The sequence below is a fragment of the Lactuca virosa genome, chromosome 4 (genome assembly GCF_052849685.1).
Source record: "Lactuca virosa cultivar CGN04683 chromosome 4, Lactuca_virosa_CGN04683_v6, whole genome shotgun sequence".
NCBI lineage: Eukaryota > Viridiplantae > Streptophyta > Magnoliopsida > Asterales > Asteraceae > Lactuca > Lactuca virosa.
Genome location: NC_136429.1, coordinates 191,629 through 263,717, shown reverse-complemented (window position 1 = coordinate 263,717; position 72,089 = coordinate 191,629). Strand labels below are relative to the sequence as shown.

General features: G+C 38.7%; 1 protein-coding gene, 1 long non-coding RNA gene and 3 other non-coding genes across 5 annotated transcripts; 2 read left to right on the top strand and 3 right to left on the bottom strand.

Moving 5' to 3' along the window:
• The first annotated feature begins 8,865 nt into the window (after nucleotides 1-8,865).
• On the top strand, nucleotides 8,866-9,971 carry LOC145169103 (uncharacterized). Its single transcript, XR_013742302.1, has 2 exons — nucleotides 8,866-9,157; nucleotides 9,285-9,971. It is a non-coding gene; the product is annotated as an uncharacterized LOC145169103 (long non-coding RNA).
• Nucleotides 9,972-32,524: 22,553 nt separating this feature from the next.
• LOC145169102 (hsp70 nucleotide exchange factor FES1-like) lies at nucleotides 32,525-36,828 on the bottom strand. Its single transcript, XM_079087670.1, has 8 exons — nucleotides 36,421-36,828; nucleotides 35,388-35,479; nucleotides 34,254-34,404; nucleotides 33,833-33,960; nucleotides 33,585-33,746; nucleotides 33,340-33,525; nucleotides 33,030-33,236; nucleotides 32,525-32,947 (listed from the first exon to the last, which is right to left on the bottom strand). Exons 1-8 carry the CDS (start codon nucleotides 36,644-36,646, stop codon nucleotides 32,927-32,929), a joined length of 1,173 nt encoding a protein of 390 aa, XP_078943796.1. The 5' UTR covers nucleotides 36,647-36,828; the 3' UTR covers nucleotides 32,525-32,926.
• A 12,345-nt stretch (nucleotides 36,829-49,173) lies between these two features.
• On the bottom strand, nucleotides 49,174-49,248 carry TRNAP-UGG (transfer RNA proline (anticodon UGG)). The gene has a single exon. It is a non-coding gene; the product is annotated as a tRNA-Pro (tRNA).
• A 239-nt stretch (nucleotides 49,249-49,487) lies between these two features.
• TRNAF-GAA (transfer RNA phenylalanine (anticodon GAA)) lies at nucleotides 49,488-49,561 on the bottom strand. The gene has a single exon. It is a non-coding gene; the product is annotated as a tRNA-Phe (tRNA).
• Nucleotides 49,562-53,798: 4,237 nt separating this feature from the next.
• TRNAW-CCA (transfer RNA tryptophan (anticodon CCA)) lies at nucleotides 53,799-53,872 on the top strand. The gene has a single exon. It is a non-coding gene; the product is annotated as a tRNA-Trp (tRNA).
• The last annotated feature ends 18,217 nt before the right edge of the window (nucleotides 53,873-72,089 follow it).

Sequence of the window (72,089 nt, the reverse complement as noted above, 5' to 3'; positions counted from 1 at the left end):
AAATGGCGTATCATCATCTTCTCAGTTCCGAGAGACCTTGAAAGAGCTACGATTGCCGATCGGTTCCTGAAGTATTGCAGTTATAGTTATTAGACTTATCCAAGTGGGAGACTGTTGGATAAGGTGTCTAAGTCCATAACTATTTCTGGTATGTACTTGACCCGACCCGACATGGTCCATTTGGGTTGCATGGCACCATGCAATTGGATAAACTAAAATGAGAGAAATAACACTTATGGTTTATTAATATATTATAAGTTCTAATATATTAATAATATTATTTAATTAGTTTGATCAAGAATTAATTTAGAATTAATTAAGTGATCAAAAGATAACTAATTAAATATATGGGTAGATTATTTAAATCTTCCATATCTTATATAGTGGGCTAAGAGGCTCCATGGATTATCAAGTTGGGTTCCACCCATAGGATGCTCCATGGATGCTCCATGGGAGTTACAAACCCATGGGTCATGGAAATGAAGAGTCATGACACATTAGGGTTTACATGGTGTAACCCTAGATGTGTCAACACTATATAAGAAACCCATTCTCCACCAAAATCGGCGACACTAAGAAACAAGAGGGCTAGAGCCGATTTTGCAAGTGTAAGATTCTCTCAAAGTTTACTCCTTTGCATTTGGTGTTGTGTGAAGCATTTGAGGCATCACACTTGGGGTGCTAGGCTCACAAGGTTTCAAGGATCATAATCAACAACAAGGTAAGTTATTCTATCTTTCATTCAAGTTAAAAATGCTCCCCATGTATGCTAGATAGGAATATAACCTTGGAATTCAACTTTGCATGATTATTAGACAAACATAGATCCAAGGTTATTAGGGTTGCATGTACACTTAGGAAGTGTTAGAATGCTCAAAACCCATCAAAAACATGGCCGGTTGATTTTGGAAAGGGTCGAATGTCTGGAATTCTTTGCATTTCTTGGTTAGGGTTGCGACATCGTTGTACACATCTGGCCAATATACTCCAAGGCAGAGTATTTTACCTGTGAGTGCTCGAGCGCCTTTGTGTGCCTCCGCATCCCCGAAATGGATTTCCTCTAGGAACGTCTGTCCCTCTGTCTTAGAGATGCATTTTAGCCATGAGCTTAAATACCCTCTCCGATACAGCTGGTTGTCTCTGATTGCAAAATGCGACGCCCTAATCTTGACTTTTCTTGCCTTTTCAGGGTCAACCGGGAGTACACCATGGTGCAAGTAATCGACATATGGTTTGGTCCATTCTGGTGTATTTGATATCATATTAACCCTTTGGTTATCAATACTTCTCTCCAGGAGCACTTCAGCTAGCACATTCTTTGTTAAGTGATCATAAGAAGTTGAGGTTAGCTTTCTGAGAGCATCCGCCCTTGCATTCTTTCCCCGGGAGATTTGTTTTATTGAAAAACTTTTGAATGTGTTGGTCAGGCTACGGACTGCGTCTAGGTATTTCTGCATCCTTGAATCTTTTGCCTCGTATGTTCAATTTATCTGGTTTGTGATAAGTAATGAATCACTCAGAGCTGCTAGTTGCTTTGCACCAACTTCCTTGGCTAGCCTCAGACCCGCCAGGAGTGCTTCGTACTCTGCCTCATTGTTTGATACTTGGAAATCAAATCGTAGTGCGTAAGTGATTTCTTCGCCTTTAGGGCTTTGAAGGATCAGGCCTGCGCCCGAGCCTTCCTTACTTGTTCCGCCATCGGTGTATAATTTCCAAAGTTCTTTGCCGGCTTTAGGCTCCAATGGATCGACAGAGATTGTCGTCGGTACTCCCTTGATAGTATCTGGGATTTTGACCAGGAAGTCACGAGGGCATGGGCTTTGATGCTAGTCTGGGGGTGATAATGGATATCATGTTTGCCTAGTTCTATGGCCTACTTGGCCAGACGCCCAGACTTTTCCGGCCTTAGAAGAACTTGCTTTATTGGGTAACTAGTGAGAACATCCACCTTGTGAGCTTGAAAATATCTTCGTAGCCGCCGGTCAGCGTATACCAGGGCGAGGACCAGCTTCTCTCAGGCCGGGTAATTGACCTCTGGCCCTTGCAAGGCCCTACTAAAAAATGGATGGGGAACTGCTTTCCCTCCGTTTCCACTACTAACACGGAGGAGATGGCTTCTTCAGAAGCTGCTAAATACATATGTAGTGTCTCCCCTGGTAGTGGGCAGGCGAGGGTTGGTAATTGGTGTAAGGCGTATTTTATTCGTTACAATGCCTCATCTGCTTTTTATGTCCGTTTGAACTTCTTTTTATCTAGGCACCCTTTGAGTGTTTGGTATAGAGGAAGCGCCTTTTCTGCAGATTTGGCAATGAATCTTCCCAATGCCGTTAGCCTACCGTTGATTTCTTGTACACCCTTGAGATTGTGGGGAGTTTTCGACTCAAGGAACTCCTAGATTTTGGTAGGATTGGGCAAGATCCCTTCCTTGGATATCTGATACCAAGGAATTGACCTTCCTCTACTCCAAAGGTACACTTAGCTGGGTTTAGCTTCATATGCGTTTTAGCTAGCGTTTTGAAAGTTTCTTCTACGTCGTGGAGCAATGTTTCTTCATTACGGCTTTTTACCACCATGTCATCGATGTAGACTTCGATATTCCTACTAATTTGATCGGCGAATATCTTGTCCATTAGCCTTTGGTATGTAGCACCCGCATTTTTGAGTCCAAAAGGCATTTTCTGATAGCAGAAAGTGCCCTTCTCAGTGTGGAAGGCAGTTTTTGCCTCGTCTTCTCGTTTCATCTGTACCTGATGGTAACCCTTGTACGCATCAAGGATACATTTGAACTGAAAACCTTCAAGCGACTGAACCTTCTGATCTATCTCCGGAAGGGGATAACAATCATTTGGACAAGCGTTATTAAGATGAGAGTAATCAATGCACATTCTGCATGACCCATTGGATTTCTATACCATGACAGGATTTGCGATCTATGACGAGAACATTACTTCCCTGAGAATGCCGACATTCACCAAATTGGCCACTTCCTCGTTAATAGCCATGTTTCGGTCTTCTTCCTAGCCCCTCTTCTTTTGTTTAACAGGATTGCTTCCAGGCATGATATTGAGACTGTGTTCTATAACCTGCCGATCCACGCCTGTCAGATCTGTTGGTTTCCAGGTGAAAACGGTGGAATATTGCTTTATAAGTGCTATCATCCATGCCCTGGTTTCATCTGATAGGTGAGTGCCAATTTGCACGACTTGATCTGGATATTCCATGTTTATTTGATGTTGTTTGGTGGAACATCCCTCCTTCGACTTCTTTGGTGCTCGCACCAACTCAGGAGCGGCTATAATCTGGTGGCAGTGTTGTGCCCTGGTGTTTGTGGCGAGGATCGCCGCTGATCCCTGGCACGTGCTAAATTTAACTATGTCATGTATCGTCGATGGTACGAAGTGTAGTAAGGAGATTGTCGATCGTCCAAGTAGAATATTATGTTTTGCTGGTGTTAGGATTAAAACCCTAATTGTGATTTGATGAACAAGATGCGGAAAATAAGAACAAACACAATAAAGAAGATATGTCGAATGATCACTCGATTCATTCAAAACATGAGGAATAAATTACACTTTCAGAATAGACTAAAGAATCTAACTCTACATAAGAAACCTCACATTGTTTGGCGGCTACATTTTGCCTCACTCTTAACCCTAAATATGAATAATACATGACTATTTATAGGGAAAAGACAAGTCTCGGGCTTTTAACCTACACTTCATCAAGGGGGCCCCTTGGCATAATCCATGGAGTACTTTGAAACCCTACAATCTCCCCCTCAAAGTATGGAATGGATGACAAGGCTTCAACTTCCAAAACAAGCATCTAGCAAATAAGAAAATATCTCGCGACGAGGAATATTTGAAGCAATCCATGAATCTTGATTCTTCAATAGTCTTCAAAAACGGGTTCTACGATATATATATATATATATATATATATATATATATATATATATATATATATATATATAAACCAAGCACTGAAGTAATGTTTTTAAACTTCATTTTCTAATGTAATCCCAAAGATCTTCAATAAAGCCAAACCCGCCATAAAAACCCATTTCAGAATAAAGAAACAAAATCACTTCTTGTCTTCGAAGAACTCCCCCTCCAAGTCACAATGATCTTCAAATAACCTAATGATATAAGCCACCAAAAAATATCATGTAACAACCCAAATTTTAAGATTCGTAACGCCACTTCATCGAGAAAATACTAGAAGTTGGAGATATATCAAGGCCTTAGAAGAGCTCGACAAAGAACCGCTACTGTAAAGGCTACTTCTCTGTAAAAGCTTTAGATGAGCTCGATGAAGAACTGCTACTGTAAAAACTACCTTCATAATTCTAGCACAAGCTTTATCAAAAATCTTCAAATTTGAAAAGTCACAAATCCAATTTCGAATGGCCATACCAAATTCTCCCCCGATTTATAATCAAAAACCTGATTATAAAGCCTTCAATTAGTCATGAGAATGATCTTGAAGGGATAAATACTTACTATGCTCCCCCGCGACAAAGTGATATAAACAATGAAGTTTAAAATCCGAAAGAGTTGAAAAAATTTGACGTTATTGCGAAAAACGACTTTCCGAACCGCCAAGACTTGATGGAATCCTTAATTTTCTGTTCACAAAAAAAATATGTGCGTTAAAAGATCCAAAACTGTTCACCAACCCTTAAATTTGCAAGCTTTTCGAAAAATGGGCTGAAACCGTCACATTGCTGAAAGTTAGGAGATTAAAATAATAAATCTGCATCATATTCCCCTTCATTTGTAACAGTTTCGGGAAATGGTCCACAACGGCCAAGTTATGAAAAATATAGGGACCAGAACTGTCAAATCGTTGAAGTTGCAGGGGCCAAAAATATAACTTGAGTCATCATCCCCATTTAGTCGTCTAATTAAAAGAACACGACTACATCATGCTCCAGTCTTTCAACGGCGACTCAAACGTATGTTTGCAAACGAAAACCACAAATCTGATTACAATCAATTTCATAACACCGATCAACCCATTCGTTCCGAGCACAGGATCTCGAGTCCAAATCCGAGTCCAGTCCCACCTTTCGTTCCGAATCAGACGATTACACACCCAAAGCGAACGTTTGTAGGTGAACCAATTTTGACTTTTCGTTGGTCAACCCATTCGTTCCTAATCAATTTCACAGATGTTCGTTGTGAACCAATGACAAACACGAATCCAAAGTATCAAACTTCGAACGATCGTGGGTGAAAGCGAGTGCGAACCCAGATTTCTTGACCTTTCGCTCCAAAAAATTCGTTCACAACCCCGATGTGAATCCCAGTCAAATTTTGACTTTTCGTTTTCGACAATTGTTCAACCCAGTTGAGATTCGATTCGTTCGCAGGTAAGGACATTCAAACCGATTTCGTTTGTTCGCAGTTAGATCGTTCGTATCATGAGATACACAATTTTAATTTTGACCTTTTGCTTGACTTGACAATTGCGAACATATCCTCAACACATACTAGTTTGATTTCATTCGTTCCGATTGAAGTCACGATTCTGATTTTGACTTTTTCGTTTGACCCATCGAGTTTGAATCGGAAGCCAGCCATCAATTTCACCACAATCGATAAACAACTGAACCATTATTCCAATCGATATTTCAGATTAAACACACCGATTCAACGATGATTTTCCAGTTCTTCATCCGTTCATCATAAGTTCTTCAACGTTACCAGATACTCAAGAACATCAAAAACTATCTTCTCCATATTAATCATCAGATCAAACACCCACTGTTTATCGTATGTTCATCACCGATTCTCAAAAGAAATATTGATTTGTCAAGAATAAGATTCAATAACATCAAATAACAATTTTGGATCCAAAACACAATCAATGGTAACAGGAAACAATCATCAATCGTCAAAGGACAAATCTCAAATGAATTCAATCACCAAATCGCTTAGTAAATTAAACCATAAGAAGTGTCGATGGTGTTATACAGAACAAGCGATTTTAAGAACGACATATGGGTGTAATCTAATGAACAGAGATTAATAAAAGTGGGCTCAAAATGCATGAACAGTAGACAGAAGAAACTGGGCTCAAGAATAGTTCAAGAAACAAATCAATGGGCTAAACCAAGGGAACAGAACTGCCGACAACAAACTAATGACCAGATCTAATAAAAAAATATGAACAGAAAAACAAATCGGATTGAAAGAAATACCAGATGAACAGTAACATAAAACATAAATCTCCATGAACAGTTGCTTGAACAGAATTTTGATTCCAAAACGCCAAAACACCAATAATCTTCAATAACTTGTGCAGAAAATCATCAAACCAAGAACCGATACTTCAAAAATCAATAGATCTTCAAAGACCCGCTTTGATACCACTTGTTAGGATGAAAATCCTTGAAAGATCGTTTAGATTCAAACAGATTAAAATAAGAACACAACGATGATTCAAAATATGTTGAATGATTCAAATGTTACGCCTCATAAGAACTCGATCAAGAATTGCTACTGTAGAGGCGTGATTAGGGTTACAAGATAATCTTCGAATTACCAAAATACGATGCATGCATGCATCTTAAATACTCTAACCCTAGTAAATAAATACGGGAGGACAGGTCCAACCCATTTACAAAACAGACTATACATGAGGCCCAATGACGCAACATAATTATCCTAACAAAATTTAAAGCATAAACCCCTGTTTACTCACAAAGCTTACTTTGTTGTGAGGCCTTTAGGTAGATATAACCAGAATAAATAAATAAATAACATCGACACATACCTCTCTCAGTGTTTCCAGGGGTGGATCTAGTGCTTAAGGAGTGGGGGCACATGACCCCAACGACTTTTGAATGACCCTGTATTTAATATTATAAGTTGGGCTTAATTATTAGTTTCTATGATAGATGCCCTAATGTAAAAAATAAACACTAAAACCTAAGCCTTTAAGGCCCACCTAAATTAATTATTTAGGTTCAAATGTGGATTGACATCTATTGTGCGGATGTGTGGACAGTACTATTCTATGAAAATGACAAAGAAAATATGTTGTTTGATAATGTGAATACGTTCAATCTTCCATAACTATTGTTATTATCATGCATTCTCACTAATTAAATCGTCTATAAGGTTATTATAGACTTTTTTTTTATTATTCTCATTATGTCGGAATGTTGTCAGAATGTTTATTGAGTCGTATTCTGTAAGAATGAAAATAAGTGAAAAACAATATGTGAGAACAAAAATGAATAAGAATTATTGAGAATGCATGGAAATGACAATATTTTTGTGAAGTTGAACGTATCCCAAACTCCATCACTCTCTGAAACTTTATTTGTTTAGGCCCATATGCCAACCTTTAAAGCTCTTGAAAAACTATTGGAACAAATTCATAAGTTTAAATATTACAGGTTACATTTTTTATTTTTGGAAAGTTTAAGACTTTCTATATACATAGTTTTAGGACTCATATTGTTCAATAAAAATTCAATGAACTTTCTATAACCTGCAGAAACTTTAAGGTATAACTCATGAATAGTTAATATTATGGTTGTTTTTTGATATCAACTAAATAATAGTCATTTGCTTTTGGTGTTTTAGCCTACAATAGCAAAAACCATTTACATAGATTATATGTGGAACGTTTTTTATCTTAAAAAAGGAATAGAAAATTACCATTTTGAACCGGCCTAATAATTATGAGCCAAGTCGACTATATATAGATGAAAACTAGTGCCCCTAATCCACAAAATTTCTGCATCCGCTATTGTGTGTTGCTTAACCCAATTCAAGATTTCACTTAGCACCCCACCAACACACAACACTATATAGAAGAAATCCACAAAAATACCTTTAAAGCTCTTTTACTTTTTGTGTCCAACAGTTAAAAAATAGAGGAAGAAACAGAGATGTAGTTGTAGGTGAAAAAATAAAAAATTAAATTGAAATTTAACTACAATGATGACGGAAAACACAAAACCTTGGTCGGTTTTTCTGGACCGACAAAGAAAGAGAATGCATCTGGTAAGAGATTGGTTGTGGTTGGTCGAGTTTTTTGGAGAGAGAGAGAGAGAGAGGGAGGGAGAGAGAGAGAGAGAGAGAGGATGGTGGTGAGAAGGGTGTCGACATGAGAAGGTACGAATGAGGGTGGTGGAACACAAGAGAAGATAAAGGGTTGTAATTGTCTCGGGATTTCAGGTTACAGAAGGAGTGTATGTTTTTGTTTCAAATATTTTTAAATAAGAAGAGAGCTTGTGAGGTGGAGGGCGTTACAAATGATGGTTGAGAAACCAAGAGACGGGAATCTAAGAATCAAGATGGTGTAAGGGATATGGTTGATCCGTGTAAATGTACGTGTGTTAATTTGGGCTTTAAGATATGTATTTTATGCATCAAAGGTGTTACATTGCTTTCTATTGGTTTAATATAATTTACTTGAATCATCATCTATTCAATCCTAACCATTAAAATTTAATTTAAAGGTCCATTAGAGAATAAGTTTTTTTTAGTTAAAAATATAAGGAAATTGTTTTAAGCTAAAAATAAAATTTTGTTGGTAGGTCTCCCCGTAGGGTCTGGGGGGTTAATATTGATTAATAATAGATAAAACTTCAAAAATTGTCCCTGTGGTTTCCGAAAATCTGAAGTTTAGTCTCTAATATTTAAAAACCTCACAGATGGTCCATGTGGTTTCAAAACTTTTAACAAATGGTCTTTTTCGTTAACTTCGTTAGCTTTTGGTCGTTAAATGAAGGGTATTTATGTCATTTCACTGTGACATGGACCATGAAGATTTGCTTATTTATATATATATATATATATATATATATATATATATATATATATATATATATTTAATATTAAAGGCTCTCTCTCTCTCTCTCTGAAAATCAAAAACACACAAAATTGAGTATCGATACTTGCAATAAAAAATCTACAAAATTGAGTATCGAGCACATACACCCCCATAACTGTTTCCAAATATGAAGCTTCAGAATAAGAAGAAGATCATGATTTTGATGTTTTCTTTTTGGATGGTGGAGGCAATTGGAAGAGAGGTCCTGATCTTGAGAAGGGTAGAGAGTGCAGGTGAGGAATAAGAAAGAAGAAGAAGCGGTGGGTGAAGCCACTACCACCATTGCCTGTTTCCCAGGAAAGAAGTCTGGCAACTAGAAATCTTCATGACCGAATTTCATTATTTTCTTGTTGATTTGTCTTTAAACCTTAAATGGAATTTGTGTCCTTGTGATTGTGAATCCTCCACCTTTTTCTCTTCCTTTTGTGCAGCTCATTCCCGGAGTTGGGCTTGGACTTTTCTGAAAATTTCAACGATTTCTCTTTCCCTTGGTCCAGGAGTTGCAGCGGAACGGAATTTGGGGGAAGGAGATGAAGAGTTGGAAAGGAATGAGGGTCCGTTTTTTGAAGTGAATGGTTCGGAATCTTCGAATCCATCGATTCCATCTCGGTCTTCAGGATTCCTGTTCTTGTTTCTTGAATACCCTTGTCGGTTTTGTCTTGAAAAGTCTTTCTTCTTGAACATCGATTTTATGTTCAGAAAGCACTACTTTGACATCAAGAAGCTTACCGGGGACGCCATGAGAGACGAAATGAGACGCCGACAAAATTGTTGGTTTTTTCTGGGTTTTTATTAAATCCAAATGGGTTGCCGGCAAAATTGTTGAACTGTTTATGTTTATAGGTGCCAATAATAGAGGTCGGTGAAACATTTTTAGGGAATAATCCACCATTGAAGAACTTTGGAGAACTAAGAAAATATTAAATGGATCGGGTCTGGTTATGGTGTGTAGGGGTGAAAGAGACGAAGCTTGGTGATTGTTTTGTTACAGTTCTAGATCTGTTCCTAAGCATCACTATTATAATTTCATGTATAAACGTTTACTTGTTCTTTATACATGTATATGCTTGACTAAATTAATAAAATCAAGGTTTACAAAAAAGAGGGTTTGATTTTCAGTTTTGCATATTTTGCTTGATAGTTTTTGTGAATCCGTTGTTGGTGATTTTAGGTTAGTTGTTTTCCTTCATTGGTGATTTTAGGTTAGCTGTTTTCCTTCATTAATGTCAGTGGCAATAAGGGATTGACGATGAAGATGGGCACAGCTTGAGACAGAGAGGGGTGGGTGCCATCTTTTAATATTAAATAATTATATATTTTTTTTATTTAAATAAGACAATAATTATTTTTTTTTATTTAAATAAGACAAATCTTGGTTACTGTGACAATGAAATGACATAAATACATTTAACGGCCAAAAACTAACGGAGTTAACGAAAATGACCATTTGTTAAAAGTTTTGAAACCACAGAGACCATCTGTGAAGTTTTTAAAGATTAGGGACTAAACTTCAGATTTTCGAAAACCACAAGGACCATTTTTGAAGTTTTGTCTTAATAATAATACAAAATAAAAACAAGCAAAAATTTTGTTATCAACTTAATGGAGTTAAACTAACGATAATGAAAAGTACAAAAATTTATAATTAAGCTTGGAAGTAAACCTCTTTTTTTAAAAAAAAAAAAAAAAAAAAAAGAGTTTGCTTGATAATTCATGCATGCCAAAACTATTCGGAATAACACGTTTATTAACAAAAACTATTCGCAATAACACGTTTATTAACAAAAAAATTGTATCGCAATGGCACATAATAGATTTTCAAAATCAAAATACTTATAAGATTATATCAAGATAAATTTATATTTATTTTTATTTATAAAAATAAACATCATATTTTATAAATTTTGAATATTAAAAAACTCGATTATTATCCAACATCTTGAATATTAAAATCTATTATAAAAATATAAAATATACTATGTGGTCAAGTATTATATATTTATTAATAAATTACCAAATTCTTATATTTTGAATATCTTAAAATCTCACTTTGTCACGAAAAAGTTAATGCTTTGTGTATTATAAAATTTCATTTTTAAAATTTTACTTTTGAATTAAAAACTTTACATAAATTAAAATATATATTATCTATAGTTATATAGGATTGTTTAAATTTAAAAACCTATGTTGAAACGTCTCAAAAAAAGACCAAAAATTCAATTTTTAGATTAATAAAACCACTTTCCAAAACAACATCATAGAAACCATAATAAATCAGAGTGTATCAGTAAACATTCAAGTACATCAGAGTAATACAAAATGCAGAACAATGTGGTATGTGCACTGCAATCATCTTGGGCTCTTCCCCTTTGAATCATAAGTACCTGAAACATAAACTGAAAATCGTAAGCACAAAGCTTAGTGAGTTCCCCAAAGTACCACATACCATACATATAAAACATATGATGGGCCCCGCCCGACATCGAGCCCCGCTCGGTAAACAGATATGTCAGTCATCAGGCCCCGCCCGGTATACTTATAACATATAAACACATGTATAAAAATCACAAAGATAAATAACATACAATACAATCATCAGGCCCTTCCCGGCATCAGGCCCCACCCGGTAATCATATAAACACATAACATATGAAAGAGTCATGCAGACAACTAGCATCCTAAACATAACAAACCATGGGCCGACATTGGTGCCTTCGACCCGCTAAACATAGTGAGGAAACTCACTTCAAGCTGCAGAATCGCTCAGATAAAATCTATGATTGCTGGTCAGGAAAATCTTTGCGCTAACATCATCAAATAAATATCCAATTAATAATTGGATCTCGACCCATAATCAAGAATCTAAGTTACTTGTCCAATATCCAGGGTAAAAGACCATTTACCCTTTTTCTTACTTGGCCCAAAACCAAGGCCCAACCCATTGCTCAAAAGGCCCAAATTCCTAAACAGCATCCCAAGGCCCAATAAGGCCTAACTTCCAAATTGGGCCCAAAATCGTCATGGACCCAATCCCAAGAAATTTTGTAGTCTATCCAATGCCCAATGTCAGAATTCTGATGGCCCAACAAGGCCCAAACCCTAAAAGCCCAAGATATGGCCCAAACCCGTGAAAGTCAACCCAAAAGTCAAACAGCTGAGTACGTTGGGTGTACTCAGGCTTACGCTTGGCGTACTCCATCCAGGACTAGTACGCTCAGTGTACGAGCTTAGTACGCCCCGCGACTCAGCAGATAGCCAACCCAACTCATTAAGCACTTATTTGGTAAGCCAACATGCCATATTCTCAGATCTGATTCTAGAAGGTGACTTGACACGTATAGATAGAAACTTTACCACCATGCATGACTTATTAAGACCCAAAACTCAAAATGAACCATATTAAGAACCCTAACACTTGCATGGACCAAACTAACCCATAAAGGTCGTATTTTTATGGACAACGAACCTCAAATGAGCAAAGATCTAACATCCATAGCTTCTGGAGTAGACCATGTGACATCCCCATTTTCACGGCCAGAAAAGACCGGTTTTGTTTATGCTTTATAAAAATCAGAGTACCCTTTTAATAAAAATGTTGCGGAATTTATTCCCAGAAAATACATGATAAATACTTTACCAAAGCATTTTCGAAGAAATGTATGTTATTCATTTAAAACATTTGGGATGTCGTCGTCAATACAGAAACATAAGCATAAACATAACTTACATTCATTTACACTAGTGATTTACATCTCTTTTAAATCTCTCAGTGTAAAGTAACTTCATATCGACACCTGTGATACAAATAAGTTTGAGTGGGTCAGGTTGGGAAACCTGGTGAGTACATAGGGTTTTCAACTCACAATAATATAATTATTATATTTAATCATCAAACAATCAACCCAATTACCCATCCCCATTATCTTCTTTTACTCTTAAGGATCTATCCTAAGAATTATATACCACACATTCCTAAGGAATTTTCCTAAGGAATAGGCACAAAGTACATCGTCGCCAGGGTTTATACAACAGACACTAAATCCATAGTTGTCAGGGTTCATCCAACGGGTGCTAAGTCCATAGCTCATTTATCGACAATATTATTTTTGGCAATCCACCCGAAATAAATGTCAATGGGTTTTTAGAGTACACCTGGTGAACACGTCGTTCACAACACCTACAGGTTGCGAGCCTGCTAGTGTTCCACAGACCGTCTAGAATAGTCCATGGTTGTCATCCATACTCTGCTAGATGACGGGGCCAACGTTTGGGTAAAGGTTTTTCTCACTTTTCACCTCTCACCCTCATCTCATGATCTATATCGCCTTTCATCTCATCTTCCAACTCATTTTTCATCACACACCAACTATTTTATCTACCCATGTTTTACCCCCAACATATTTGTAGGTATAAAATACATATACATTTTAAATCATTTAAAACGTATATAAAATCGATCATCCAGCATATACAACAAGTATTCAGATAATATGCACACATAGCACGTAATTTTATATAAAATACTTCATATCTATGTGTAAGATGAAAATAATATGCACTCATATTAGTAGCGTGACTAGATAGAATCTAACTAGAAACGGTCGGCGGTTCGTGATCGTCGGGCTCGGGACGCGAAACGCCTTCAACAAACGAGAGAGAAAGAAGAGTTTTAGGTGTAAGATTGGCTGAGGTCGAACTTGCTATTTATAGGCAGTTTTTGGGTCTCTCACGTCGTGAGAATTCATTGCTCACGTCGTGAGCCATGGCTGAATCACCTCGTAGCTTCGCCATCTGCGTTCTAGGCTTGAATAGTGTCTGTTTGACTCCTCACGTCGTGAGAATTGATGCTCATGTCGTGAGCCCGTTCCGTAGACTTGCCATCTGTATTCTAGCCTTGAAAAGTGGCGTTTTGACTCCTCACGTCGTGAGAATTAGTGCTCACGTCGTGAGCCCGGTCAGATTAGGGTTTCCTGACGCGTGTCATGCTCTTAGACAGCTGCATCTTTGGAAGGTCATAACTTTTGCATACGAACTCCGTTTTTGACGTTCTTTATATCTACGCGAAGGTGGAGACGTACTCTACAACTTTAATTTAGGTCACTAAGGCTAAAAAGCACTCTATCATAAACTCACTTTTTATGATTCCCAGTGTCGTGTCGGTTTTGTCGCGAAACTTCGATATGTCATAACTTCTTCGTTATAACTCGGATTTCGGCATTCTTTATATGTACGGAAACCTTGTGAAATATACTACAACTTAGTTAAGATTATTTATTCTAAATAATCCTCTATCAAAAAGTAATTTTTGACGCTTATCGTCTCTAAATTGACTAGCCCGAATATGCGGGCGTTACAGACCATAACTTCATATATGACTTAAAAGACCCAATAATGCATAAATAACACCATAAAATGGATCTAGCATAAAGGAACATCAAGATGAGAGCTTTTTACCTCAAAAGGCTTGTTAAGGTGGAGATAAATCTGGATCTACAAGCTCAAGCTACTCCCAAGCAACTTCCAAGTGTTCCTCTTCTTCTTCTTCACCACATACCAAAACACCATATAAATTGAACTGTTACATTAAAAAGCTGAAAGAAACTTTTTCAACCAACCATATTAAAAAAATTAGCATTTAGATAGACTAATAGAATACCAAATCCCCACTGGGTCGCTCAGTTTTTCCCATGTCAAAGACAAACCATTGACACAACCAAACTCTTCCATTGATAATGATTTGTAATCTTCGGTTACTGAAAAAAAAGGATTGAAGTATGTGTTCAATTATAGCATTTTACTTTCATTTTTTACATTAATGAGACATTGAAATTTGGAATTATACTCCGTTATGAGAAGAACTTAGAGTAGAATGCTATAATAATTTAAACACTTTGTAGGAACTGTAAACTAATTAAAGACGTATAAAGTATGATGTTTCCATACACACAAAACGAAGAGAGATATACACAGTCATACATTGTGACATATCGAGTCAGTTTTTGCCATACAAAGCCAATCAAAGGTCAAACCTTTTGCTATTACCTTTTGGATTAAACTACCAGGTCTACCACACCCATTTAAATGTAAACAAAATGGTGGAAAAGCACTTAACTTAAACCCATTTTTAACTTCCATGAACAGATCAAGTGTGGAATGGGTGGTTTCTTCTCTTCCTATGTGCTCAATAAACTCTACAATAAAGTGAAGTAAGCTCATTGTTAAACCGGTCGTCGCACCCGATTTAAACAAATAAATTTATCACTATTGGTTGCACTAAAAATATATCACATGGAAGCAGGGTCGAATCCTCAGGGGCACAACCTAATGTTCAATGCCTTTTTGCATCAGGCACATTCTAGTCAAAACAGAAATATAAAAGGGGGTTTTTGAATTAACTAAAATTTGCAGTGATATTAACTTAAACGAAAATCAATATTAAAAACGATTTCAGCTCTGCTGCGACTTTCCTAATCATGCAATCAGTTTAGATATGGTTATTCAGAATGTGTTCTATCTAAGCTGGTCTAAGAAAAACTAATAAGCTCTAGTATAATGTCTTTTACCTAAATTAGTTAACCAAAACAAGCTCTTTGAATTAACCCTAACTTTTTACTGTTCAATTAAACAAGCTCTTAATTAAATCAGAAAAATTGCATTAAGTTCTGTGTAAAATTCTCAGCAATACCCAATACTTCTCACAAGCTCGGAAGCGTAAAGATATGATTTTTCAGTTTATACCAGAGTTAAATCCCAAACACGGAACCAATCTGATACTTGTTACTTTTTACCGGTAGACAAGAAAAATTGTGGATTATATTAACTGATTAACTGGAATGATAAATGGTGAATTTCGTATATGCCCTTACTAAACGTTAAAATATCAAATTTACCCGATCTAATATCGAAATATCAAACTTACCCTTTTTAATCGTTTAAAATATCATATATGCCCAAATCTGAATTTTTAACGGTTTTTAATATTTTATAATATTTTTTTCTAAATTAAAGTCATTAAAATTGAAAAAAAAGGACCAAAATGCCATCACCTTCAAAATTACAGGAAACTAGTTGATCTAACACCATTTCTTGTTAGGAGCACTCTCAACACAATCCTTAGGTTGCGTTTAGTTACGGAAAAATAGTTTTCATTTTCTGTTTTTCATTTTCCATTTTTCAGTTTTCGTTTCCCGTTTTCGGTTTTCATTGGAAAATTTAGAAAACGCGTTTAGTTAAAATTATTCATTTTTCATTTTCAGTTTTAGAAAATTAGAAAACGTGTTTAGATGTGTATTTTTCTATCGGTTTTCATTTTTAGAAAACGGTAGCGGTGGTAGGGTGGGCGTGGAGACGGTGGTGGTGGTGGTGGCGGCGGCAATTGTTGCAGTGGTGGTGATGGCGGCGGTGGTGGTGGTGGTGGCGGCGGCAATTGTGGCAGTGGTGGTGATGGCGGCGGTGGTGGTGCTGGTGATGGGGTAGTGGTGGTGGTGATGGGGTAGTGGTGGTGGTGATGGGGTAGTGATGGTGGTGATGGTGATGGTGATGGTAGGTCGGTGATTGTGGTGGTGGTGTTGGGTGTGTGTGTGTGTGGGGGGGAGGGGGGTGGGTGTGAGTTTGTGGGTGTGTGTGTGTGTGTTTGTGGGGGTGTGGCTGGGGGTGGTGTGTGTTTGTGGGGGTGTGGGTGGGGGTGGTGTGTGTTTGTAGGGGTGGGGGTTGTGTGTGTGTGTGTGTTTGTGGGGGTGGGTGTGGGTGTGTGTGTGTGTGTTTGTGGGGATGTGGGCAGGGGTGGGTGTGGGTGTGTGTGTTTGTGGGGGGTTGGTGTTTTTGTGGGTGTGTGTGTGTGTGTGTTTGTGGGGGTGGGGGTGAGCTTGGGAGTGAGTGTAGGTAGGTAGGGGTGTGGTGGGTTGAATGTGTTAAGGTGAGGGTGGGTAGAGGTGGATGGGGTGAGAGTGTGTGTTTATATTTTAGAAAAAATTTGGAATTAGAAAAATATGGAAAACAATGATTATCGGTTTTCCAAAAATTTCCAACTTCTTTGTAATTTTAGAAAACGGAACATTTTCATTTTCCGTGAAAAATTTAGAAAAATAGACGAACTAAACGCGTTTTCAAAATTCTCATTTTTCTTGGAAAATTTTTCCGGAAAACGGTCCATAAACGCACCCTTAGGTTGCGTTTAGTTACGGAAAAACAGTTTTCATTTTCTATTTTTCGTTTTCCCTTTTCAGTTTTCATTTTCCGTTTTCATTTTTCATTGAAAAATTTAGAAAACGCATTTAGTTAAAACTTATTCATTTTTCATTTTCAGTTTTAGAAAACGTGTTTAGATGTGTATTTTTCTATTGGTTTTCATTTTTAAAAAACAGTTGCGGTGGTAGGGTGGGGGTGGGGGCGGCGGTGGTAGCGGGTCGGCGGCGGTGGTGGTGGTGGTGGTGCTGATGGGGTACTGGTGGTGGTGATGGTGATGGTGATGGTAGGTCGGTGATCGTGGTAGTGGTGTTGGGTGGGTAGGTGTGTATGTATGTGTGTTTGTGGGTGTGTGTGTGGGGGGGGGGGGTGGGGGTGTAAGGGTGTGGGTGGGTGTGGGTGTGGGTGTGTGTGTGTTTTTGGGGGTAGGGGTGAGGGTGGGTTTGTGTGTGTGTGTGTTTGTGGGGGTGGGGTAGGTGTGGGTTTGTGTGTGTGTGTGTGTTTGTGGGGGATTGGGTGGGGGTGGGGATAGGTGTGTGTGTATGTGTGTGTGTGTGTGTTTGGGGGTAGGGGTGGGTGTTTGTTTATGTGTGTGTGTGTGTGTGTTTATAGGGTGGGGGTGGCTTTGTGTATGTGTGTGTGTGTGTGTGTGTGTGTGTTTGGGGGTAGGGGTGGGTGTTTGTTTATGTGTGTGTGTTTGTGGGGGTGGGGGTGGCTTTGTGTTTGTGGGTTTAGGGGGTGTGTGTGTGTGTGTGTGTGTGTGTGTTTGTGGGTGTGTGTGTGTGTGTGGGGGTGGGGGTAAGGGGTTATGGGTGGGGGTTGGGGTAGGTGTGTGTTTGTAGAGGTGGGCTTGGGAGTGGGTGGGTGTGGGTAGGTAGGGGTGTGGTGGGTTGGAGGTGTAGAGGTGGGGGTAGGTAGAGATGGGAGTGAGTGTGTGTTTATATTTTAGAAAAAATTTGGAATTAGAAAAATGTGAAAAACAATAATTATTGGTTTTCTAAAAATTTCCAACTTCTTTGTAATTTTAGAAAACGGAAAATTTTCATTTTCCGTGAAAAAATTTAGAAAAATAGACGAACTAAACGCGTTTTCAAAATTCTCATTTTTCTTGGAAAATTTTTTCTGAAAAACGGCGTATTTTTCCGCAACTAAACGCACCCTTAACCTCTGGACGGCTTGTTTTTTCCCTCCGGTCATCTTAATTGTTGCAATCGGCAAGCATAAGGTAATATTTTGTCTTTCTTTTATTTACACATTCAATCAGTGATTATAATTAATGAATAGCTTCAACAAGTTAAAGAATGCGTGAGTATTGTTAATTCTGCAAATCGACAGCATGTTATATTTTGGTCCATTCTTTGTGAATTAAAAAAAAACTTACTATATTTGTTGCAATGTAGTTGGGTTTTTTGGGAATTTTTTTTATTGATGTTGAGATGAAATTTTGTTTTAATTATAGTTGCCATTTGATATATCTCGTTTTAAAAAATTACTCTACGACTGAGTAGTAATTTTCATTTACTTAGTTTCTATTTCTTGGTACAAAGGTCAAAGGTAGTTGATATATCTTGTTTAAGAATACGTGAGACTTAATAACAAACATAGATTCAATTTAACAATTAATATCTTTATTGATGATGTTTTTCGACCTAATAATTTTACGTAATCCTATGAAGGAACATGAAAACAACAAGAGAATTTAATCACGAGACAATCTAAATCTAGTAAAGCTACCAAGAAACCAAGACCAAAATTAATTTTTCAAGCCCTTGCAGAACTTTGAACAACAGCCAACACCCACCAAATACCAATGAACTATGGATCAACTTCCAAAACGAGCAGTGCACTTTGAAAATAGTTAGTGATGAATCCTTCTCTAGTTTGAAAGAAATTACAATTGAGAGTATATATAGACCTTGCCTCAAGGTTTATGTAGACCTTGCAATGGTGATTGAGTATAATGATAACCCAAGTATTTTAACCACTAAAACACCAGGAAGGAATTAGGATGATTTACCACATATGTAATCCACCCATGTGAAAATCAAAACTATAACCTGCCCATGTATTTGAAGAATTAACAATACTCACGCATTCTTAAATTTTTTGAAGTTATTCATTAATTATAATCATCGATTGAATATGTAAATCACAAAGAAAGACAAAAAAAATTACTTTATGCTTGCCGATTGCAACAATTAAGTGAAAAAGAAGTTGTCGAGAGGTTAAAGATTATGTTGAGAGTGATCGTAGTAGGAAATGGCATAAGATCAATAGGTTCTTGCGATTTTGAAAGCAAAGGCATTTTGGTCCTTTTTATTTTTTTTTAATTTAATTGAATTCAATTTACAAAAAATATTAAAAAAAACATTAAAAACAAATTTGGGTATATATGATATTTTAAATGATTAAGAAGGGTAAATTTGATTTCGATATTAAATCAGGTAAATTTGATATTTTCATGTTTTCTAAGGGCATATATGAATTTCACCTAATGATAAAACCCTAGCTAGGTGATCAGACTAACAAGAATTAAAAAACATTCATTAAGCTCAAAACTAAAAAATCTAGATAAAACACAAAACAAAAACCAGATCTGAAAACTAATCACATGAAAAGTACTAGTCTATGTAGAACTGAAAACTAAAGTTTAGTCAGACATGGCTAAAAAGGAACTAAAACTAGTAAAAAGAAACATTTATTGATCAATCTAGATAAACTAAATGTGTGAGATGATTTGTAGCCTTCAGATCTTCAGAAATCGCTGAAAGGTATCAGAAATCGTCTTCAGAAGGGTATTCTGCCGTCTGGAATCGTCTAACCCCCAAAATGATGGTCGTATTTATATGCGATACGGAAACTTCTGGAGAAAGAAACCGAAAAATGCGATTGCAGGTTGGTTATATGCGATCGCATATTTTTCATTTTTTTTTCAGATTTGCCCCTAAATGATGCAGGATGCGATTTTCAATGTTTCTGAAAATTTAGGCCATTTATGCGATCATTGATATGCTATATGCGATCACAGGTTTTGGTTTTTTTATTCAGATGGCTTCCAGATGACTTATTTTGACCCTCGGAAACTTCATGACAAAAATGTGATCGTAGAAAAACATGCGATCATACCTTCGGTCGCATTTTTGGCCTATGTAATCGCAGATTTGGGATTTTTCACAAACATGAAAGTCGTCGAAATTGTATCTAGTTTTCAAAACATTTTGAATCTCGTAAATCGGAGTTACGGTTCATGAGATATGGTCAACATACTGACAGGGGGTCAAAGCTGTCAGCAACATTCTTTAGCTTCACATTGTAGCAATCTATCTTCGTACGATCAATTCGATCGAATGTTTATTGACTAAAACATATTCCAATCATTTCTCAGCATCCTCCTTCATTTCCAACTCCATTTAGGCTCTAAATATGCATCCAGCTGCTCCAAAAGTACTGGTTCACTCGAACTATCTGAAATTGACACAAAATACTAGCAGTACGAGAATTCTGATAAACTACATGAGCGGAACATTATTTAAACAAATGACATGTAAATGTACAAAATATGATGCTAAATGGTAATAAAAACTATCCTAAAAGATGCATAAAATTGCATCAATCAAATCTCCCCAAGCTTGAACCTTACTTGCCCTCAAGTAAGAAAAAGATAAAACATTATTAACAAATGGAAAGATGTAGATAACCTAAAAAGAATTTAGAATAAAATAAAAGAAAATAAAAATACTTCACTCTTTTTTTTTCTCACGTGATCAGATTTCACAACGAGGAAACTCCAATGAAATCACTACCTAGACAACATTCTCAATAATTTTATTGCAGATTTAGAATTCATAATTAATTAGTCAAACCAAGCTTGAGCACATAATTTTTATGCCGAATTAAATTTGTGAAAACAATGTACTTTTAAAAATAATTTCACGAAAATTCGTTTATAAAAACTTAGCTTGACCAACCCCTCCTTTTTTCTGAACTCGTCCAGTAAACGTGGCAAGCTCCATTATGGACAGAAAATCCAAGCTTACCCCTATGATTCCACTATCGAGGGATCTATCTCATTATACCACACATATTCTTTGACTTGATCAACTCTTCAGATTTAACTTGTTTGGTTCTTGATTTCGACTTGAACTTAACTTGGATTTGACTTTGAATTTCAGATTTCTTCAAATTTCTTGATGTACCATTTCTAACATATATATTGACTGGGTGCAGATTTTAATTTGAGACCCACCGTATCTTTAATACTTCCAAAAAAAATGATAATAAATTGTGGGTATAACAAGAGTTCCCTCCCAACCTCAAAAGGCGTAGAAACTATAGGGTTCAGTACTTCAAGGAAAGATAAGGGTTATCCAATCTAGGTTCTTTTTTAAGGAATTTAATGAAATTATTTTCAAAACATTGTTCGTTTTTCCATCCCACACGTTCATTGTAAAAATTATCCGACTTTTATGTTGGTTCATATTGAAAACATTTAAAGCACTTGAAAAGATAATTATTAAAATTGACTTTAATGAGACTGTTATTTTTTGTAACTATTACATTTCATCTTAACAGAGCTATCGAATGTAAAAATATATCCTCATCTAATGTAAAAAAATTTGATTTTTTTTTTGATTTTTTAAATGCGGAAAATAAAAAATAAAAATAACTATAAATAAAATCTTTTTGGGTTTTTTTTTCTTTATGAATGCAGAAAAATAAAAAGGAAAATATTTTTTGATTTTTCAAATTTTTTATATGCAAATGCAATGCAGAAAAATAAAATGTAAAAAGAAAAATAAAATTTGAAAAATTTAGCCTAACGGAAACTGAAAATTTAAAATTTTTTTAACAAAAAATGAAAATTTTTTACACTAACCCCCTCCCCAAGCTTAAAATGATGCATTGTCCTCAATACTCAATGAGGAATGAACAGCTCAATAAAGCATATAAAAACAAAATGGTGCAGCTAGGAATGAATGTACCTGATAAGTTTGCAGAAATCTGATTTTGACGATGAATGTTGACGAAAAATCTAAATTTCAGCAACTCTGTCGATCCTCTGATTTCCCCAAGCTTGTCTGGGTGTTCTATTGAGTGGTCAGCCAACTGGATAATTGTCCCGGTCTTTTGTAAAGTTCCGATTTTTAATTTTTCAAAAACAGAAAAGAGAAGGACATTGACTGATGCACCAAGGTCAAGCATGGCTATTGGAAAATTAAGGTTCCCCAATTTACAATGAATCAAGAAAATCCCCGGATCCTTGCACTTTAGAGGCAGCCCTTTTGCAAAATGGTAGAAATATTTTTGCCAGCTTTTATAGTTTCACTAAATTTCATTTTTTTTCTTAGAAATACATAAATCTTTCAGAAACTTGGCATAACGAGAGATGTGTTTGATAACATCTAAAAGTGGAAGATTTGCCTCAACCTTACGAAAAATTTTCATGATGTCTTCATCCTCTCTTTCGCGCTTCGAACTCTTCAGTCTTGATGGGAATGGAGGTAAAGGCTTGTATTCTTTCAGATTCGGATGGACTGGTTTTGGAGTTTATTTCTCTTCCAGCTTTTCAGATTCTACTTCAACCAACACCTCTTTATATTCTTCCTCTTTTTTTATGTTTCTTTTACACCTTCTGCTTCAACCAGAACTTCTTCATATTCTTCTTCAGCTTCGTTTTCTGGTTCAGATGCGCTTGGGCCTTCATATCTTTTCCCACTTCTCAAGGAAATAGCACTAACATTGTGCTTTGGACTTTTTTTTAGTGTGCCCCGGTAACTTTCCTTGAGATTCCAAACGACCCACAGAAGTGGCAAGTTGAGACACCGGTAACGCTCGCAGATTCGGGCTAGTCAATTTAAAGATAATAAGGGTTAAAATTGATTTTTTAATAGGAGATTATTTAGCATAAATAAACTTAACCAAAGTTTTAGTATATGTCACAAGGATTCCGTACATATAAAGAACGCTTAAATTCGACTTATAACGAAGAAGTTATGGCCCGTCGAAGTTTTACGACAAAACCGGCACGACACAGTGTATCGTAAAAAGTGAGTTTGTGATAAACTACTTTTTAGCCTTAGAGATCTAAACGAAAGTCATAATATACATTAAACTGAGAGCGTGCATATAGAGAACGTCCAAATCTGACTTCGTTAGAGGAAGTTATGATTTTTCTAAGATTTGGCATAGCAGTATGCAGCCCGGAAATCGAATTTTAGATCGATCGATTTTTAGCAGACACAATCTAAACGAGAATCAAAGATCTCGTTAATAGGAGCTCAATTATATAAACACAGACGAAAACGGACGTCGGATGACAAAGTTATGAATTTTAACGGACTTTAACTGTCTAAGCCTGTTAAAATATAACTTTAAAAATTAAGCCAAAATTAGCCGACGGAGTCTAAACAAATTTTGTAGATCACGTCGCTACCTACGCGTGGATATAAAAAACGTCAAAAACAGATCTCGTATGCAAAAGTTATGGATTTTAGAAGATAAATAATTTGTGGGTTTAACCTTGGAGTGCCACGTGGCACCATCTCAACCCTACCTTTCCCCCCACGGCTTCGCACACGATGCTGACACTTGGCAGGTTTATGTCCAGCATAACAAGCAGTACGCCCACGTTTGACCCTCCTCCCATCCTATAAATAGAACCCATTTATCCCTTATTTTCTCACACCATTCTTATCCCACTCTCTCTCAAACACCCTATAGCCCCTTTTCCTTACCTAGCACCTCTTAAGTGTTAGAGGCAAGTCCCGGAGTGCCAGAAGGCTCCGAGAAGAAGAGCTTTCGGCTCAGAAGTTATGCCCGCACAGGGCCCGGTTCCTCGCTAAAACCCTTGTAAGTGACTTATGCTTACCCTACTTTAAGTATAACTTATGTTTAAGTTCATTATCGTTATTATGAACCTATAAACAAGATTTATCAGCGATTCCAAGTCGTTATACTGATTGATCTACTTACGGGGATGATGTATAGGATGTGATTTAGTGAGGTGTTTAAAGTGAGCTTTCCAAACAGTATATTTCGTATACCAAACGGACCCTACCTCCGATATGATCCTACCTGCTTGTTCCTTACTTGATAGATCTTGAAGTAGACTTTGAGTTAATGATGAATCTAGACTAATAATTAGCCGCAATAAATATTAGACTAAAAAAAACTTAGCGATAATAATGCTAGGTTTTGTCGAAGGAAAAGACGATTGTTAGAAGCGAAGCGCTGCCCGAATTTCGAGTCATCACTTTAACAAGTGAGTGCATAGTTACTTTCATCTTACACATAGATATGAAGTATTTAATACATGTTATATGTACTTATTATCCGTGTTCCTGATATATATGTTGGACGAACGATTTATACATGTTTTACTTGATTTAAACTGTATATATGTATTTTTATACCTATAAATATATTGGGTAAAGATGGGTAGATGAAAGATGAGATAAATGATGAGAGATGAAAGATGATATAGATGATGAGAGGTGAAAGATGATAAGAATCCTTTACCTTAACGATGATCCAGTCATCTAGCAGAGTATAGATGACGACCACGGACTATTCTAGACAGTCCAGTGGAACGCTAGCAGGCTCGCAACATGTAGGTGTTTTTGAACTACGTGTTCACCATATGTACTCTAAAAACCCTGGCAGCTATGGACTTAGTGCCTTACAAATGAACATTGGCAGTTATGGACTTAGTGCCTTACAAATGAACATTGGCAGCTATGGACTTAGTGTCTTACAAATGAATGTTGGCAGCTATGGATTTAGTGCCTAATAGATAACATCGGCAGTTATGGACTTAGTGTCTGTTAGATAAACCCTGGCAGCGATGGACTCCGTGCCTATTCCTTACGACAATCCTTAGGAATGAATGAATGAATGAAGAACAGATGATTCTTAGGGTAGATCCTTAAGAATAAAGAAGATAATGGGGATGGGAAGTTGGGTTAATTGTTTGACGATTAAACATAATAATTATATTATTGTGGGTTGAAAACCATATGTACTCACCAGGTTTCCAACCTGGCCCACTCAGTTTATTTGTATCGCATGTGTCGATACGAAGATACATCACGCTGAGAGATTAAAGGAGATGTAAATCATTAGTATAAATGAATGTAACGTCTGTTTATGTTTATGTTTCTGTATTGACGATGACATCCCAATGTTTTAATATAAACAAAATACATTTCTTCGGAAATGCTTTGATAATATCTTTATCATGTTTTCTGGGAACAAATTTCGCAATATTATTCTTTAAAGTGGATACTCTGATTTTTAAATAAGCATAAACAAATCGGTCTTTTTTGGCCGTGAAAATGGGATGTTACAACACCTGTTGTTCCAGATTCTTGATACTAGCTCTGGTTTATGTCTGGAATGTTTGGGTCCTCGTGGCAAGACTCTTCACTATATCTTCTAAGGCCATACTTGAACTGCTAGGTTGCTGATGTGAAGATTGATTCTGATAATTCGAACTCTGAAAATTAAGTTGATTCGGATTCTGAAAGTTGGGCTGAAAATGAGAATTTTGTTGAAAGTTTGTCTGTTGAAAACCCGGCGGTGGCTGAAATTGTTGCCTTTGCTGATAATTGTCCTGATAAAAATTTGGAGGCTGATTAAAGTTTTTCTGTTGTTGATATCCTCCGACAGCTTTGACTGGAGCAACATCCTCTTGCAATATTGGACACATATTTGTTTGATGTTCAGTCTTCAGGCAGATACCACATTGTTTCTTTGCATCTATATTTCTTTTGTTAAGAGCAGAACAGCCTTTGTCAGTTCAGAAATCTGAGACTCCATATAAGCATTGTTGACTTCCTTGACTCCCCTTGGTTGATCTAGATACCACTCGTCTTCATTGCCGGAATGTTTTGACTCTATCGCTAGTTTCTCGATCAGCTTCCGGATTTCAGTTGGTGTCATGTCACCTAAGGAACCACCACTGGAAGCATTTATCAGGCGCCTCTTCATGGGTGTCAGACCTTCACAGAAGCAGTTGTAAAGATGATAATCATTGATCCTATGTTCTGGGCACCGAACCAGAAGCTTTTTAAATCTCTCCCAGTAAGTGTGTAAAGCTTCACTTTTTCCTTGTTTGATACCAAGGATTTCTCTTCTGAGACTAGAAACTCACGTTTTTGGAAATTACTTCTCTAAAAACATCTTCGCGGGTTCTGTCCAAGTGGTGATCGATCCGGATGGGAGCTCATATAACCATTCTCTTGCTGAATCTTGAACTGAAAAGGGGAATACCCTTAACTTTATCTGATCTTCAGTGACAGCATGTGACTTCATTCCTGAACAAACCATATGAAATTCCTTGAGAAATTTATGTGGGTCTTCATTTTTCAAACCTTTAAACGTGGGAAGAATATGTATCAGCCCAGATTTTAACTCAAAGTTTTGGGATTTCGGAAAAGTAATGCAGAGGGGATGTTGATTGACTTCTTGAGTGGCCCGCTCTCTGAGAGTATTTTCTGCTTCGTCTTCGCCCATGGCTGATTCTTCATATTTGGTTTCTGAAGACTTTGTGGTTTCAAATTCAACGGAATAGGGTGGGGAATATGTTTTATAAGGATTGTTTGAAGGTGAAGTTAGGGGTACTTTCGGAAAAAATGGATCTAATTTGTTCCACAAGGGACTACCTTATGGTGTGGAGATTTCTGGAGGTAGGGAGGATGATGATGAACCAAAGAAACCAGTTGATTGTTTTTTCTTTGTTGCTTCTTTCTTTAGTTTCCTTACAGTTCTTTCAATTTCTGGATCAAAAGTTAGAGGTGTACTTGAATGAAAAATTATGGGCATAAAAATATTAGAAAACACTGTGTCCCCGGCAACGGTGCCAATTTGTTAAACCGGTTGTCGCACCTGATTTAAACAGATAAATTTATCACTGTTGGTTACACTAAAAATATAGCACAGGGAAGCAGGGTCGAATCCTCAGGGACACAACCTAATGATCAATGCCTTTTTGCATCAGGCACATTCCAGTCAAAACAGAAATATAAAAGGGGGTTTTTGAATTAACTAAAAAAAACTAAATTTTGCAGTGATATTAAATTAAACGAAAATCAATATTAAAAACGATTTCAGCTCTGCTGCGACTTTCCTAATCATGCAATCAATTCAGATCTGGTTATTCAGAATGTGTTCTATCTAAGCTGGTCTAAGAAAAACTAACAAGCTCTAGTATAATGTCTTTTACCTAAATTAGTTAACCAAAACAAGATCTTTGAATTAACCCTAACTTTTTACTGTTCAATTAAACAAGCTCTTAACTAAATCAGAAAAATTGCATTAAGTTCTGTGTAAAATTCCCAGCAATACCCAATACTTCTCACAAGCTCGGAAGCGTAAATATATGATTTTTCAGTTTATACCAGAGTTAAATCCCAAACACGAAACCAATCTGATACTTGTTACTTTTTACCAGTAGACAAGAATAATTACGGATTCTTTTAACTGATTAACTAGAATGATAAAAACCTAGCTAGGTGATCAGACTAACAAGAATTAAAATCAAACATTCATTAAGCTCAAAACTGAAAAATCTAGATAGAAACACAAAAAAAAACCAGATCTGAAAACTAATCACATGAAAAGTACTAGTGTATGCAGAACTGAAAACTAAAGTTTAGCCAGACATGGCTAAAAAGGAACTAAAACTAGTAAAAAGAAACATTTACTGATCAATCAAGATAAACTAAATGTGAGAGATGATTTGTCGCCTTCAGATCTTCAAAAATCGCTGAAATGTATCAAAAATCGTCTTTAGAAGGGTATTCTGTCATCTGGAATCGTCTAACCCCCGAATATGATAATGAGAGTCGTATTTATATGCGATACGGAAACTTCCGGGGAAAGAAACCGAAAAATGTGATCGCAGGTTGGTTATATGCGATCGCATATTTTCCATTTTTTTCCAGATTTACCCCTAAATGATGCAGATTGCTATTTTCAACGTTTCTGAAACTTTGGGCCATTTATGCGATTGCAGGTATGCTAAATGCGATCGCATGTTTTGGATTTTTTCTTCAGATGCCTTCCAGATGACTTATTTTGACCCTGGGAAACTTCGTGGCAAAAATGCGATTGTAGAAAAACATGCGATCATACCTGCGATCGCATTTTTGGCCTATGTAATTGCAGATTTGGCCTTTTTCACAAACTTGAAAGTCGTACGAAATTGTGTCTAGTTTTCATAACATTTTGAATCTCATCAATCGGAGTTACGGTTCATGAGATATGGTCAAAATTCTTACAGGGGGTCAAAGCCGCCAACAACATCCTTTAGCTTCAGATTGTAGCAATCTATCTTCGTATGATCAATTCGATCGAATGTTTCTTGACCAAAACATCTTCCAATCATTCCTAAACCTCATCATTCAGTTTCAACTCCATTTAGGCTCCAAATATGCATCCAGCTGCTTCCAAAGTACTGCTTCACTCGAGCTATCTGAAATTGACACAAAATGCTAGCAGTACAGGAATTCTAATAAAATACATGAGTTGAACATTATTTAAACAAATGACATGAAAATGTACAAAATATGATGCTAAATGATAATAAAAACTACCCTAAAAGATGCATAAAATTGCATCTATCACTCATATAAATTTACATAAAATATATTATATGCAAAAGACATTAATGCCCTTAGACATTAATGCCCTTGGAGGTAATTATAAAAAGACCATGTTCCCTTGATTTTTGTTATACATTCTTAAATCAATTCTTTAAAACCATCAAAAAAACTAATTGCCATTAATTTAAGTATTTAACCCTAAAAAGGTGGGATTTTAAAAATCCAACACCCATCAAAAGAAAAACAGGGTAAAACTTAATGCAACAAAATTGCTATAATGTATTAATATTGACCTTGAAGAACATGATTGTTCTGTAGTTGAAATTTCTCCCTTATATTATATAACACATAACCTCTTTATACACCGACTATGACAACCCTTCAAAACATACATCTAAAAAATTATATAATACAGACATAAAGTTCAAAAAATTATTACAAATTTAAAGCATACAAATCTTGTTTACTCACAAAGGTTACATTATTGTGAGGCCTTTAGGTAGATATAAACAGAATTTGAAAAAAAAAAAAAAAGAACTTCGATACATACCCCTCTCAGTGTGTGTTGCTTAACCCAATTCAAGAATTTAGTTAGCACCCCACACACACACAACACTATGTAGAAGAAATCCACAAAAATACCTTTAAATCTCTTTTGCCTTTTGTGTGCAGCTGGTAAAAAACAAACAGTGGTGGAAAAAATAGAGTAAGAAATAGAGATGTAGTCGTAAGTGAAAAGTTAAGAATAAAATTTTGAAATCTAACTGTGATGATGGCGGAAAACAAAAAAACTTGGTCGGTTTTTCTGGACCGGCGGAGAAAGAGAGTGTCTTTGGTAAGAGATTGGTTGTGGTTGGTTGGTTTTCTTTGAGAGAGAGAGAGAGAGGGGGGGATGGTGGTGGGAAGGGTGTCGACATGAGAAGGTACAACTGAGGGTGGTGGAACACAAGAGAAGATAAAGGGTTGTGATTGTCTCGAGATTTTAGGTTATAGATGGAGTGTACGTTATTGTTTCAAATATTTTCAAATAAGAATAGAGGCTATGAGGTGGAGGGGGTTAAAAATGATGATTGAGAAACCAAGAGACGGGAATCCAAGAATCAAGATGGTGTAAGGGATATGGTCGTAATTTAGGCTTTAAGATATGTATTTTATGCATCAAAGGTGTTACATTGTTTTCTATTGGTTTAATATAATTTTGGATCGTCATCTATTCGATCCAACCCATTGAAATTTAATTTGAAGGTCCAAAATCAAGCTTCTTGTTTTTAAGACTTTTGTCTTAAAATCATGGATCCCACTATTATATATGCATTATAAAGAAGTAATATATATATATATATATATATATATATATATATATATATATATATATATATATATATATATATATCATTATGCAATAAATATGACTATCGATGAGCATGTGGACAAGATCGGAACCGGTTTTGGGGAAATAAGTGGTCCAATAACCGAACATGTAAGCATATATCGGTGTCGATATCAGCCGATGTCGGTTCCGGTTTTCCAGTTTTTTGACCGGTTGGAACCAATACAACATGCAATGCAGAGGGTACATCCGAAGAAGTAGTTGCTATCCAATGGTTTAGATGAGTTATTTGAACATTCACAAGTTTAGATGAGTTATTTGAGTTGTCATCTTGAACGAAATATGATTCATCACAATGCAGAAAAACACAAAACATTTCAGCTTTGATATCCTATCTTCGAATGAGTATATGTCAATTAATATGTAATCGAAAAAGATAAAATTATTGTCTAAAACAAAATACAAAGAGTAAATTACATGTTGGGAAAAATATCATTTCATTCTGACTTCAAATTAATAGAGCTATGATAGTTTAAAGAATTACATAGATTCATAATTATGCAGAACCGGCCCAAATCTGAAACCAATGGAACTGAGCCAGTAAAAAAAGCGAAACCAAAAATGTGTATTAACGAGAACTAATATTGATCCTATGATTGCAAGACCGATACAGGTCTGGTCACGATCACTGTCACAGTCTGTTTCTGTCCATATGCCCACCCTATATATGACAATGTTGTCCTAAATATGAAAGCATCATAATATCCCTTCTTGAAGGAAGGTCAAAGTGGTTTGTTCAACAAGTAACAAATCAGTATCATTTTCGAGTTAAAGTGTTTATTAATGTAATTGACTTACTACTTCAAGAACTTGATAATGAGCTTAATGAAGTGAATAAATATATAGTTGCTTAAATATAGGCTTGCTAAAGTCCTAAATACGGCTTCTCTTCTTTAGACAAGGAAAAATTTACTTAAACTTGCTACTCGCCACTCTTCGGAATTTTCAAGCGCCAATCTCTTGATTGTCAACTTGATGTATTTCTAAATGATGTGCAAAAAGATGTTAGACTTCCAAAATATGCATAGCAAGGTAAGGTTTATTCCCTTTCAACAAAGTTTGTTAAAATAAATAAGCATGTGACTTATCCACTTGTGGTTTTGTTTACGAAGTTGATGTTGATTCTTTTATTTTCTACAAAAAGAATATAGATTATTTTTTCCGCAATGACCTATGTAAAACAAAAGTTTCGGGATTACATAGACGGTCAAGTTTTATATGATTGTTTAGTCACTTCCATCGACAATGATGTGGTTTCTGTTGACGATATCATTGGTTGATTTCAACGCACGAAGACCCGGCGTATTCAATTGTATGCCTAATCATAAATGATTATATGTCAGGTATAATCATATATGATTATATATGTTTATACGTATATGTCTAATGATAAATGATTATACACATATGTCTATTGAGTAATAATATATGATTATATCGGTTGGCAGCAGTAGAGGTGGTAGTGGCAGAGGTGACGGTTGTATAAGTGACGTAAATGGTAGTTGTGGGGTCGGGAGGTGTCACAGGTGGTGGTAGAGGTGGTGGCGGTGGCGGCTATGGTGGTGGGGATGGTGACAGAGGAGAAAAGAACGGACGGCGCTACATAACCATTTATGATTATAACAAGCATGCCGTGTCGGTACGCTATAGGATTAGAACGGCAGATGTGAAATATGTGGTTGAGATTGAATCTCAATATCTCTATTTATTTTTATTTTTTTTCAACGGAACATATATATATATATATATATATATATATATATATATATATATATATATATATATATATATATATATAATGTTTTTGCAATTTACCAGTTTAAATAGTAAGCACCTTTGTGCAAATACTATTTTGAACTTCGTGTATCCCCGTATCAAAACTCACAACTCCATCTGTGTACACAACCGCTTTTCAATCTTTTGCCATTGATTGTATTAATCCAAGGGCCAAGTTCAAGTTCCTTAGTTCTCTCCAAAATTTGGATTCAATGATCGTCAATAGCTGTGAGCATCAAAAATGGATACTCACTCCTGGAACTAGAACCACCGGAACCTATAAATCCAGCCTTCTTAAAATTTTGGAAAGAGTACCCAATGGAGGATTGTAACCGGTTTAAAACTTTAACATGTAAAATTACTACCCAACTTACTTAACAAACAAATAACTTGACCATCATATGATAATAGACTTTTGTTATGAAATCAATAATGAGAAGTACAGCGCGAGATTTCACAAAAAAGCAGTGAGAATTGCTTGAACGTTTTGAATATAACAGGACTTAAATGGTGAATAGTATCAAGTTGTATTTGTTTAAATTTTCCAGTCCAACGCTAAAAACCAGCATGAATTCCTATGGAAAATGGTTAGATTTTAAGGTTTGCAATTTTCTTGGTGCCCATACTTAGTAATAGTTACTTTTTATGAATTATAATGCTAAATTTGTTCCCTTCATATTTTGCAATGATTAATTAATTTACTATTTAGTAACAAAAGTTGAAAAAAAAACAAATTAGATACCAGTACTCGGTACCGATTCCAGGACCGGTTCCAAATCTAAAGAAACGATGCAAACGGTTCAACAGCCAGTTCCAACACTAAAGGGACCGCCGATTCCGGTTCCGGTTCCGTTCCCAACAATTTGGCCAAGTATCCGCCTATGTTCATCCCTAAACTTCAACTACTATTCAATTCTGGTCCAAAACGGAAATTAAATATACCAATATCACCTAATTTTTTTATCATCTATGAACCAGCTTTTAAGTTTCTCATCTTTTCCACTATGGACAAAACTATGTCGTATCAAACTTAACCAAGCTGACCAGTTTTGGAAACAATTCTGTTCACCAAGCTATGCATTGTGTCTTGAGGACCATCCCAGTATATGTCCAGCATACATCATGTTGGGACCTGTGAGATCTGCAGCAATAGTTTTTTTTTTTTTTTTAATTGAACAGCCACTGACAAACACCACCAACAGTGATAGATAAAATCCATGTACCTTCTTAAGCTTTTCAAGATAGATAAAATCCACTTCTTTACAAAGGTCTTCAACATCAGTCGCATACTCCCTTTGATTTTCCTCCAAAATGGACTCATGTAACTGCTGTCTCATCTTCTCCAATGCTCCATGCAATCCACAAAACCCATCAACAACAAGAAATTCAGTTGACTTGAGCATCAAAAGGTTCTTGACAGCAAGAAGTACCTGAAAGATAAGATCCCAAATAATACAGAAAACAATTTACGGTTTTGACTGTTGCAATAATTTTTAAAATTATCAAACAACATACAACTATAAACATATTAACCTTCTCGTGGAGATCAAGGTCACCTGATGCTGTCAAATCAATCAGCAGCCTCACCAGTGCACAATTGCTGAAAAAAGGAACCTCCAGTTTGCTACTATATTCTAACTGATATTCAGCCAGGTCAGCTACAAGAGACACTGATCTCCTGCGTAGTCTAACATCAGCAGTGGCGTTGCTCAAAATTCCCTAGAAAACAAGTTTTAAATTAGAAAAGACTTTGATTTGTCAAGTTCCACATGCATTACCTGTAGCATTAGGTCTCCGCCTTCGGAATAGAACAACTTGAGGCCATTTAGGTTGTTTCTAATAATCGCTGAAGCAGCATACAACGCTTTTATGGCTTCTTCCTCTAACACACTCGATTTCACCATTGTCATTAGCTTTGGCAATGCTCCAAGTTCAAGGACCTAAATTTCACACATATACAGTGATTTACAATCCATGTTGAACTCCTCTGACTCTGAAGCTAACAAACAAATGGATTTTAACTTACCTGCTTCTGAACTACAGGATTGTTTTGACTGGCTTTACCAACAATCCATGCACAGGCCACCCTTATTCCAGGATCTGTGTTACTAAGTTCCCGAATAACTGAAGCAAGACCTCCGAGTTTGTGCAGATCTGAATGTAAATAAAAGCTCACAAATTATAAAATGGTTTGCACTTGCAAACTTTTTGGTATGCAGCATCATGATTAGCAAGAAAACTTTAATATGAAGTGGACAACTTAAAATGAGGTATCAGATGCAATGGATAACCAAACGTTTCTCAGTGAGTTGAAAAACAATTTCTTAGTTACAGTAAGATTGGCAAGTTGAAAACCTTTGCCAAGTTACAATACGATTATATTTATGTATCTAGAATCATAAACTCAATAAATTCTAAAGTAAACCCTAGATTAAGAAAGCACATACCGTTAGCATTATCAATTGCCTCAACGAGTATCAAAAGGTCCTCTAATGCACGGAGATGGTCTTCCAAACTCAGAGATGAATTATTTAAGTCATCAATAGCAATTCGCATTAGTTTTGCATCCGATGGCATTTCTAACTTCTCCACCAGTTCCTAAATGTAGAAAACATAGAATATACGGAATAAAACAAGTCATCATGAAAACTTTATAAGCATGTTTTATAAAAACATCACACAGAACAAAGTAAAGACACTGATTGAAGATTTGACTTGTACAAGGAGAGAACAATTTTGACCATATAAAATGTTTAGTAACCATGTTTGAAATTGAAACACAAAGAAAATCATAAGTAAGGAGACTAATAGATAATGTTACACTCACATATCCTAAGAACATGCTAGACTCACAAATTAAGATTAATTAAATGACATATTAAGTTCAGTATTTCAATAACTAATATGCTCTATTGCAACAAGTGTTCAACAGATACATGTTATTACCATATCATGAATATGGTAATCATATTAGTAAAACATAGCAACTATATTACTACCATCATTTGTTACCTCTATAAGAGATTAGCAGAGAATAGATGGTATTTTTAAATTGATTAATGATCTAGGATTAGGCTATGCATAATTGAAGAGAACCTGGTTCTTGCAAGTAGGTATTTTGGAGAGATGGTGGCCTCTCGATGGCATGCTGATTTTGTACTTTGGTTTGGTGTGGGATGAATTCTTGCGTCAACATAGCTTAGACCTATCTTGGCATAGTCCCAAACAGTACTTTGATAAAAGGGTTTAAGTTTAACATAACCAAAAACACCCTTAGATTTGCGCTCAAAGAAGCATAGGTGCTCAAGAACCCAACATTAGAAGACAAATGAGACACAGTGTAACCCTATGTCATACACAAATGTCATATATGATATATGAATAGGATGCATATTAATCCGCTAATGTACATGTGTCACTGTCATGTACACAAGTATATGAATGCATCAAAAGTGTTAAAGCACAACATAGACCACCAGGACCCTAGTACAATGCATAATTGATTCACAACACTTTCAGTTTCTTTAATTATTTCATTCTAATCAGTAAGTTAGCACGTCGTATATGGATCAGTTTCTAACCTTGATTTCCATTTGACGTTTCTGTAGCTCATCCGTAGATAACTGCTGAACATCATGAGCTTTTAATTCTAACTTTGCAGGATCTGAGTGACCTGCAGAAATGAGCATGAAATGCCAACTTCAGTTAGAAAAATATAACATTTAAAGCAATATAAACTTTTGTTCACTATATAGGATAAACTACAAATAACCATTCGCAGTATCAATGTCTACCACACCAAAAAAATTGCACAACTCCAATCATAAAAAGTAAAATGAGTGCATCATAAGCATATCAATCGGACAATACTAGTGAGGTTGGCTATTAGCAATGGATGTCCTTGGAAACAACTTTTTGAGTGTTGGGAAAGCTTTGTGAACCTGGAGAGAATCAACCTTTTGAATGTTCGGAAAGCTTTGATTAACATATAGTTATCTTGAATCTATGGTTATTGTCCATCTTTCTGAAGTGATTGTTATCTTGTGAAACTTTAGTTCATTCAGAGGGCTCTTATCAGAATGTAATATCATCAAGTGATATTAGCTAGTGACTTAATCAGAAAATATCAACAAATGGGTTTCTACAGTGGAAGGTAGAAGAATTCAAATCCATGGAACATTATTGCTTCTACTAGACTAGGGATCAAATGAATAATAAATCTGTTGTTACCCTTTAGAGAATCTATCATTCAAGGCTTCAAGCCAATTGAGGGTGGCTCCTTTTCTATGTGCCACCAACTTATGGTATTGAATGGGATCTAAGTGTTGGCTAGGTAGGCGCCCTGTAGTACTAACGGATACAGAATTAACCCCATAACCAAAAGCTCGTTGCCTTTGTAGAATCTACAAAGTCTAAGTCTATTATTGGTGCTGTGACACTTTTATATCATATACAAGCAAATCAATCCAACACAACTGACTGTTAGTGTTTTGTTTTCATTTTTCTTTTTTTCTTTTTGAACTTAAGTTTGGGAGCAGAGCACAATTAGAGAAGCGACATACAAGAAAAAGTTCAAAAAAAATCGACTTATGAGGCAGTACGGTCGCAGCATACCTATTGCCCACTGTAACATCCCATCGAGCGAAGGAAACCCGCCGTCGAGTTCATCATGGTCATTCAACGATTCGTCTGTTTCAGCGTTCCGCGCCAGATGCCCGCTACCATTAGCAGTTGACCAAAATAGGCCTCCGGAAGCTGACTGATTAACTGGTTCAGCCATCGAGATCCCTACAGCCATCACCACTACCACCAACGCAAAGGTCAACAGAATCCGTCCCATTCTATGTACGAACACGATCCGATGGCTGCGCTTTCCCCGGTGCTATCTCGGTGATCTGCTTGTTTGGTGCTTGAGTAATTAATCGAAGAAATGGCTCTGTACCCACCTTTGTTATTCTATCTCGGCGTTTGGAGCCTTGGAGCCGCTAGTACGTTGTCAAACTAGGTTTTCTCCTAATAATAATAAGATAACACCTCAATGTTCTTGTAATTTTTTAGATTTTTAGGTTGTATTCTTTCATTTTTTTTATTTTTTATTATTTTTTTCCGGCCCAAATGACTTTACCTTTTTCATTATTTTTTTTAGGTGAATTTAGAGTTTATATTAATATTTATATTATTACTAAATTAGAACTTATATTAATCTCAAATTTTCAAACCCGACATACTCGACCAATCTACTCGAGTTTAGAAGGCTTCAACCGAAAAATATGGTGGCATGGAGGCGTCGGTGAACAAGGTGGAAGTGAATTCATTTACACCCTCGTCCCGAGTTTCATTTAAAGGAAATAAAAAAAAAGAGAAATATGGAGAGAAAATAAATAAAGGGAAGGGAAATTAAAGTGTATTTTTCTGTTCCCGAGTTCGAGAGAAAAGAAAGGGAAAATATTTTTCTTTTGTGTTCCCGAGTTTGGAGGGAAAAGAAATGAAAATTAAAAGTGGACAATTATATCATTGTCACGTTTTTACCATAACTTCAAATATATACAACACGATTCTCTTGAAAACAAACTTATTCCTAAACTTTTTTTTTGTCAACTGTTGCCTACCTCTCGACTTCTTTACTTATTGTTTTCACATGATTACTTATACAAAAATCATTAACGCATACACAATTCAAGTATGTTCTTCGTTTGTATTACTTTTTCAAACAAAACCAATATAAAGTAGAAAAGAAGTAAAAAAACTTAAAATGCATAACCTGATACATAACAAGAAGATGACCAATTAAAGACAAATCAATAAGAAACCAATATAAAACCAATAAAAAACCTAAAATGCATAACCTTTTTTTTTTTAAAAACCGATTTTTTTTATTAAAACCTTTTAAATCCAATTTTAAATATTTCTTTAAATTTACCATACTACAACATATTGTCCTTTCCGCGCAACGCTCGGCTCTTCGACTCGTTAAGTAATATAAAAGAAAAGTTAAAAATATAGATAAGGGAGAAAATATATGGTAATTGGGGCCATAAAGACACTAACCCCGTTTCTACAAATAAATTAATTGTAACTCTCTTGCCTTTAGCAAGAAGTTTAGTAGCCTATGTAGGAACTTAGGGCGACCATTAGAGGTAGAGATCGCGTCGGATGCGACTGTGATGGCGACGCTAATATTTCCCTGGTGCACTTTAGAGGCTGGCAGAGTGCATTTTCTGATAGACCTCATTTCCATACCCTCACGAGGCTTGAATGTGTCGGTAGGTTTGAATTGGTTATATTAAGTAGGCCCATAACTGTATACTTTTAAGAAATATGGACCATAACTGTACTTTTGGATTAAATACAGACCATAGATAGTTGCAATTTTGAATTTTTTAAAGTTGATTGCTATTAGTGGTCAATTATTGTTATGGGGTGTGTTTTCCTTGTCTGGCCATTGTGAAGATTATGAATATGTTTTTATGCTATGTGCATGGGTTGTTGACTAGAGACCATAACTGTATATAATTATATATGAATTTATTACGATGCTACTTATTTATAAGAATCATTTGAATTTATATTTTTATAAAATAGGGACCAAAACTGTTATTTTATATTAAGTAGGGCCCATAACTGTATACTTTTAAGATGTTAAAACATGGACTGAATTTATACATTTATGGATGATGGTATACTTTTAAGATACAATGTTGACTCAAAACAGAAAAGTCACCTAATATATTTTTAACATCATCTGTGTGTGGTCTGCAGAGCAAACAAGAGATGTTAAAACATCCAACAATGGATTCAGCTCAATACCTTCAGGTTCTTCATGATGTATACAGGAAAGACAAGATGTATACAGGAAAGACAAGAATAGGGTCCTCAGACACCCATCAATTAGTGGGGGTCCAATGCGTGGAAGTGGAAGCGGGGGTCCAATGTATGGAAGTGGAAGCGGGGGTCTCATGCGTGGAAGTGCAAGTGGAAGCAGATCTCTTGGGAATCTCTTCTCTTCTGGTCGCAGTACCATATACTACCATTCTGATGATTGGCATGACTGGGAGGGAAAATTGACCCCTCTACTTATGGATCTTTATAATAAAGATCTACTGACTTCGCTGGAGGTGGATCAAATTGCTGCGCATTTCAAAAACGCTCAAACCCGCGTCGGGATTAAGTTATTCCTTAACATAAATATGCCAGCAGCTCGGGTTAAGTATGTCAAAAGAACGCTTGCAAACCAACCCTGATAATCTTTGAAATCGTCGTGTTGTGTAGGACAATTATTTTTTTTCTTCCAAAACACTTATTTTCTTTCTTTTTCTTTTTCCTGCAAAAACAATTTTCTTGTTCTATTTTTTTCTTTTTTTGAATGATTAAGGTTGTTGTTAATTGCCAGTTTTATTGCATATGTTGTGGTTAGATGATGTTTCAACTAACAACCATGGTTTTTTTTAATAAACCTTTTTTTTGAAAAACCCGATTTTTTTATTAAAACCTTTTAAATCCAATTTTAAATATTTCTTTAAATTTACCATACTACAACATATTGTCCTTTCCGCGCAACGCTCGGCTCTTCGACTCGTTAAGTAATATAAAAGAAAAGTTAAAAATATAGATAAGGGAGAAAATATATGGTAATTGGGGCCATAAAGACACTAACCCCGTTTCTACAAATAAATTAATTGTAACTCTCTTGCCTTTAGCAAGAAGTTTAGTAGCCTATGTAGGAACTTAGGGCGACCATTAGAGGTAGAGATCGCATCGGATGCGACTGTGATGGCGACGCTGATATTTCCCCAGTGCACTTTAGAGGCTGGCGGAGTGCATTTTCTGATAGACCTCATTTACATACCCTCACGAGGCTTGAGTGTGTCGGTAGGTTTGAATTGGTTGGACATGCACCAGCATGGATTTACTGTGTGTAGAAGAGAGTGATGGTGATACCCCCAAGTAGGGGAGAGATGATGATGATTCAAGGTGAGGGCGTGCGGTGCATTATCACATTATGTTTGGCAGCAAGGGACAAGAGATAGCAATGCTTCCGACGCGATACCTAAATAATTGGAGTCCTACTATATACAGTACCTTTGGAGGAATCGATGGAGCGGGTCGCGGAGCATGGAGATAGTGACATTCACAGAATAGGTCCCTGTACCCCACAGTAGGCCAAAACGAATGCTCATCAAATTCGGGAGACACTTCAGTCAAGCCGGACTGAAGGTAAGGAATCAATATAGGATTCCTGATCTCGGACAAATTGTACAACCCCAATATATGTGCAAAATCTACCAGGCTACAAGTGCGAAATTCCCCACCTAGGCGAAAGGAAATAAGGTTCGCACGGCCAAAGTCCTGTGAGTTGCTATCAAAGGTCACAGTGGATAGGAACTCGTAGCATAGTGTCGGGTAGGTCGAGTCGTTTCTGCGGATAAGGCGATCGAAACCATGATCGGCAAAAGAGTCGTCTCCTCTGCAAAATGTACGGTTAGTATAACCTTCAATGTGATCTAGAAGGATCTCGGTTCCCAGGCTGTTTGAGTTCAGCGAATGAATGACCGAGAAGGTGCGATCAGCAAGAAGCCACAAGTGCTCATAGATGTTGGAGACTGTCATGGAAGGCAAGGGAGCGGGAAACTCCAACCAAGGATGCGATGGGAGCCCTGTAGGTCTCTGAACGACGAAGATCATTTGAGGATCTGGCTCCGGATCGGGATGATCAGGGGTACGTCTCTTGAGACGGCGAGCGGAACGTGCATCCATACCAATAGGAGAAAGGAGAAAGGGTGAGGACATGAATTAAAGGTACGGTACCAAGTAGCAGTACCACCTCGCGACGCGAGGGGGAGATAGTCTCGCGACGCGAGGAACAGACTCCGGCGCTGCTAGCCGAGAAGTCAGAAATTCCGGCCAAAAGTCATGAATGTTACAAGTGTGATGCAACCCTAAGGTCTAATGGACATGAGAGGGGTAACATGCATGAGCAATGGGAATATATAGTAAGGAATTGCATAAAATCCAAATATGTGGTTGAAAATCCCTAAGCAAATGATATTTTTACGTGAATATGGGTCAAGGAGACAAAACCTGAGACGTAGGAGTGGAGGAGAACCGCCGTAAAGGTTGTCTGGAGAGAGTGATCGCAAAGGAAAATCGAGAGAAGAGGATGGTGAAGTTAGGGTTTTAACCAATAAAAAGGTTCAAAACCTCACTGTCGGCCAGAGGTTGCGTCGCGAGAAGGGAAGAGGTCGCGACGCGAGGCCGGGTCAAACCCTCAGATTTGGTAGATTTTGTTGTCACAAACGGGTGTACCCAGTAGGCAAGAGAGGATTTTAAGAGTTTTGGACTAAACCTTGAAGTATCGTTAGGTTTATGATATGCGTAGTATGGGGTCGAGACAATAGACGAGGCAAATCAATCGGGTTTGGATTGATTTATGTCGTCATCAGGTTCGAAAACCATTCGAAAACAGGATGTGCGTCGTTAGGATGAGTGTGCGTTGGAGACGGATATTCAGATGGCATGTTACGTTACGACAACTTCGCGCGTGACTTTGGGTCCAAAACTTTAAACATACATCTTCTAAAGAAACATGTATATTTACACATGTTTCTTTTCAAATACAAGTGATGTGGTAGTACAACATCATAAATTGTTACTTACTATTACAACAATGTACTTTGGAAAGTACAATGCTATCTCAACCGGTCATCATCGATTCATTATGAGTGTATCATCAAAATCGAGTTCATGCTTCAGCAAAAGTGCATAATCGATAAGGAGATAAGGTTTAATCTAAAATTGAAGCTATTTCCTTTTTATCATGACTATAAACAACTTTTATTCACCAAGAATATATAAAATTTGTTTGATATTAAAAACAAATTTTTACACCCTTCATTTTTACATCAAAATTTTAAGATTGTCACATAAATTTTGGCCATGTTTAACAACATTAACACAACTAGCCATAGATATCTCGGTTGGTTTAGCCCGACTGAGATTTGAGCCAAAGTAACCGAGATTAGGTGTTTTGTATATAAGAAAATGATTTTTTTGCCAAGCCCTATTTGTTGAGAAAATTTTGAAAGGATATGCTCTGCCTCCAACCGAGATTTCCCATCACTGAACCGAGATTTGACTCGGGAACCAAAAAATTTTATTTTTTCGGAATTGGGACGAAATTGATAGGATAATTTGCACTTTTAGCAGCGGTTTTTATATAATTTGTTGATAGGGACCAAGCATGTTCATTATAAATATTAAAGGGACCATTTATGTTAAAATTTTAAATTGTATTTGTTCGTGTGTATGTGTGTGTGTACATCTGTCAGTGTGTTTGTGTGCAGGGCAGCTAGTTTGAGTGGGGCCTGACGGTTTCCCGAACTTCTTCTTTCATTTTAGATTAATAAGGGGCTAGTTGGGGAGGAAATCTCGATGGTAATCAAGGATGGATTTCTATTTCGGAAGGGGTGCTTACTGAAATAGTTCAACACTACGCTCATTGCTCTTCTTCTAAAGTCCCTTGGAGCCAATCGGTTGCCTGAAGCTTGACATGATGAAGGCGCTTTGAAGCCCTTCCCGAAGGAAAGAGGGAATGGCCCTTCCTCTTACCTTCTGTTATGCTTTTCCCATAGCCAGGAAGGTATTGGGCTGATAAAGCCCCAACTTCCTGTTGGACGGCTTAGACGTGCTGCATAGAGCACACACAACCCATTACCGTTGGACATCTGCTTCTATCCTGGTCCAATAATAAAAAAATGACTTTCCAGGTGAGCCAGAGTTTGATCAAGTCCAAAGTCTAATCCAACTCTGGTGTCATGAAGGACCGCGAGACGCCTTTCTTTGCCCGACATACTCTGTCGTCGATGAAGACGTGAGTAAGGGGGCTTTACTGGCTTGCTGGCTAGCGAGTTAGTATGCCTATTGGCTTAAAGCTCTTAGCCTGTTTAGAATGTTAGATCGGGTTGGTGTTCAGTTAGCAAAGGGAGAGCGACTAAGAACCTTGCTCTTAGGACCCTTCAGTCAAGCTTCTCCAGTGAGACCTTTCTTTTAGGCAGGCGATAGCCTGATTCAAAGATTGGTTCAGAATCTTTCTCTTGTTATGTAGCTAATTAGGAGTTACCGAAGGTTGTTAAACTAACTCATTAGCTAGTCCAAGGAATAGAATCAGGCCTCTACCGAGGAGGTTTTGGATATTTTTTTAGATCTCCCAAAAAAGCTAGTCCTCTGAGACAGAGGGGAGATTTCAGAGATTTTAGATCTCTCATAAAAGCTAGTCGACTGAGACAGAGGATCAAAACGGAGATCTTTCAGACAGTTGAAAAACGGTCTCTGAGGCCAAGTTTACTAAGCAAAAACGAAAGTTGATGCCCCTTATTTTAAGAAATCAGTCGGCTTTTTCCCTAGCATTTCTTACTAGTTGTTGTTGCCTATATGAATTTCTAAAGTAAGCTGCTACAACCGTCGCTAGGAGTAAGCCTTAGGAGGGAGACTCAAACCCCGATATAGGACAAGTAGTGCTTTAGAGCGGGTGTTTACTTGACTTTACTTTAGAAGGCTTCTACCTGTTCCACTTTCACTCATAGGAGAATCACTTTGCTACACTCCTTATGGCCCTTCTCTTTAATCAATGGTTGTAGCAGCTTACTATAGAAATGAAAATAGGCTTTAAAGGACTAACAACAACTACCTAACTCAAAAGAGCAAGTGCCGACTCATCCTACTGGTTAAAGCTCTTAAGGTTAGTGTTCGAGGTTTGATGGCCTTGACTTTCCAGTTGCAAATTGTAAGCGGAAAGAGGCTAATCCTAATTAGGATAGGTTGAGCTTGACTAAAAGTACGATGAAGGGTCAGAGCTGCGGGAAAGAACTCGCTTTCAAGGACTAAAAGGTTGTCCCTAAAGTGGAGAGCAGTCCTACTCTATATCTTTGCTTTATTGGACTCCCTAAGTAGTATAGCTCAACGGTTGTAGCAGTCCGACTCAAAAGTGGAAAAGCAACCACCTACGTCGATAGAGTGAGAGATAGGTCTCATACTGCCTCTTAAGGTTAGTTCTATGCCTCACAACAACTACCTCAGATTCTAAATCCGTCTTTAGATCAGAAGTAGATGCCTCTTCCAGGGCTCTGTTTAGTCCTTTCTCGTATAAGTAGATGAAAGGAAGTTGAGAAGCTTGTTGACTAGGCCGCAATTTTCTTTAAATTTTCTTAGTTAATCTATGATTTCATTCATGAATCTTCCCTTTGTGGAGATAAAGAAAGATCATTCATACTAATAGCAGTCAGTCAAGAACTACCAGGAATGTCTTTACATTATGTATGTCTTTTTCACCTCTCTAGTGACTTCCTTTCCTGCATCTCCTGTCAACAGCTAGTTAGTCCTCTTCGCCCTAATGAATAAGCTGGAGAGGCTAGGTCTTGCTTGAAACCAGTAGAGCAGTAAGCCTGAAAGCTTTCCCGTGTAAGTACCAGGACCTGGATGAAGTTAGTCCTTAATGTGTCCAGCATAACACCTTCTTAAAGCCACTCGCAGCATACTGAAAGCATTCGTTTTAGCCTCCCGCTTTAGTCTCCCTAACGGTCGACCTTAGTCTCGCTCTTCAGCTCGACGGTTGTAGCACTTGTCCGAGTAAAAGATCAAACAACAACGGACTAAATCTAATCTCGTATATGACGACTAATCTCATTCTGGGGCAATGTCGTATGTGACGATCAATCTCTTTCTCAACCTGTTGACTTAACGGTTTGACCGTTCCACTCGTGCTTCTTGAAAGGAAAGAAAGAGCTCGACTGTTAAGGAGAGGGAGCACTGAGCTACACTCATTATGCCCGACCATTCCGACTCGTAAGTCACTTTATAATCAATGTATAGAATAACTTAGATTCAGTCCGGGCATTAGGTGTACATTTCTCTGTGCTAAAGGGGGTTATGTGAGGCTCTACTCTATCCTGTTGATAGCTGGAGAAAGAGGGAAAATAGGAAGAATACCCTGCTTTAGGGGGACTCAAGTAGATTCCCTCATCTTTCGCAACTCGATTCCCTCATCCATAAGGACAATGGGAAATACGAATCCCTAGGACAATGGAATTTATACCTTTCCTTCGAGTGCCCATGCCATCAGACTATGTACTGGGCTCTCTAGAAGGTAAAGCAGGAAGAGAGTAGCTGACATCAACCATAAAGCCCACTCTATCCTGCTGCCCAGGAAGAGGGAAGAGGTCAAAAGTAAGATACTATTTAAAATACCATTATGAATTTCATTTTTTTTATCCCTATAGAGTCGCATATTTGGGCAGGGTCTTTTTTAGAATGTCTTTTGGAGCTCTAATGGAGAAGAGAGACATCATTGGGTGTCATGGGAGACCATTTGTTGTGATAAGGAGGAAGGGGGTGTTCTAATTCGTTCTTTACATCAAGTGATGCAAGCCTTGCACATAGGCGTGGAATTCTATACTATAAAGGGGACTCTCTTTTCTTTGGGCTATGTTCATGCGAAGCAAATATGGTGCCCCTCACAGGGCTGTTCTCTCTTCAATTCCTAGGAGTGCTTCTCATTATTGGAGAGCCATCCATGCCCAGCTGGACTTTGTTTTCTCCCACGCCTTGTGGTCTATCGGTAAAGGTAACATTTTTTTTTGCATGATATGTGGTTGAATTCTCCTCTACAGGTAGACAACCCTCCTCGGCCTCATATCTCTGTCAAAGAGGCCTTCAATGACCCCAGATGAAATTATGAGTATTTTGCTATCTCCATTCAATAAATTCAATCTATGCGGGGCTGTCTTTCTGAGGTTTATGAGGGCAAACTTCACTGGCTACTTCATCCTGATGGATGCCTTCTCTGTTTCTAGTGCATGGGAATCGACGCGGGCTTCTCATCCTTCTGTCCACTGATGAGCGTATTAAGTCTCTGGGTTTTCGGTTTCCCTCTTGTTGTCTTTGCTGTTCCAGCCCTCATAGTAAATCCATCTCGAATCTCTTTGTTCAAGGAGAGCTGGCTGCATCCCTTTGGTCCTTCTTCGCGTCTCATCTTAACATCTCAATATCCCAAGCTCAGTCTCTCGAGCAGCGTCTTGAATCTTGGTGGACTGATACTATTTGCTCCCAGTATTCTTTTTTATGCAATTCTGTTGCTTTATTTATCCTACGGGAAGTTTGGAAAGACCACAATTCCATTATTCATGACAATGTAAAGCTCAATATAGTGAAAACGGGACAGCTAATTTTGAAGTGGCTGCTTGACACTGTGGTTCTTTTTGTTGGGTTTTGAGCATTCTAACACTCCTATGGTGTACATGCAACCCTATAAACCTTGGATCTATGTTTTCTCTATTATACATGCAAATATTAACTATTCCAAGGTTTCATCCTAACTAGCATATTATGAAGCACCTATACTACAAAGTTCTAGTTAGATGACATACCTTTTGATGTAGTTTGATGTCTTCAAGCTTTAAGAGCTTAGCCCCAATAGTGTGGAAGCCTCAAATGGAATCACAAATCACCAAAACACCTTGGAAGAACTTGAGAGAATATGTATGCACACTAAAATCGGCCCACTCTTATTTTCACACACTTGTGCCAATTTTGTGAGCCAATGACCCCTTTATATATTATGGAGGATTAGGGTTACATCCATGTAAACCCTAATACCCATGACCTTTCATTTACATAGGATCCATGGGTTAAAAGCTCCATGGACCATCCATGAAAGCTTAGCCCAACCTAAATGAACTTGGCCCATTCCATATATATATAAGAGTCCATATTTAATTAGTTCTTTTTGATCACTTAATTAATTCTAAATTAATTCTTGATCAATACTAATTAAATAATATGATTCCATATTAATATATTAGAACTTATAATATATTAATATAAATCATAAATATACTATTCTCAAAAGACTATCCATATAAATTGTGCCGGTGAAGTGCAACCCAAATGGACCATGCCGGGTCGGGTCAAGTACATACCAAATATAGTTATGGACTTAGACATTAATCCAACACTTTTCCACCCAACTGGGTTTACATGATCAAGCTTGCCTTCATGCTCTTCAGGTTCCTATTATTCCCCCTAAACCTAAGAGGGGACGTAGGGTTAGCATCCACCTGATATTAGCTCTTTCAAACTCAATGTGGACGGTTCCGCTATAAATGGATTCATAACAGGGGGTGGTGTTATCAGGAATTACCAAGGTCAGGCTATTTTTTTTCAGGTAAGAACATGCAAGCAGAAGCTCGGGCGTTAATCACTGGCTTGGATCTTGCCTCCCAATTAGGCATACCCCTCTCATGTATGGAACTTGACGCTCAAGTCTTGTTGCATTTCATTCATACAGGGAGCTCCCCTTGGAACTTGGTATCTTTGACGCGATCATGCAAGTCTCTCTTATCTCCTTCATGCAATCTTTCCCGCATCTTGCGAGAAGGGAACAAAGTAGCAGATTCGCTGGCATCCTTTGCTCACGCTCATAGGGACAGCATGGTGTTCTACTCAGAAGATCAGTTTCCCACTTGCTGCAAAAGTCATCTGCTTCATGATGCTTTGGGCTTATATAGCTTCCGACCATCATAGGTCTTTTAGCTCTTTTCTTTATGATTATGTAGCCTATGGGCCTTTTCTTTGGAGGTTTGGCTTAAATCCCCCTCCAGTTACTTTCATTTTAGATCCTATTAATTTAAGGCTTTGCCTTTCAAAGAAAAAAAATAAAAAAAGAAAGAACAAATTCGAACCGGCCTTTCCTTTGATAGTCGACAAGCTTGACTTATAGCGAATTCCATAGAATTGGGCCGGCCGCCTGGAATCAAAAGACTTTCGAACCCGTTGAAGATCCTTGTGGCTTCGGATTCCTCCAATCCAGCCGATTCTGAATCGACCAATTCCGGGATCTTTTGCAGCGAAGGCCTGTCATCGAATTCTTCAAACCTGGGGCATGTCGATCCTGAATGAAACTAAACATCATTGATCCTACTATCAATCCATCCAAAGGCCTAACTCCGGCTCTCTCTACGGGTGGAAGGAGGGGCAACAACCTTGTCAAGGCGCGGGCCAAGCCCACTCAAAGTGAAGCGATTTATACCGCTGCACTAGAATAGGAAAAGCCAGACATTCCTTCTTTTCAGAATTCCAGTCCTGCGGGCCTGCCCGAACTGTCAGTGATTCAAACAAAGACGCGGGTGTGAGTCTTCCTCGGTTGAAGTCAAAAAAGTCCTCCTCCTTTATCTTATTCCTACCATCCGGGGCGAAAGGATGAGACGGAATAGCGTGTCATTTCGGAACCGTTCATAAGCTTTCCCTTGACTAATATCAAAGTCAAGGCAGCTATCTGGATAATTTTGGGCCGAAGGCATCACAAGATCGAGAGGAGCCATCTTGATTCGGACTAGAGGAGGATGTGAGCCCATAGGTGTAGGAATCAATCCACTGTCTCGTTGCCAATTAGAGTAGAGCCAAAGGCAGCTATCGCGATGAATTGTTACAATGTGTGCCTCCTTCTGGGGAAGCACGCATGCAGGTGCAGGAAGGAAGCTTCTGCACAGCAGACAATGAATCTATGGGTCTCATGCCTTGTTAGACGACCCGTGCCTTCATCCAAACAGGTGCCTCCTAGGTGGAGAGGAGGGCTTAGGATCGCCTTTACCAGGGGGATGAGGATGAGACAGAGTTGACTCCCGCGGCCTCCCGGTAGAAGAGGGAGAAAGCTCAGTCTTCTATCTCAGTCTCAACAGAAGGTAAGAGGAAGGGCCATTCCCTCTTTCCTTCGGGAAGGGCTTCAAAGCGCCTTCATCATGTAAAGCTTCAGGCAACCGATTGGCTCCAAGGGACTTTAGAAGAAGAGCAATGAGCGTAGTGTTGAACTATTTCAATAAGCACCCCTTCCGAAATAGAAATCCATCCTTGATTGCCATCGAGATTTCCTCCCCAACTAGCCCCTTATTAATCTAAAATGAAAGAAGAAGTTCGGGAAACCGTCAGGCCCCACTCAAACTAGCTGCCCTGCCACCTTAGAATTCTAAAGAAGCATTTCTTAAAAAAAAAAAAAAGAAGCCCGAATGCTCAAGCTCAATATCATATGGGTTGTGTTCTACCAACGAGCAGCCAGGAGCCTAAAGAAAGCATTGAGAAAGAGATAAGTGTTCCGTATAGGTTCGTATATATATATATATATATATATATATATATATATATATATATATATATATATATATATATATATATATATATATATATACTGTGGCGCTATATGATCTTTAGCTATAGGTCTCGTGTGCTTGCTATATAAAGTACATATACGAGTCACGAGTAAGAGGAAGTGGTAACGGTCGATGGATGTTCATATTTGAGTATTTGCTGACGGAATGCCTCACATCAAGGTGACAGGATTCGAACCTATGGCCCTCTGTACCCAAAACAGATGCGCTGACCAGACTGCGCTACACCTCGTCTCACCACCCCGAAGCATATAGATCCACCCGATCGATGAACACTCAAACCGAACTCACCCATCCTTTTGGGCACAGGGACGCGAGAACCTAAGAAACAACTTTTTTTTCGAAATCTGCCTCCAGCAAGATAGGGCGACGCAAAAAAGCCGTATAGTGCAGGAGCGCTCACATTTTTTGGTTGACTCTTGCACTTGAATTTCAAAATCTGGCTCGCTCCCGGCCTTTGGACCCTTGGCCCGCTTAGAAGTGGATTCGAACCACTGACACAAGGATTTTCAGTCCTTTGCTCTAACCAGCTGAGCTACCTGAACCATTTTCCTAAAATATGTTTTATTCATCGAATAGGGCCCTACCTTACCACTTGACTAGTAAAAAGCCCTTGTACTAAAAAAAAGAGAATAGATAGGCCTTTTTCGCTTCTTCGCCAAGCTTTCGAGCAGCTCTTTCAACTGCCGCCTAATCCCCCAACATGCCAAGAACCGAGAGCCGTCCAGTCCCTGGACAGCCGGAGGGAGCTTGCTTATAGAAAGAAGATAGGCCGATCAAACAAAAAGAACGCGCAAAGGTCTCTCCGCTCCTAGTCACTAAGTAGTGCTATTCTGGGGGGCTGGACTCCACCAAGAGGTTCTTTCTCTCACGTCATTTCGCCCGCCCGTTTCACTTCTGTTCCGGAGGAAATGGGATTTGAACCCATGATACAATCTTCTTGTATGTCGATTTAGCAACCCAATGCCTTAAGCCACTCAGCCATACCTCCAAGTTCATGATCGGAATGGAATTTGATGTGCCGGGTTTGGTTGGTTGCCCGAAGGGCTATCTGATCCAATCAACTGCGTAAGCCGTAGCGCGCTAGCGCGCGTACTATTTCGGGGACTCTATCCAGATCTATGGATCTCCCCAGCATCCAAGCGAGACTCCATCAAAATCTGCCACTCGTTGGGCGACGCCTTCTTTTCTACGAACACCCCACCACTGAATGATGAACTTTGCCAGTTTTCGCCTCCGACCCGACCAAGAGAAAACACAGGGTCAAGCCAAGCCCTTACCCGCCTGAATGGAATTCATATCTCCTTCGTCTGGTCAAGAAGGGAGAAAGTCCGTGGAACTGGACTATGACTCTTCTATTACATTATGGAGAAGTCCATTCTCGTCATGGTCGATCCACGTCCTACCGTAGTGCCCGGAGAACCAGGCTTGCTTAGCTTACAAATCTAGCTTACTAACGCGAATCCTTTTTTATTGATTGCACGAGCTAGCCAGCAAGCCAGCAAAGCCCCCGACGCTTAATCGCTTCATTTAGGCACCTACTGACACTAAAGTCGTTCCACTCGTGCTTCTCTAACGAGAATCACTTCGTTCCACTCTCCCAACAGGCCAGCAAGCCATTCCTAGCGGCTTAGCCCTTGTTAAAGGCTAAAGAGCGTACTGAACACTCACCCTTTCTCGCCAGCAAGCTAAGCTCCTAGTCCTCTTAGCCGGCTTACCTTTAACCTAACTCTCTAGTTTATGGCCGAAAAACACGGGAAAACACTACTTTTTGATCAAAAAAAAAACGGCCATTTAAAAGCTCTTTTCTTGTGTTCTTGAGTACACGTTAGGATATTACTTCAGGGGCTATCCAAGCCATTGAGGAGCCTGCTCAAGCTGCTGAGGATGATGAATGATCCTAGAGGCTCTTCTTCCGTATGAGATCTTATAACCGGGAAGCGTAAGTAGAACTTGTGGAAGGAAGACACTGGCGAGTAGACCTGTGAGAGCCCCCCATCAAAGGTCGATATCTTACCTTTCAAAGCGGGTATAAGAATGGGAAGTCGGGATATCCCAATCTTCCAGCTCTCAAGCAGTTCAGAAGATTCATCCCTCATTCAATCCCCTTTGCTCCTGCTTTCATCTACCCCTATGCTTCTGCTTTCTTCGTCTATGCCTATGCCTCCAGGGATGGATCTAATTTCCTGTCCTTTTTTGGAATCGTTGATACATATGTTATGTTACGATGGCTTCGGATGAGAGAGGGTCGTCGTAGATCATAGTTCTGTAGCGAAGCTAGGCTATTGAGTTTGAGCTATGCGTTCTGACCTGAGCTAGTCTTTCAGATTAGGCAGGGAACATGAGGGACAGTTCCTCACTACCGAAATTCCCTTACAGTTCTAGAAGGTAAGAGAAGCTAGGGCTTTTGAGTTCCAGTAATCAAGACAAACTGGAGTTCTGGAGAGAAGGCAGTGAACGGAGTTGGCGGTTCGAGTTCTTGACAGGACGGATGGGACCCAGAGTTAACAAGTAGCTTGGCTCAACCTTCGCTTTCCTTTGACAAGGCAGCTAAGGCTCCAGCTTCGCTTTCTACTTCGCTGCCTTTCTCTAACGAGACAAGTAAAGTACCTTAATTCACTTACATCAAGATAAGGTATTTCAAGCGGGTGAAAGTATAGAGCTACTAACCAGAGTCAGAAAAGTTGGTTGGCATTCAAGCAAGAGAGAAAGAAGTCCCGATCAGGCTACAAGTGGGACTAGAAGCGAGGGCCGCTATTTCGGTCAGCTTGTTAGAAAGGGAACTAGCACCCTAAAGACAGCTACTCTCGCTTTCTAACAGTAAACTAAACTGCCTTCTGGTCGCCTCACCAACGCCTTCTCTCCCTATCGGTCGAACTTTTCCATCCGGGAAAGGGGATCGATTACCTTTCTTAGCTAGGAGAAAGTCACTGTCATCACTCTCTCCTTGAATCGCTCGGAAATCATACCTAGCCTCTCGTCCATAACCTAGCCTGAAGCTCTCAAGCGACTGATTTCACACAAGTAGTAGGACCTTCTTGTATAGTGGAGTTAGAATAGGCTCTAGAATAGTCGAATTAATGGTCAGTCTCGCTCTCCACCCTGCTGCTAGATGGGATAGGGCTTTTCACATGCTTGAGATAAGACAGATCTTTTTTAGGCATTAAAGAGGCCGAGAGAAAAGTCTCATTTTTACATAGATGACCAGCAACTTTATAAATTCATGCTCAAATCTGTCACTTAGAAGATAGGATGGTATCGACCCGGACAAGGGGGCCGGATCCGCTGGCTTAGGGCCCCTTTAGTAGGGAGCAGAATCGGTAGGTTCCTTTCCGCCCATCGATTCAATAAGATCAGTTCAATCAGTAAAGGTCGAATTGAAATCTATTATTATCATAGACAAGACAAGGGAAGATGCCCCCAATAGAAGGCAATTTTTTTAATGTACCAGAGAATAGGCAGGTTTAGAGTTAGAGGAATATCAAGAATTGGAATATCAGTCAGAAATTGAATAAGAGAAGCAAAGACGGGTTATAGTATAGTAGAATCGGTAATCATCTAGCGGGGACGGTTTCACTTATAGGTCAAGGGTCTCGCCTATCTCTATTCGCCTATATCAACAGATTATGGTTTCGAGGGTCATCCATTATGAAAAGACCTCCCTCTGAGTGGATATGTGGAAGTACGCTATGATGATCCAGAGAAACGTGTGGTTTCTGAACCCATTGAGATGACCCAAGAATTTCGCTATTTCGATTCTGCTAGTCCTTGGGAACAGCGTAGCAACGGATAATTCAGAATCAGAATAGGTCCAGGGGACAAATCAATAGGAAATGTAATTTGCTTCGTAAGAAGAAGAATTCACTTCTATGAAAGACTTTCACGGGAATTGTCTTGATCTTCGGGTATCATTTTAAAATAAATAGGAATAAGTGTTATCGCCTGCAATTCTTCCCAGTATGGAATGAGTAAAGAATCAAGCTACAAGTCTCGATCTATACGAAAGGCACTGGTTTTTTTCTTTCTTTCGGTTTCATTGATAGCAGAATATCCTGACTCTATAAGGGCGCTAACGCTTTACTAATAGAATAGAAAAGGGGCCTGAAAAAGTAAGAGGTTGCGCTGCTACTCTAGGCTCGCTTCTTCCCGCCCCTTATTGAAAACGAAACTAACGAGCAATCAAACAAACTAAAGCGCTAACGTTATATTACTTAGTAAAGCAACCTTTCGCGCTAGGCGCTCACTTTTTTTTTCTGGGTGGAAGCTGGCGGCGGGGCTTGCTTAACCGGATACACGGAATTGGGATCTCTGTCACATGCAAATCTTTCTATCGGGAAAGCCTTGCTTATTCAATTCATTCAAAGGGCTGATTATTTAGAACCCTGCTCATAAGATAAGTAAGAAAGCGTTGGTGGGATCGGCGGGATGATGATGAGTATCTAAATCAATAAAGACAAAAAAGAAGAAATGGCAAGAGAAATTAAATATCGATGGAGGTGCATTGCCGATGTGGGAAACAGGGCAGGGATTCTCTACAATGACACTGTAGACCAATTGAAATGGATGTACCACAGCTTGGTAGCGCCTTTTTTTGGGTAAAAAATATCACGGGTTCCAATCCTGTCATCCCTACCTATTCTTCTCCTCTGGGCAGTCACGAGGGATCCATTGAGATCGATTCGGACATACATAATTTTTATTTTCTGAGACTATATGCATGTTTAGTATTGGGGGTACAAAAAGAAGCCTTTTCTTTTTAGTCGTATCTACTGTGATAAGAAAGCGTTCTTAGTTCAGTTCGGTAGAACGTGGGTCTCCAAAACCTGATGTCGTAGGTTCAAATCCTATAGAGCGTGATTCTGTTCTTGTTAGGTCTAATTAGAATTCAAGAACTTCACTCATTTGAACAACAACCTTAATTGAACCTCCCACGGATCAAAAAAAGGAGGAAGTCAATAAAAAAGAGATGTTAATGAATCAAAGGTCCAACTGATCGCCGCGTCTGTCTTGTAAATATGCAGTTACGAATAATCCAACCAAAAAGTAATAGGAATTAGACCTAACACGATTAAAAAATAGAAAAACTTCAATCATTTCTATTTATTTGAAAGGGGAAAAAATATAGGGTTCCAAACCTAAATAAACATCCGAATCGCCCATGAACCTCAATGACCAAGAATTGGCAATTGACGCGGGAAGGAACTCTAGAATACCTGGAATCTCACAGAAATATTTCTTTTTTAAAATTGTTCATTTAATGAATTTCTAATAAGTCTTCCTCAGACCAATAAAGAGAGCTGGGGTTATAGTTGAAGCCACCAAAATAGAAATAAGTAGTTCTATTATAATAGGCATGAAGGAGCTAAATGAGATACGTTTTTATATAGTTATAATAACTATAATTCTTTTAAAAAACTTACCTAAGTTTCCAGATACGAGGATAATAAAAAATACCAATTGACAGTTTGTTTTTGATTCATCAGTTATTAATATAAGGCACTAACAAAGATAGAGTGACAGAGGTATAAAAAAAACATCATCTGTTACATCTACTCATCCCACGATTACGAATCAACAGACCCCATTACCAAGATATGGCAACTCTTTTTTTTAAGTCATAGTAATAATAACTGTGTCGTCTAACTTTATTCACAAAGAAATGGTGTAAGCGGAAGGGAAGGCGTGAATCCTCGATCCTAGCTAGTTTGATCTGTCGAAATAAGGTTCCCGGTTGGCTTTGTATGAAGAAGCCTCTCTTTCTAGCCCTAAGTGAGCCATAGATTGTGAGTGAGCTCTCGGGGAGTAGAGATCGAGCGTAGAATACCAGTGGACAAATTCTTTCTTTATTTCAATTTTTGAAAGGAAAAAGCAGAAGAGACGCTTCTCGCAAGCAGCAACCATCCATAGCGAGAGAGATCCCTTGTCTTTTTCGCCTACCTATGTCTAGAATAGCACGATAGAGGCCCTAATCTATAGCAAGAGTCTAACCGCCTGCATTGATGGACTAAAGCAGGAATGAGAATAACCTAGTCTCCTTATGATTCTGAAGTGAAGCAATGGAAGAGAGGAAACAAGCATAACTGGGAACCATCTACAGCTTGAACACTCCTTCTTGCCCTTAAATCTCGACCTACGCTTGGAATAGTGGCTTTCTTGTAGTAAATGAATCCGAACATATAGGTAGCAACTATCTCGAAATGGATAAGTAAGCTCCCCCATTTTTGAATGAGTATGGGTGAAAGGCCCGCTTTCACCTACGACTTTATCATCAGAGGTTTAAAAAGGTAGTGATTCTAGGACTAGAGGGAAGTTCAAGTCGACCAATGTGATAGGCGAAGAACTAACTTCTCTGGTGTCCGCCAAAGGATTCGGAGGTAGGGGATGACCTGTAATTAATCTGGCTGTTCGGGTTAAAGGGAAGGGCCTCGCCGAAATCATCGACTTTCTGCCCAACGTCACGGCCGTGGCCCTCTTATTTAAGAAGATTCCCGGATGTATAAGGCCATCATAGGCTGAGTCTAATTCACCATCCCGGGATTTAGTTCTGACCATAAAATGCAACTCTCATGCTTGGATGGAAGGAGCATTCAATACTATCGAGGTTGGACGGAGGCGCCTCTTATCGGTCGGGAGTGAGTTGTGAATTCTTGTGATAAGGCTTGTGATGTTCGATCTAAGATATTCGGAATAAACGGATAGAATTGTTGGCTTTCTCAATAGCTTTATCGGCCGGAAAAGCAGCTCCTAATTCCTATCTCAGTAGCTTCATCTTCTTCGGGAGCTGAGAATGCTTCTGTTGTCGAACCGGGAGGGACAAAGAGGCTTACATGCCTTATTTAAAAAATGGAAAACACGTCTTTCTGGGTGGGGGTATTAAATCCTTAACTTCCCTAATTTTAATTTAGTGAGAAAGCGCGTATACTTTAAGGAAGGCGGCGTATTTCACCCCTCATCCGGAGTAGTTTAGTTAGTTGTCGATAGCTTGTGATTCGGAGTTGTCGACCCGTCATTTCCAGTTAAGTAAAGGAGCATCTCCCTCTTCATCGCGGTCGCTCAATACGTTGTATCGATAGAGTGACATTTGCCTTACCCCCCTCTACCCGAGGTATCAATAAGCAACCGGGTGACGGGCGAACCACATCTGTTCCAATTCCAGAGGCTTTCTCCGATCGAAGTCGGATCAAATGCAAATATTCGATTCCAGAGGAATCGGTTTGGGGGGAACCTCGGGGATTGGGTGTTCGAAGATTTCGATGCCTTCTATTCCGGTCAATGAACCGATATTGTGAGGGAGCAGCTAACCAATCTCATTTATCAGAGAAGTCCATCGGTTTAGAGATTAGTTCATGCTCTTTCATCCCCTCGTTCAAGGAGTCGGAGATGGCTTGGCAGCAAGCGTAGTGGCAGGCAGGCGATAGGATGTTACAGGATAGGCTTACTAAAGCTCGTGCAAACAAGATTTCTAGGACAGAGGGTGAGTTCTCCATCTATCTTAGGAAGGTCTTCTGTCTTTTTTAAATTCTATATATCTCTTTTTGATGTTCGAGATCGCCTCCATGTGGTTCATCCTAAGTAGCTAATCGAATATGCTTTTATCTCTTGGAATCGTATCACCCATGGCGAGGGTCTCGTATAATAGAATAAGAGAACGGTTGCTTTTAGGAGTGCTCTTTCTCGATTTCGGAAAGGAGAAGCTTGGTTGCAGGAAACAAAGTCTAACTAGAAATTTCTTAATTAAGAAAAGAAATAAAGAAAAGCCGCGTTGAAAGTCTTGCTTATTTTCTCCTCCATCTAAGCAAGAGAAGGGATGGTTGAAGCTTATAGGTAGTATAAAAGCGCTAATAAGGGAAATAATGCTACTTAAACTATATACTTAACACATGCAAGTTTAACTTTTCTAATAAAAAAGAAGCGGGGTAGAGGAATTGGTCAACTCATCAGGCTCATGACCTGAAGAGTGTAGGTTCGAATCCTGCCACCTTTCTTGTGAATCATCCTCTTACCACAGTAAGAGATGATGGAAATAACAAAACATAAATTTTGAAATGAGACGACTCTTTCTTGAACTATATGAATTGTTTCATTATTCGTTATTTCTGGGTCTTTTCATTATTATCATAGAGCAAAAGCTCTATAAATGTTGTTATCGATTTAAAAAATTTCTAGTGTTCTATTTAGACTTACATCACGATATCTTTTTCTTCCTCATTCTTATTTTGGTTTTCGTCTCACGGATCTTGGTTCGCGCTTTATGGCATTTCCACTATAATAAGTGTAGGGATTCATGGGTACCTAAGATTGAGAAAACTTTTTCCATTTCTACGTGTATTGTTTGTTTCTATATGTATTTCACAGGGGTCGTGCAAATAGCGCAATGCGCTGACAATCCAGATCTGGAATTGCGCTTAGGCCCACCAGGAACGCCCCTAGAAAGGGGGGAGTCTCTTCCTAATCTAAATGAACTGCCAAAAATAGTGTATGAACAACGGATTCAAATTCCAAACAATAAATTTATCAACGTTGAACTTCAGGACAACGAAATGGCTTCTCTAATAAATCGACTTCCTAAGGCAGAACTTCAAGACGTAATTAGGGCAGACTCCATTCTAAAGCCACTAAAGGAGTTCAACGCAGAGCAACAAGCCCAATTAAGGGATATAGCTATTCAACACTTTGAATTCAAAAATGAAATCATCGCCAAAATGAAATCCCTTTATCCCAACGATGAATGGGAATTGACAAAAGTCATTCGAGAGAAATTCTTTCAAGGACGACAAAAAGATCGGGAGTCTTCCTTGGAAGATCTCCAAAGGATGCTTTCCGCTTTAAACGAACAAGGAAAATCCGCAAGTTGTTCCAAAAGACTCCGATATAATATTTCCTATTGGAATTGGAAAGAATGATAATTACTATTTTCTATACAAGTCTATTCTACTTTGTACTTGGTCATGCAAGAGATCCCCCCCCCCCCCCCCCCCGAAAACATAAAAAAGTAGATTCGCTACCTCTGAACGGAAGGGCCCCCGTTATGTAGTTTTTTTCGCTGAATAAATGAGAGAGAGTGGGAGGGCAGGTCTCTTCTCATTGGGCCCGCTTGGGTTATGGTTGGGGCACGCCCCACTAAGGTTTTCTTAAGAAATCATATCAGAATGCTATTCTCCGATCATCCATCGGAGAGAGGAACAGCCCTAGCTGAGCTTTAACTCCTCGATTCAAGAAGAGTTCAAGGGTAGGAGGAGAATAAGAGGTTAGCAACGTACGAACGTTTTCCAAGCGAGCCATGGGAGTCTAGCTTTTGCGAACTAGCCCGGACCGGAAAAGAAGCAAGCCTGTATAAAGGGTTAAGTCCAATCATTCTCCTCAATTTAAATCGGGCATAACCGTGGGGGATAGGACATAACTCCCGTTGTTTAAGGGTAAAAGGTTCATGAATAAGGTAGTTAAGAAAAAAGTGGGGTTGGGAAGGGAAGAGCGAAAGGCTTAGAGCTTTTTTTCAAGCAGCCTACTCTGTGTTTGGGTTAACTATTGATTCAATAATAGCGACAAGAGCTTTTTCTTTCCTTTAAAAGAGGCATTCGATGCCATCATCATTGACTTATGCCTCCTCAACCTATCTGGAGTAGGTCTTTGCCGAGAAGTCATATATTATTTACGGGATAGAAAGTCCGTATAAGAAGATCGCCCGGGAGGGGGTTTTGCCACTAAATGCTAAATCGGATACTGTCTCCGAAGATAAATAACTAGGCTTTTTCGATTAACCAGTCGCGGAAGCTGAATTAAGAAGATAGGTCGCTGAAGGGTCTGTCTCCCGATCGGATGTTGTCCTTCTCAAGCTCAAGATACCCGATTTGGTGTTCGTAGATAGCACCTGACAGAGTTTAGTCAATTATCACGGATGAAAAAGTTAGCGAGCACAGGAAAGAGAGAACAGTTAGTCAAATTACAACCTTCTTCAACTTCTGAGTCAACCCTAAAAGTGGATCTGGCATCAAGCCTATCCCTTTAACCTTTTTCCGGGATCAAGTACTACTTATAGAAATAGAAAGCACCAAAGGTAAGGCGGGTTAAGTTAGGGCATCAGTTGCTTCAACTAAAGAATCAGTCAAAACGAACCCTGAAACTAAATCCGCAACAGAGCGAGTAGCCAGGTGTGAATGTTATGGATCTAGCTCTTCACGAGCAGCAGAGCTAGACAAGCAAGCAACAAGGCTTCAGCCGGGTGTTTATCCTGATGAAATAGAATATATGTATATACAGGCTCGCTACTACTACTCGAACTACCCGAGACAGAACCAGACTTGCGTAGGAAAGAAAACAAAGTAAGTCCTCTCCTTAGCTCTTAGGCTAGCTCGAGGGGAACTGCTGGCAAAGAATCCATGCTGGGAACAATCTCTCTCCACTTGAATGTTCTCGCTTCCCTTGCCTTAACCCGACATTAAAAGGCTCTTCACTTAGACTCTTCATCTTAGCTTGTAGCTGTTCGATTGTCCTCTGATTCTGCTCGGATCTTGTCCTGTGATGAAAAGGAACTGAGCTTCTGACAATGCCGATAGGAAATGAGATGATTACTAGTTGGAACTTCTATCCCGATTTGGCCTTTGGTCCGCTTTGTTGGGGTTTTGAGGGATTTCTCCTTAGCGACCTGTCAATATTAACTTGGTACTTTCGCACGATCGGTACAAGCATCCGGTAGAGTTCTAGAGGAAAGCCTATCCGAAAAAGTAAAGTGCAGTTGATTTCGCTTTTTCCTTCTTGTTTGGCAGGAGCAACTCCCCGCATAGAGGTTTGTTATGGGCATCGAGTGTGAAAAGAGTTGGATGGGACCGATAGCATGAGAGCATGATCCCCAAGCTTCTGATACGAATGAATAAGAGACTGAAGCATAATTTAATTACCAATTAGACTAGTAGTAGAAGACTGAAGCTACTGAGCTAGCGAGTTGGCGCAACAACTTACTGTCTTGTTTTCTTCGCTGCTTATTTTTTTTTTACAAAAGATTAAACGAAAGCGGTTGCTAATGCTTGTAGCTTGCTTCTGTCCTTAGTCAATTTTGGACTGAAGCTGTTCTGACTGCCGTATCTTTTTTGAACCGAATACCTTCCTCTGTCATCTCTGGTCTGTCTCTTTTTGAGAGAAGATTTTATACCACGCCTGACTATGAAGAGCTTCGAGTCTATCGGGAGAGGATGTGGTGGTAACCCCCTCTCGTCTAGAGTCGGGCGTCCAGCCGTGTAGGAAGACTCTGATGGGTTTTGGGTAAAACAAATAACCTAGAAAAACAATTCCTAAGTTCACATGCAACCTACTTTGGATCTATGTTTTAACTATTGAACATATAACTTTGAATTGCAAACAAAAACCCTAGAGGAGAGAGGCTAATTTCGAAATTAACAAACTAGGGTTTTAGAGTTACATACCTTTCAATTGTTATAGCAAACAATTGACAATCCTCTTGATCTTGATCTTGATCTTCTTGGAAGCTTAGCACCACAAATGTAATGCCTCTAATGGAATCACACCCAAGAACTAGCAAGAAGGAAACTTGAAGGAGAGAGGGTAGGGTATGCAATTTTCGGCCTAGGGTTTCTTCCAAGGTAGGAGTGGCCGAAATTGTGAGCTGGGAGGCTCCTTATATAGCTGAGGGATCTAGGGTTTAGGAAAAACCCTAATACTCCTTTGCTTGGGGCCTAAGCTAATCCAAAGCCTTATCCAAGGCCCCCTTGGACGAAATCCTTAGGGTTTCCCCTATAGATTTCGTCCACCTCCTTCCAAGGAGGTTCTGGATCCTTCCACTCAACTATTAGATAATTGCAAACTAGTCCCTGCAACTTTATAATTAATACTTTTAACCCCAAAATTAATTCTGATTAATTTCTGGCTAACTATTAATTAAACATAATGATTTCTAATTAATATATTAATCTTTTAACATATTAATAAATCATTTATATTAATTCATTAATCTTATAAATTAATATCTCTCCTTTCATAATTTCCTTGTCCAGTTGCTAGGTTAAGGGCAACCCAAAAGGACTGTGCTGCTATCAATTCAAGTACATACCAATTATAGTTATGGGCTTAGACACCTAATCCAACAGTCTCCCACTTGGATAAGTCTGTAACTATAATTGCTAGTATGACTTCTAAATTTGACCAGCAAATTGTAGCTTCCAAAAGCTGCTGCTAAACTCTGACCCAGTCAGTTACGTGTCCTTAGATAGTGTCCTTAGATAAGTGATCATATAATCCTTCGTTCTGCAAGATATCCCCAGACATAAGACATGGAATGTAATCAATCTCTTTGTCCAGAATCTATGTTTCCTGATTTCTGATTTGTGATGATGTAGGACTTCTAATTGAACACATCAATTTAGTCCTGGCTGGGCCCATCACATAAGTCAACACCAAATCATCGAGGGGCCCACAGATATCGCTTTTCCGGTTAAGGCAAAAGGAACGAATAAACGTTGACTCATATGCTTGTATCTTTTACTCATCAAATTATACATGATAATACGTTTTATAACACCAAGTTACTGATGCGTTTTCATATCACCAATGTATAACCGACTTTGTAAATTACAACTCATATATCTTCGTTTCAAGATTATAAGATATTATCGTCTCAGTATTACTCGTGATGAATTCCATGAAGTGATACTCTGAGCGAGGGTTTATCCAATACTCAAATCTCAATTTCTGAGTACTCATGAACGTTGTAGCAATTCTATTGCCATGTCTATCCTTAGACAATCTACAATCCAGTTAATGACAGTCTTAATTCACTACTTACTTCTAAAAGTACGAGCGACCGTGGAGTTTGAATAATTAAATTATTCAGGAAGTAAAACATGCAAAATATGAAACACAATAACAAACAATCGACAAAAGGCAGTAACCAAACTTATAAATAATACTTTATTATTTAATCACCAAAAGTCAATTACATTTACTTTGTTACAAGTTGCAGAACAAAAACTAATCTAACTACTAAAACTAATATCATCTTTCAGTCCTATGCTCCGAGCATGCTGAATATGCTTAGCCCTACTCAGACCCTTTGTGAGGGGGTCTGCTGGGTTATCTTCAGATGACACCCTCTTTACTACAAGATGGTCTTCTTCTACTCTATGTCTGATAAAATGGTACTTTATGTCGATATGTCTGGTTTTACCATGATCTCTTGGTTCCTTTGTTAAGGCAACCGCTCCTTCATTATCGCAGAACAGTTCCATAGGCTCCTGGATGGTTGGAACAACTCCGAGATCTCCGATGAAGTTCCTTAACCAAGCTGCTTCTTTCGACGCTTCACTCGCTGCTATGTACTCTGATTCACAAGTAGAATCAGCCACTGTATCTTGCTTGGAACTTTTCCAAGTAACCTCTCCTCCATTCAGTAAAAATACCCAGCCAGATTGAGAACGGAATTTATCTCTATCCGTTTGAAAGCTGGCATCACTGTAACCATCTACTCTCAAAGTATCATTGCCACCAAGTACAAGGACCCAGTCCTTTGTCCTTCGCAAATACTTGAGTATATTCTTAACCGCTATCCAGTGAGCTCTACCCGGGTTTCCCTGATAGCGACTGACCATGCTCAAAGCAAATGCCACATCAGGGCGAGTACATGTCATAGCGTACATGATCGATCCGACAGCGGAAGCATAAGGTACACGACTCATGTCTGCTATTTCCTCATATATACTCGGGCATTGAGTCTTACTCAATTTGGTATTGCTTTGGATAGGTAGCTCTCCCTTCTTGAAATTTTCCATACTAAACCTCTTTAGTACCTTATCCAAGTATGTGCTCTGACTAAGTCCAATTAGTCTCTTCTTTCTATCTCTCAATAATCTAATCCCAAGAATATAGGCAGCTTCTCCAAGGTCTTTCATGGCAAAACACTTTCCAAGCCAAGACTTAACATCTTTCAAGGTTGGAACGTCGTTACCAATGAGTAATATGTCATCGACATATAACACCAGAAAAGTTACTATACTCCCACTAGCCTTGATATACACACAAAACTCATCTTCACTTCTAGAGAAACCAAACTCTTTGACTTTCTCATGGAAGCAAAGATTCCAGCTGCGAGATGCTTGTTTCAATCCATAAATGGATTTCTCAAGATTGCACACTCTATTGGGAAACTTTGCATCAACAAAACCCTCTGGCTGATTCATGTAAACATCCTCAGCCAACTTCCCATTAAGGAAAGCAGTCTTGACATCCATCTGCCAGATTTCATAGTCATGAAAGGCAGCTATGGCGAGCAATATCCTAATAGATTTAATCTTAGCTACTGGCGAGAAGGTCTCATCATAGTCAACCCCTGGGGTTTGAGTGAAACCTTTTGCAACCAGTCGAGCTTTGAATGTGTGCATATTTCCATCCATGTCTGTCTTCTTTTTGAAGATCCATTTGCACCCAACTGTCTTACGACCTGGTGCACTATCAACCAAATTCCAAACTTGGTTGTCATACATGGACTTAATCTCGCTGTCCATTGCCTCTTTCCACTTGGAAGCCTCTGGGCCTGCCATTGCTTCCTTATAAGTGACTGGTTCATCTAAATTTACCAGTGTCCTATCACTGATGAATGTGTCACCGTCTGAAGTAATATGAAAACCATACAACTCAGGTGGCACACTCACCCTAGTGGATCTTCGAAGAGGTAATGAGTTATCAACTGGTTCAACAGGAACTGTTTCCTCTGGTTGAGTGCTAGTGTCATCTAAGGTTCCTTCATTGGCTGACTCTTGAATTTCTTCAAGGTCAATGGTGCTCCCACTGTCCTCTTTGAATATGAGCTCTCTTTCTAGAAGGACTCCTCTTCGTGCTACAAAGACCACGTTTTCACTAGGTCTATAGAACAAATATCCAAAAGACTGCTTTGGGTAACCAATGAAAACACATTTCTCACTTCTAGCTGCTAGCTTGTTGTGAGTCTCTCGTCTTATGAAAGCTTCACAACCCCAGACTTTAATATGTGCCAACGAGGGAACTTTCCCCGTCCACATTTCGTGAGGTGTTTTGGCAACCTTCTTTGTAGGGACAAGATTGAGGATGTGAGCGGCTGTCTCTAAGGCATACCCCCAGAAGTGAATAGGAAGCGAAGCACGACTCATCATAGAACGAACCATGTCCAACAAGGTTCGATTACGCCTCTCAGCTACACCATTTAACTGTGGTGTCCTAGGAGGAGTTAATTGTGAGACTATCCCACATTCTTTTAGATAGTCGTTGAACTCGATACTAAGATACTCCCCGCCTCTATCGGATCTAAGTACCTTTATCTTTCTGCCTAATTGATTTTCGACCTCATGCTTAAACTCTTTGAACTTTTCAAAGATTTCTGACTTATGTTTGATTAAGTAGATATAGCCATATCTGCTATAATCATCAGTGAAAGTCACATAGAATCGATTAGCATCCCTTGTAGTTGATCTGAAGGGCCCACACACATCTGTGTGTATGAGATCCAACAGACCTTCACCTCTTTCACAAGACCCTGTGAATGGTGATTTTGTCATCTTTCCCAAAAGACAAGATTCACACATATCATCTGATTTTAGGTCAAATGATTCCAACATTCCATCCTTTTGGAGTTGGGCTATGCGTTTCTTGTTAATGTGTCCAAGACGACAATGCTACAAGCATGCCTTGTCTACACTATTAGACAAGTCAATATTAAATACACTATTTCCTAAGCTATCAACACAAGTCACTGTTTCATACACACCATCACAAGGCAAAGCTTCAAACACAAAAACACCATTCTTATAAACAGAAATTGAACCATTCAAATCTTTAAAAGAATATTTAAAACCTTGTCTGAACAATGCATGAAATGAAATAATGTTTCTCGTCATCTCAGACGAATAACAACAATTTAATAAATCTAATCTAACATCATTACTAAGCAAAAGTTGATAAACTCCGATCTTGGTCACTGGTGAAGACTTCTTGTTCCCCATGATCAAGTTTATCCTTCCTCGCTCTATCTCCTCACTTTCCTTTAGCCCCTGCAAATCAGAACAGATGTGAAAACCACATCCTGTATCAAGGACCCATGAACGAGAAGATAATGAGTTATTAGAAGAAATAGTGTAAATACCTGCCGAAGATGGCTTTACTTTGCCATCTTTGATGTCTTGCAGATATTGTGGGCAGGATCTCTTCCAATGCCCCTTTTGATTGCAATAAAAGCAAACGGCCTCCTTTGGATCAGAAACATGGGGAGTGGTAGCATTGGGCTTAGCCTTTGGGCCATTACTAGATGACCCAGGTTGAGCCTTGCTCTTCCAGTTTTGCTTAGGAGGACCTTTCCTCTTTTTCCCCTTTCCCTGTCCAATGGCCAAGACAGGGGCACTTGCAGGAGTGGAGGCTATACTTTTACCCTTCATCCCTGCTTCAGCTGTCTGCAACAAGTTGTGTAATTGGGCCAGCGTCTGCTCAGTGTTGTTCAAATGGTAAGTTAGAATAAACTGACCATAACAATCAGGTAGTGAGTTCAAGACCATGTCAATGGCCAATTCCTCATCAAAGTGAATGTTGAGCTTGACCAAACGCTCTATGTAGCGTTGCATTATTTACACATGAGACACAACCGACTCCCCTTCTTTCATCTTGCAAGCCATGAGTGACTTGACTACTTCAAACTTTTCTTGACGAGCTCGCTTATGGTACTTTTCCATAAGGTCCTTGTTCATCTCAAAAGGCCAGTAGTCCTCATAGTACCTCTGCAGTTCTGGGGACATGGTTGCCACCATGATGCATGCTACTTTGGTAGCATCATCGTAATGTTTCTTGTAGGCAGCATATTCTTCAGGAGTAGCTTTAGACTCATCAAGCTCTTTGAGCTCCTTTTCAAGGACATATTCTTTGTCCTCAAATCGAAGCGCCATCTTGATGTTACGCATCCAATCGTTATAGTTAGAGCCATCCATAACGACTTTGGAGCAAATGTTGAGCAAAGAGAAGTTGTGGTTGGAGGAGGATGAAGCAGAAGTGTTTCCAGGATTAGACATATGAAAAGAAAGAAAGTTTTAGTTAGATTTCAAGATACCTTAATATAATAACCCAAAGATATAATATCAAGGTTAGGATCCAACTATGAAGATTCACAACTTAGAAATGGGATGCCGAGATCCAAGTGTAAATTTCATAAAGGTAGGTGAATGACGATTCACCAATTCCACCATTAGACGAAATAAACGAAGTGAAATTCCTAATTCTTTTGAGATACATTGAAACTATTCAATGGCATGTTTTAATCTCAGATTATGCTCTTCTATTTGTGACTGGGATGCCGAGGATCACAAACAAGATGTGAATAACCATGCAAATGTGCTTGGTAACCTCATTGTCTTTATCATTAACTATTGATGTGCTGGTAAACCACACACGCTCCATCAAAATGACAATTATGAGATACCCATTACTACTCTTTATTAGTGTCTTAGTGTGCTGGTTAACCACACACGCTCCACTAACGACCAATAAAGCATAATGTGCAATTTCATGGATTAGCATACTTTTCACATTTTTCCTAAAGTAACTAGAGTTGGGATTTTGTAAAATAATGTTCTAGTACTTTCTTTAATAACATTATACTTTTAATGAGATGTAGTTGTCCTATCAAACCCGTTCTGCTAACGACCCTCCACTAATCAAGGAAGCGGTGGGTGAGAGTGGACACCCATTCAACTACCATTTTATAGGCAGTTTCCTTATACCCCCCTTATAGACTAGCTTCGTGAATGAGGCATACTAGCGATTTGACTGACCATATTCTTATACATATATAATATTTAACTTTTAATTATAATATATATAAGGTGTGTTTTAAACTTTTTAAAACTTTAGGGTTTATATATAAATTTCGAAAATTAAGCCATTAATTTTAAATTTAAAAATAAACCAAATAACTAGATTTAATATTTATCTATTAATTAACTTTTAACTAATTTATTAAATCTTGCAAGGATTATCTAATTAAATTAAACAATTAATTTAATCCTAATCCATATCCCTTCTAGATTTCGAAAATATGGGGATAGGATAATTTCCTTATTTTTCTCAATTATCTAATAAGGCAACTATTATCCAAAACAAAGAAACCCTAAAAGGGGCTAGCATATTTCAAAATTTTAAGGGAGGAGGCTAGGGTTTTCAAAACCCTAACCCTAATTTCGATTAGGGTTCATGGAGGCTAGGTTTTTCGAAAACCCTTTGAACTAAAACCCTAAAATCGAAAATTTTGGCCTTTAGGGTTTAATGGCTATAAACCCTAATTTGCAATTCAACTATTATAGCAATTCAATTTAAAACAAACAATGGCTCTGATACCACTGATGGGTTTTGGGTAAAACAAATAACCTAGAAAAACAATTCCTAAGTTCACATGCAACCTACTTTGGATCTATGTTTTAACTATTGAACATATAACTTTGAATTGCAAACAAGAACCCTAGAGGAGAGAGGCTAATTTTGAAATTAACAAACTAGGGTTTTAGAGTTACATACCTTTCAATTGTTATAGCAAACAATTGACAATCCTCTTGATCTTGATCTTGATCTTCTTGGAAGCTTAGCACCACAAATGTAATGCCTCTAATGGAATCACACCCAAGAACTAGCAAGAAGGAAACTTGAAGGAGAGAGGGTAGGGTATGCAATTTTCGGCCTAGGGTTTCTTCCAAGGTAGGAGTGGCCGAAATTGTGAGTTGGGAGGCTCCTTTTATAGCTGAGGGATCTAGGGTTTAGGGAAAACCCTAATACTCCTTTGCTTGGGGCCTAAGCTAATCCAAAGCCTTATCCAAGGCCCCCTTGGACGAAATCCTTAGGGTTTCCCCTATAGATTTCGTCCACCTCCTTCCAAGGAGGTTCTGAATCCTTCCACTCAACTATTAGATAATTGCAAACTAGTCCCTGCACTTTATAATTAATACTTTTAACCCCAAAATTAATTCTGATTAATTTCTGGCTAACTATTAATTAAACATAATGATTTCTAATTAATATATTAATCTTTTAACATATTAATAAATCATTTATATTAATTCATTAATCTTATAAATTAATATCTCTCATTTCATAATTTCCTTGTCCAGTTGCTAAGTTAAGGGCAACCCAAAAGGACTGTGCTTCTATCAATTCAAGTACATACCAATTATAGTTATGGGCTTAGACACCTAATCCAACAGACTCACCCTAGCCACTATAGCGACCCCACCCCCAACTCTAGCTGAGAAGCACCCTCCATCCACTTCCCCTTTTCCGTGTGCCCAAAAGCCCGCCCGGTTTATGAGCCCATTTGCGATTCCCTTACCCAATCTCATGAGAAGCAAGCCCAGCAGGCCCTACCTTAAAATGTCCCCAGACAGCCAGCCCTCATCAGGCTGCTAGCATTGCTAAATGCTCCGCCACGAAGCAAGCTCTCCCGAATACGACAGATGCGGAAGTGGGGAAGCCGGAAGTGGCTAAAGAAGTCGGAGGAAGAAAGTAGTTGGACAACTGTATACACGAGGGTACATTAGTCATCTAGGAATTGGCAACATTGATAGAAAGGGGAAAGGGTAGGAATACACTTTTTTAGGTGTAGCTATACTAAAGTAGTTGGCCTAACCTTCGGTTCCCGTAACCAAGTTTTTCTTTATCATTCCTTATGTACTTTTTCTTACTTCATCCATACTTTTTTTACTTTTTCTGAAGTGTGGGGCAAACGGCGCCCTCTACTTCTACTTCTAACTAAGGCGAAGATCCGACATTGCAAGCAAATAGAGAGCCTCCGCCCGTTTGATCGGTTGCGAGCCGGAAAGCGTACCGGCAGTTTGAGTCGCGAAAGGGCCGGTTGCTTCACTTCATTTTTCTAGATATTATTCTATATAATAATATATTCAATTCTATATCTATCTATAAACAAAAAATAGATATAGAATCTTTTTCTTTTTCCAATTGTTAATTCCTGGGGAGAGGAAGAAGCAGATAGAGCAAAGGCCTCCTCTTTCCGTTCGCTCTTCCCGAAGTGAGCGAATTGCATGTAGAGATCCGTAGGGGCTTATAGTTTAATTGGTTGAAACGTACCGCTCATAACGGTGATATTGTAGGTTCGAGCCCTACTAAGCCTACCTTTTCACCTCCGGTGGCTTATCTTCACCTCAGTCAAAGTACCCACCAGCCTGCAGATCTCAATCTAGCGACGGCATCTGTAACCACACTGCTGCCGCTGCCCTTCAGGCACGCCTCCTAAGCTTATCACTAACCTACGCTCTTGCAGCATGCCCCCTTCGGGAAATACGGTGTAATACGCGATGCAGCCGAGCCATCGCTCTTCGATCGCTATATTCTTGCGATAACGAGATTTAGCAGTAGCGAGGGGAAGGCGTGGTTCATACTCTAAGAGAGAGTAGATGCGAAGGTTCGGATCGAAGATCTTCGCGAGACAGCCCCCGGGCACCATAGCATGTCGGGAATAAGGGGGGACTTACTTCACGTAACCACTCCCTTGGGTGTTGCATAAGGACTTCCCGGATTTTGTCAAAGCGGCCTGGAGAGGGGAACAAGGTTGGAATGAAGCTGTTGATGGATTCAGAGACCGTGTGACTAGATGGAATAAGGAAGTGTTTGGAAATATGAAATAGAAGAAGGAAATTCTATACCGAAGATTGGATGGCATTAACCGAAAGCTTGCAGCTGGCGCTTACTACCCTGAAATTGACAGACTGAGAAATGATCTCTGGCTTTAATTGGAGGGATTGCTGGCTCAGGAAGAAGTGATGTGGGTTTATAATTCTCGTTGCAATTGGTATAAACATGGAGATCGTAATACCCGGTATTTCCACTCTTTAGCTAGTGCAAGACGGAAGAGAAATAGGATTGAAGCTATAAAGCTTGATAATGGGGAATGGTCATATGATGCCAAGTAAATCATGGAGATGGGTACAAAGTGATTCGAGACTCTTTACACGGATGAAAGCGATCGGGATGTGAACTTCTCTTTTGGATGCACCTATCCCTCTATTGATCAGCACTTGTTAGTTGGCGTTGGGAGGGGAAATCAAGCAAGCTCTTTTCTCAAAGCCCCGATTGAATCCTTTTTTTCAAAGCCAGTGGAACCATGGTGAAATCCGTCTTTCTTGATCCTTGTGTTGTAAGACAGGTAAATGCCACGCAAATTGTTCTTATTCCTAAGGCTCCGACCATCAGAGATTTTCCATCAGTCTTTGCAACGTCATCTATAAGGCAAAATCATTACTAACAGGTTGAAGAGCATTATGCCCCTTGTTATAGCTCCGAATCAATGCAGCTTTGTAAGGGAGTACAGATAATATTCTTTTTGCGCAGGAGATCATTCACTCCATGAAAATATCTAAAGGGAAGAGAGGGTACATGGCCATGAAGATTTATTGAGAAAAAGCTTATGATCGCACCGAATGGAGTTTGATCTTCCATTGCTTGAAGGAGTTGCAGCTCCCTGAACACATACAATCTGTCATTCGTGAATGTATTTCCTCCCCGTGGATGAATCTCTTGTGGAATGGTCTTAGAGCTAATGATTTTGTTCCTTCACGTGGTGTCAGACAAGGGGACCCGTTATCACCATACCTCTTTGTATTGGTTGTTGAGCGGTTGGGTCATCTGATACAAAGTGAGGTTGATCTGGGTAGTTGGCTACCTTTTAGGCTGCATAAAAAAGGTACGGCCATATTCCATCTGTTTTTTGCTGATGACTTCATCTTATTTGTTGAAGCAGACATGGAACAAGCGGGTACTGTGAAAGCTATACTAGATGACGTTTGTGAAGCGTCGGGGGGCCTCCAAATCCAGGATTTTATTCTCACGGAATGTGCACAAAAGGAGATCAGCGATTTTCTTTAGTTCCAACAAGGGATGCAAGCAAAGCAAGGAAATAAGTCCCTCGCCCGAGAGGCTACTTTGTCTTGCCGATAGCCTAGAAAGAAGAGGCATCACGAACTAAGAGCTTCCGACTAGAGGAAACACTTGTACTAGTAGAAGATACATTCGCTTTGTTCGCTATGATTGGATTTTTGATCTGGTGGTACATGGCGCCAGAACCATTACTACTGGCACCACGCGCGCTTAGCGCACCAGACCTTCCAATGGTTCCTTCAGTAGGGGAATAAAGTTGTCTTATCCCCCTTTTTCATTTTAAAGAAAGCATTGAAGAGGAGGTTTAAAAAAATTGACTAGTAAGATCAGGAAAGAAAACTCAATTGAGAGATGGGATTCATACCCAGGCAAAGGGAAAGCTAAAGCAAAAGGACCAAGAAAACCCCTGCTGCAAGACCGGATCGGATGCCACAACCGGATTAGAAGCAGTTGAGTAGAAGAGACTAAGAATAAAACTTTGCTAGCTTTCGTTTTTTTGACACTTTTTATTAGAAAGAGTCCAGAGATCGGAAGGAACCTCACATAGGCAACTCCGATAGGCTTAGCAGATACGGTGGGATTGAAAGAAGAAAACGGAAATTCTTATCATCAAGAAATCAGGGCTTCGGCTCCATCAATGAATTAGTTTCCCCTAGAATTGCTATTCTTAAAACCCTCAAAGAGCATTCGTCAAGTGGGGTACGCCTTAGGGCGAGACTAATCCTTCTTACTAAAGCATAAAGAGCCGCTCATTCAAATGTGAAGGGATCGGTGTAGAACTCAACCTCGAGCCTCGTGCGTATAAAATAACTAAGCAACTACTTTTAAGAATTAGCTGCGGATGCAGGTGCGTATTAATACTGAAAGAGTAAGGAAGTTATACGGGAAAAGACTCCTTGGTATGAAAGCTGGTAATTAATTTCACTCTGTATCGAGATGGTATACCCAACCGGATCTTCTTTCTCTGGTTTCAAACCCTCAACCGGTAACCAAAAGAAGCGAGCTTCGGTAGTGGTAGTAGCTTCAAAGGAATTGGTAGTAGGTCTTGAATAGGAAAGCTTTCATAATGTATGAACTAAACCCATGTTGAAGAGCTTGAATTCTTCAGTAAAGGAATCATAACTTGTTGACGCAGACCCAGATATAGGCTTTTCTTCGCCCGTGCATATGACAGTTTCA

Coding starts and splice junctions, on each gene's coding strand:
- LOC145169102 (XM_079087670.1), bottom strand. CDS start 36,646: ATGGGACGGATTCTGTTGACCTTTGCGTTGGTGGTAGTGGTGATGGCT. Junction 33,961..34,253: donor GGCAATTGATAATGCTAACG/GTATGTGCTTTC, acceptor ATTTACATTCAG/ATCTGCACAAACTCGGAGGT. Junction 33,237..33,339: donor ACCTTGATCTCCACGAGAAG/GTTAATATGTTT, acceptor CTTATCTTTCAG/GTACTTCTTGCTGTCAAGAA.